The following is a 72089-nucleotide window of genomic DNA, read 5'->3' on the forward strand; positions in this document are numbered from 1 at the left end:
CAAATTCCTTTTAAGACACAAATATGGTTTCGATACCTAAGCCACAGAAAGCAAAAACAGAGAAAGAAAAGTATAGACCAATTTCTAATGAACATTGATTTAATGAATATTCACTTTTAAAATTTCAAATAATATGCTAGCAAGGAGATTATAAAAATATATCACAAAGATCATAAACTATGACCAGGTAGGATTTATACTAGGAATGTGGGCCCAGTACAATATTGGCCATCAGCATAATTGACCAAATCAATAATAAAAACAACAAAAATCATATTATCTCAATAAATGCAGAAAAAGCTTTTGACAAAATACAACATTAATTCCTATTAAAAACAATAGAGAGTGTAGAAATAAATGGAGCTTTCCTTAAAACGATAAGTGTTATCTATCTAAAACCATCAGCAAATATTATCTGTAATGGGGATAAGCTAGAAGCCTTCCCAATAAGATCAGGGGTGAAGCAAGGGTGCCTATTATCATTACTGTTATTCAATATTGTACTAGAAATGCTAGCTTTATAGCAATAAGAGAAGAAAAAGAAGTTAAAGGAATTGAATAGGCAATGAGGAGACAAAACTATCACTCTTTGAAGGTGTTTTGATGGTATAGTTAGAGAATCAACTAAAAAACTACTTGAAATAATTAATAATTTCAGCAAAGTTGTAGGATATAAAATATACCCACATTAATTCCAATAAAACCCAGCAGGAAGAGATAGAAATATAAATATTATTTAAAATAATTTCAGACAATATAAAATACTTGGGAGTCTACCTGCCAAGATAAACCCAGGAACTACATGAACACAATTACAAAACTATGCCCAAAAGGCCATAAAACTATTCACACAAATAAAGTCAGATCTAAACAATTGGGGAAATATCAGTTGCATGTGGGTAGGCCAAGCCAATACAATAAAAGTGACAATTCCATTTAATTGATTTATTTAGCACTATACCAATCAAACTACCAAATAATTATTTCATAGAGCTAGAAAAAATAATAACAAAATGCTTCAGGAAGAACAAAAGGTCAAGAATATCAAGGAAATCGATGGGGGGAAATGTGAAGGAAGGTGGCCTAGCAGTTTCAGATTGCAAACTATATCACAGATTAGTAATCATCAAAACAATCTGTTGCTGGCTACGAAATAGAGTGGTAGATCAATGGTATACAATACATAGTAGCAAAGCCAAAGATCCAAGATTTGGGGAGAAGAAATCACTATCTGGCAAAAAAAAAAAATGCTAAGAAAGCTGGAAAGCAGTTTGGCAAAAACTAGGTATAGACTAATATCCTACCATATATCAAGATAAGGTCAAATGGGTACATGATTTAGACATAAAGGGTGATACCATAAGCAAATTAGGGAAGGATGAAATCATTTACCTGTCAGATCTATGGATAAGAGAATTTATGACCAAACAAGAGATAGAGACCATCATGGTATGTAAAATGGAAAACTTTGATTAAACGGAAATTAAAAACTTTTGCATGTGTTATACCGACAGCGAGCAAGACACACCACAGGAGTTTAAGTTTAAAATGGAGAAGTTTATTAGCCGGCGACCATTTGGGGAAATAGAGTCTCCCAAATCAAAACAGCCCCGTTTGAAGAGAAAGGGTAGTTTATATAGAGAATACAGGTTCAGTGGTTAATTATCTCTTGAAGTTTACATATGTTATTTTGCAGACTCAGCAAGCCTGTGTTATTTCACTTTTTATGACCATGATACAGTAAGAGGAACCTCCTGAATAGATTGTAAATACAACATATCAGATAGCTGACAAAGTGTCAATTGGAATTACAACCCAGGATCTCTGTGTCCAACTTGCCATAACTCTTGAAGCAAGGAAGGCTCAAGATAAGGCAAAAGTCATATAATTCAAGATAATGTCTAGGGCCGAGGCTTCCGTCCTTAATGGCCATGGACAGACCGAGAGACGTTCCAGTTCAGTCTGTTGACATAAGATAGAGACATCTCTGAGCCCACTCAGCCAAAGGAAGACCGTTAGGCATTAGACTTTTCCTGGTAATTAGCTTACATTCCTTAGAAGAGTCTTAGGGGCCCAGGCCCCTTGCCAAATGGCAGGAACTCAGTCTGTTTTTATGCAGACTGGGGTTTGCAGTTAGGGGCTGGGGGCAGGGTTTTTTCAGCAATAGCTGGCCACTCAGGTACCACACATGAACAAACTAATACAGCCAAAATTAAAAGAAAAACAGGAAACTGGGGGCAAATTTTTTGCAACAAGTTTCTCTGATAAAAGCTTCATTTCTCAAATATATTGGGGGGCAGTGGAAGCATAAGGAAAGAAGAGGAGAGAAGAAAATTTTGAAAAAAACATTCATACATGTTTCATCTGTTGTATAACAGAATTAAAGTCATTGTGATTACATTATTTTCCAAATAAACACATAAAATGCAATCACCAATCAGTGCTCAAGTCCACCAACAGGTCTTAACAAGCAAGTGTTCAACGGGCATGCATTGTTAGGAAGTCAGGCATGCATCACCAGGAATATGTGAATGCAATGACTTGTTTAGAATATATACCATTATATGATGCAGTATTGCATCACCAAAATTCCAATGCACGAAAACCCAATAAATTTATAATAAATTATTCAATTTAAGATGCATCATTTTTAAAAAAAATTTAATATTTTTTGAAATGATGCAAATTTTTTTAAAAACTGTTAAAGGACTAAAGAAAGTAGATTTCCAGGGGGGGTGCTGAGTAATTTTTTTTGAAAGGGGACAGTAGGCCAAATAAGTTTGGGAACCTCTGTTCTAGAGCTAGAAGACAGCTCAGAGTCCAACTAGTCCAACCCCCTCATTTTACATATGAAATAACTGAGGCCCATGGAGATTAAGTGATTTGCCCAAGATCACACAAGTAGGAAGTATCAGAGGTGGGATTTGAAGCCCCTCCTACTCCAAAACCAATGTTCTTTCTGATGTGCCGTGTTTGTTTCCAATATATTCTATTTAATTCCACTTGCTATCCCAAAAAGAACTAAGGAAAATGAATAGGTCTCTCTTTTTAGATGATACCGATGAGAATAATAAAAAGTTATTTCTTGATTTATACCAAAAACAAAAGTATCAATGATGTTATGTAATAGATGGATGGATGATTGATAGATAAACAAATGCATCATGATAGGAATAAATTAATTGCTGAATGGTCTACCACTCTAAAGATTGCAAAGTGCTTTGTGTATATCAACTCATTTGATTTTCCCAACCACCTTATGAGTTAGATACTACAAGAAACATTAGCTTAGTTTTATAAGTGAAGAAACTGAAGCACAGCGGTAGAAGGGATTCACCCATGCTCACATAGCTAGTACGTCTCAAAAGTCAGATTCAGTCAGATCTTCCTGACTTTGGGTCTAGCAGCATTCTACTTACTGTGTCACATAAATAGAAACATCAATTAAAAAAAAAACAAGAATGCCATGAAGAAATTTATAGACCACCAGTAGTTTTCAGACCATACTTCAAGAAGTAGTACTCTTGTTAAAGTAGGAATTTTTATTGATGTCTTTGGTACTTTTAACACAGTAATTTCTTGACATACCTCATCCACCTCCTTACCCATTAGACTAGCTATTCCTTGTAATACATAAAAATAGTTAAGCAAAACCACATCTACTATATATGCAACATTCTTTAATTGAAGTCCTTCACCTTTATACCAAAAGGAGAGAAGCGCATTTCCTTTTCTGTTATCCAAGGGGAAGAATGGTCATTAGCCTAGCCTTCATATATACATATATATATATATATATATATATATATATATATATATATATATATATACACACACACACACATACATACATATATATGTATGTATATATATAATATGCATATAAAGAAAACTGTCAAAAGAACCTTGTGCTACTAAATAATAAAAAGTTTCACAAACCACAAACCAAAATCAGTTTCCTTATGTTAGTCATAATGCATATTGTAACTGTTCCAAAAAGACAGATTTAATTTACCACTTACCAGTGATGTTCATAGAATTACCAAATTTTAACAATAGATGGGACCTCAGTCTTATCCACACACACAGGGCATGGTCTTAATTGATTTATTGATTACTCACCTAAGGAAAACCGCCATTACCCAATAAAGAGTCAATTGCTTGAAGGCTTTCCATTAATTTAATGACAAACATATTTAGAAAAATCATTTCTGCATGACCTTGAAGAAAGACAGAACAAGCTATTAGATTATGCTCCTTGTGGAATTTCATAATGTCAGAGCTCAAAAGTCACTGGGTACCTGACAGCTTAAAAATAAATGGTTTCACAGACTACAGTCGCTAAGGCAGACAGGCTGTTAAAGTGTGGAGGCAGAGCTCACCACAAGAGAAGTCAGATGAATCTCCAGGAGGGTATCAGATGACATTTTGGAGCAGCTAGTGCCTAGCCTTCATTTGCTAATATATGTAAATGATCACAACCAGGGGACCAGCTGTTGTGTGTTGAAATGTGCTGATGAAACTAAATTGAGATTCTAGTGAACACAAATCAAATTGTAAGCAAAATTACTGAAATACACCAGTCCTCCTTTTAAGCCTTGTAGGCCGAACCATGAAAAATGACTAATGTGTAATAATGCACAGACCTGACAGGAATCATAAGCTAGGAAGGAGGTTGCATGTAAAATAACAATAAAGAATATTAAATTGACACCAGACTCTGCTGCAGCAGGCATAGGCAAATGGAACTGCTTCCCATAAGCGGCCTGTACCCACTCCCATTTTAAATGTACCAGAAACAGGAGGAAAAGAACATTTTCCATGTTCAATGTTCCCTTACTACTGGAGTGGAAAGATTGAAACTTGCCTCTGCTACTTATGACCTTCACCAAGTCACTTAACATCTCTGGGTTTCAATTTCCTCACCTATAAAATGAGGGGATTGGTCTAGGTGACCTCTAAGGCCCTTGCTAGCTCTAAATCTTATAATAACCCATAATCTAAGACAGCACTAGCGAAAACAATGTATTTCACTCATTTGTGCCCTCATTGCAATGGAAGCAAGTCACATAATCTCCCTCAGTCTCTTTTGAGGAACTGATGTGATCATCTCCATTTTTGTGATACATGCAACATTCTGCCTTTGCTATTCCCTTACAAATAGCATTCATTTTCCCCACTAGGTCTTATAGCATTGTATCCACTGTACAGTGTGAATAGAAGCAACAGTCCTAAAAAAGGCCAACACAAGAAGTCCATGAAGAAATCTGAATGCATCTATCTTTTCTATTCCCTAAATCTGACTTGTTTTTTTTTATTTTACATTGAACTTATTTTGCAGTTTTTAAAGCTAAAAAACATTTTTAACATTAACCTGGTTAGTAATGCTTCAATTCTGGAATTCCCAGAAATGTACACTCACATTTGACTTCACACTGTCTATTTAGCATCCACCGAACCATATAACTTGCCATTCAATCTCTTTCTGACATTTTGCTACCTGTGTGGCCTTGGGCAAATAAATCACTTAAACTCTCTGGGCCTTGATTTCCTCATCTGTGAAATGAAAGGGTTAACGTAGACTATGAGATCCCTTCCAGTTCTATATCTGTAATACTATGATCCTTTCTACAAAATGCTACCTACATATGTCCTTTCTTCATTGTACCAAAGTCCTTACCTGGTTGCTTCATTCCTATTCAGAGGCTTAGTCCCCTTCCTCTGAAATAAACGTAATCTACAGTCATCTTTGGGTGCATGTCTCTCATTAGATATAAACATACACCTGTGAACTCTTAAGCATTCGCACACAACAGAAAGGTAAACAGAGGCAGAAGGTAAACAATCTCTACCCCCAAGATCACAAATAACAAGCTCCTTCACTATTCATATTGATCTACTTGTCCCTCTTTACCTTTGTTGACCTTTCTAGACTTTGGACTCAGTTCATCCACCTGGATCTACGAAACCTTCCTGATCCTCCCTACCTTCACACAAAGGAACATAGCATTGGCAGGAGAAAAAGTCATAGGTTGCCTTAGATATACACAAAATGGGTAATCAACTATTAACTGTATAACTATCAGTTCTGTGTATATAAAATCAAGACATTGTTTTAATAAGTGTATCTTATTTTATTTAGACATGAAATTTTCTGGATAAATGGAAGAACCCAAAGATAAAAACCAGTTCTCCTGAAGTATAAAAATAAGTCTAATCAAAAACAAAACAGATCTCCTCTATTTTATTTAATAATTTTTTTTTCTAAATAGAGCCAAAGCCCTATCTTATAAGAGGGAAAAACCAGTGTCAAGGTTCTTATAAATTAAATTTCCACAATCCACCACTCTTGAAAATGAGTAGACAATGCATTATGGCCTATGTAAACAGTGCCAACAAATGCCTGGGCTCAGATAAATGGACCTGTCAAAGCTTGCACTATATTGACATAGTCTTTAAGAGGTTAAGGTCATTTTTATATCATGACAAATCTTCAGAGTAAAGGGATTTGGGGGGCGGGGGGCGGGGGGAGTACTATGTAAAAGTCCAAGAGAAAGGCCTCCACCATTTTGAATTTTTTTTCTAACTGAGGCTTTATTAGGTTTCTCAGAGTACAGCATTTTCTTTCAATTCTGATTCCAGGTCATTGAATTTGAAAAGCATTAATTAAGTACCCATTATCTGCCAAATATTATGCTAGTTACTGGAGATACGAAAACAATGATCAAAACAGTTGCTGCCCTAATGGAGTTTACATTCTAATAGAGGAAAGCAGAACTACAAAAGACAAAATATATTCAAAGTAATGGGAGAGTGAGAGGGTTTGAGGTTCAGGAAAGACCTCATGTCAAAGGTAGTACTAGAGCTGTGCTACAGGACTCCAGGGTTGCCTAACTACTTTATCATAGTGTGGAGGTGACCCTGGGTTCTCAAAGTAATGTAGGATAAAAGCTACGGCAGGTTTTGTTCTGATGGAAGGCCTTCAAGTTGGGTTCTGGCAACAGACTGTCTACTTTACAAACTCCAGTACACCTATGTACAGAGGGGCTCCTTATCATTGGCCGTTAATGTGATGAAAGCATTGAAGCAGCAACAAAGTACATAAAAACGTTTAATCTGCATCAAATGAAATTGCTCAAGTATCATAGATAATAAAACTCTTATGCAGAAATGTAATTTCTTTCAAATACTCATTTTTTGAAAAATAAAACCAGCCATGCCATTTTTTCAAACAAAAACCTGTACTATCCTCCTAAAGTTTAGCTGCAACTCCTTTATATCTTAATGTAGGCTCAGTTTTGGAAAAAAAAATGTCAATATTGATGAGATTCCTTTCACCTAGGTTCCCAAAGGGGGTCATACCACCCCCTGGGTTGGCAGGATCCAGGAGGGCAGGAGTAGTCTCTGGTGCAATTGGGGGACATTGAATAAAAATAAGACAGCAGTGGAAGCATAAGAAAAGAAGAAAATTTTGAAAAACCATTCATACATGTTTCATCTGTTGCGTTAACAGGGTTAAGGTAACAGTGACTACATTATTTTCCAAATAAACAACACTTGACCAATCAGTGGTCAAGTCTGCTGACAGGTCTTAACAAGCAAGTATTGGCAGGAAAGGGTGTCATGCATTGTTGGGAAGTCCAGCATGCATAGGCAGGAATAGGTACATGTAATGACTTGTTTACAATATACTATATGGTTACATGGCACAATATTGTATTATCAAAATTTCAATGTAGAAAAAACCCCACAAGTTTATAATAAATTATTAAATTTAAGAGGCATCATTTTTAAAAAATTTATATTTTTTGAATGACACAAATTTAAAGGAAAAAGTTAAAGGGTTAAAGAAAGTAGATTTCCAGGGAGTGCTAAATAATCTTTTTTTTTAAGAAGGGGGGAGGTAGGCCAAATAAGTTTTGGAACCTCTGGCCTAGAGATAATCAGAACTTGTTTATCATCAGGCCAGGACCTTACTTTAAGAGTAACAGCAATTAATCTTTTTAAAATGTAATTATGGGTTCCCTCTGTCTGTACCCTTTCCACTATTCTGCTACTAGTGTTCCAGAAATTGAAGGGCCATTTTGTATTTTGCCAGTTTGTTTCATGGGCTTCCATGGCCAAAGAATTCATTGTTCAACGGATACCTGCTAGGGATGAAGCCTTTCTATGATTAGTGAGGCTGATCCTTGGATAGCAAGTATTGTCTGCTTCCAGGCCTCTATCCCTAGACTATCTGGCTTGGCAGAACCTACCAGAGTATGAACTCTGCCGCCATAGCCTGCGAGGACTTATCATCATCTCTATATCATAATGAGGCATTACAATAGAGATTTTGTGAAGAAAAAACAAATTGTTAACAAAACCAATGGAAATCATATGATTTTCCCAATAAATGCAGAAAAAGCTTTTGACAAAATACAACACTCATTCCTATTACAAAACGATAGAGAGTGTAGAAATAAATGGAGCTTTCCTTAAAATGTTAAGTTATTATCTATCTAAAAACATCAGCAAATACTATCTGTAATGAGGATAGGCTAGAAGCCTTCCCAATAAGATCAGGGGTGAAGCAAGGATGCCCATTATCACCACCATCATTCAACATTGTTCTAGAAATGGTACCTTTGGCAATAAGAGAAGAAAAAGACATTGAAAGAATTAGACTAGGCAATGAGGAAACAAAACTATCACTCTTTGCAGATATGATGGTAGACTTAGAGAATCCTAGAGAATCAATTAAAAGGCCACATAAAATAATTAACAACTTTAGAGAAGTTGCAGGATATAAAATAAACCCACATAAATCATCAGCATTTCTATATTACCAACAAAGCTCAGCAAGAAGAGATAGAAAGAGAAATTTCAATTAAAATGACCATAGACAATATAAAATATTTGGGAGTCTACCTGCCAAGGCAAACCCAGGAACTATATGAACACAATTACAAACCACGTTTCACACAAATAAAGTCAGAGCTAAACAATTGAAAAAATATCAGTTGCTTGTGGGTAGGCCGAGCTGATATAACAAAAATGGCAATTCTACTTAAATTAATTTAATTATTCAGCATCATGCCAATTAACCTACCAAAAATTATTTTATAGAGCTAGAAAAATAATAACAAAATTCATCTGGAAGAACTAAAAATCAAGACTATCAAGGGAATTAATGAAAAAAAGTGCAAAGGAAGGTGGCCTAGCTGTGACAGATCTAAAACTATATTATAAAGCATCAATCATCAAAACTATTTGGTACTGACTAAGGAATAGAGTGGTAGATCAATGAAATAGATTAGGTACACAACACACTATAGTAAATGATTAGAGTAATTTACTATTTGATAAACCCAAAGACTCCAGATTCTGAGGTAAGAACTCACTATCTGACAAAAACTGCTGGAGAAATTGGAAAATAGTATGGCAGAAACTAGGCATAGACCAACATCTCATATATGCTCTACCATTAGTCATACAAATAAATACCTTTCAAGTTAAAAACTGGTTAAGTACCACTAAACTAATATGTTTTGCAGGTGAAAGATGAAATGACTGAGAAAATCAAGGTTCAAGCTTCCCAGCATATCAATTTATTAAGCAATGAATGCCAGTTGCCCAACAAATCAGGACTAGGCCCCTCAGTTTTGGCACTGGACCCCAAATACAGGGGGTGATACATTTTTATGTATTAAAACAATCAAATAAGGCCTATTAATTAAAAGAAAACAATTAACCAGGACATAAAATTAGGCAATCTGATTCCTAATTGTAGGTAAGATTAGGGACTTTCCAAGTTGGGAGGAGGAAAGTAAATAGGTGCAATTCCCTGAAATCAGAAAAAAAAAGTGTCCCACTCTACTCGGGTCAATATTCATTGAAAGGAACATATAAACAATAACTATTGGCCTGCAGGGCCAGTTTTCAATGGGTTGCTTGAGATCTATAATTGTGAGGAAATTCTTTGCATTAATCTTTGGATCTGACTGAGTTTCTGGTCAGCATAACCTAGATCTTTGGGTCAGGGTCTCTAAGCATCAGGTAGAGAGATCCAGTTTCCCAGCCACACAGGGCTAGTTTCAAACAATGCAATAAAGTTTTCTCCCAATTCCCACAATTGAAATAGTCTTCTCACAAAACAGAAATTGGACTAGACTCATAATTGAATAGAAAGGAAACTGAGCAAGGTCCAGAATTTAGTGGTTCACTCAATTCCCACTACCACTTGCTGTTCTAATTCCCTCATATGGAATGCCCTAAAATCAGTGTTGTTCAACTTTATGAAATGATGAAAACAGTTTGTGGTGACTTAGTATTTAATCCTGTCTGCAGTATTAGAGACAAGATCTGAGGGTTCTGAGAGTGACACTAACAAATGTGCTTACTTAGCCAAAGTTCTGATGACTTAGTTAGATGTTCTTTGGGGAAAAAATACTTCATGGTATACTAGAGTTTATGAAAAATGATTCATTGGCAAGGGCCAGTCAATAGGTTCCATTGCCCATAAACTGTTTCATATTATCCAATTAAAAGTAGTTTTTTTTCTCAAGGTGTATTCACACACAATTCTCAATAAGGCATTGGGGTTATTATTGAGATTATTTGGGCAAACTGAGGCCTTTGGCTCAGTGATCTGGAAGTAGCAAGTGAAATGGCTTTCATTTTTTATGGTTAGATCTTAGATCTTGGTGACTAGCACATAGTAGGCAGTTTAATAAATGTTTATTGAATGAATGGATTCCTATTTCCTTGATCTTTTTTTCAGATATACTCCTAGTGGGAGGGGGGAAAGAGTGAATAAATCCCACAGTATTCTGGGTGTCAATCTTTTGGAACAGAAATTCTGTGTTTCCCTTTCTCTAGCCCTCGTTTCTATCTGCTACTTCTGGAGGAAATAATATTTTCAGGCTAACGAGGGATATTTAAATGAGCTTTCCTGTTGTTCATCCTTCATTTTTCAAAGAGGACCAAAGACATCATGGGGTGATGTCTTGACTTGTGCATGAATCGGATTTAAGCGAGGCGGAGTCGCACAAAGTCCTCAGCTTCACTATCTCTTCCAGAGTCATCAAGTCCAGGGGCAAGACAAAAGTCAAGCTGACTGCAATGGCCAGGGATACAGTGAATGATCTTTGATGTTTGACCAGACTCTAAGCACTCCACAGCACTCTCTTCAGCTTCTTCATGGCCATTGGAACAAAATGTTTTCATTTGCCTATTCTGTTGGGGAAAGTCTTTACATGCTTGGGGTAGACAGCCCTCTAACTCATCGACCAGTTGGAAGCCTGTCAGTTACCCTCAACCTGGTTTAGACAGTCTGCTGAGACAGTTTTACTGAGGTATGACTGCTGTGTGTGCTACAGCTTCTTGGAGCCACAGATCAGAGTTGGGTGACAGGAGTTCACCAAAAGTAGGTGAGCAACCCTTGCACAAGAAATGCTAGCTCTCCCTGAATAACCCAAACACCCCTACTGTCCTTTAAGCAGTGAAAGTTTCTTCTCGGTAGATCTATATTAAACTTTGTTTATGCATACAGAGTGAGGCAGACAATTGAAACAAAAGTTTAAATAATTCAAACTAACCATAAAAAAAGAAAGCCCTTTCACCTGCTACTTCCAGATTATTGAGTCAAAGGCCTCGGTTTGCCCAAATAATCCCAATAACAACCTCAATGCCTTATTGAGAATTGTGTGTGAACACACCTTGAGAAAAAAACTACTTTTAATTCGATAGTATGTTGACAATAATATCTAACTTTCCCATGGCATTTTCTAAGAGAATTGAAGATTTTTAAGCATTCTATGATGGAAACTAATGAGGATAAAGTTTCATTGTATTTTTGCTATTCGTGCTTTAAAAGGAACACTCTCAAAGCTGGTGGGCCTAAACTTTGACCTAACAGCTGTGTTTCAGATACTGGCTCATGTATAGAACTTACACTTTGAACAGACTGACCCAAATGGGAAAAATATCACGTGGTTAAGTGTGAGCCTCTGAATAGAGAGATAAACAGTACATTAGCTATTATAAGGTCAAAACCCCTTCAAACAGATCTTTTTTTTAATAAAAAAAAACAGCCTTTGGAGCCTTCATCTAACAAGCCCACAGGTCTCAGCTGCTGGATATGGGAATCATGTACCGTAACTTTTTAGGTAGGTCAAATTCCTTTCCTATGTCTTTTGACAACATTTCTTGAAAAATTTTAGTTAAGATCATCAAAACCACATATCAAGTGATTGTCCCAGTGGAAAGCCTATAACATGGTCATCAGTGAACTTGAATTTTATTGTAAAATGAAAACATTTTTGGACAAAAATTTACATGAGGACTTGAAGCAGCTGCCAACTAACTAATCATAATTCAGAAAAAAAAATCAAACTCATTTTGTCTGATCAAGGCAAGTGATTTTCAAGTCAGATGGAAGAGTAATAATTTTATGAATCCATACTTATAATTTCACAAAATATGGATTTAGAGAAAGCAATCATGAATGATTTTTTTACTTATTAAGTCTATGTAGCACAAAGCAAAGTTGGTAATATTCAATATTTAATTCTCTAAAATTATATATAGTTCATACAATAAACCAAATTCTCCCCTCTGCACAAGAAAAGTAGGTTGACACACACAAAACAAATATGCCTCTAAATACTGCATGAAGTAGGAATTGTTATCCAAATCTGACATACAAAGAAATATATGTGAGAGCTAAACTAAAATTAAGTTCATGAAATGAATTAGGAGGCAAGTACCAAAGTCATGGGTAGTCTAATTCCGGGTTTCTTGACCATAGCATTCTTCTCAAATTGCAGTGGCCCATTCGCTGTGTCCTTTGAATTTTAAAAAGCTGAAGTGGAGCACCTTTTTACCCCTTTTCCCCCATATAAAACTAAAATAGGAGTTAGCTTTGACTTAGTTTCCAGAAAATTAAGAGATGAAAGGTAGAGGATTTGTGACCGATTTTTTAAAATGTGGAATAAAAATTAAAAGAACCATTAATAGTTATTTTTATAATAGAAAGTGGGAGGTGAGATAGGGAATTCTCAAATGAGGAAATTCTCTCCACCAATGCAGATTGGTACTCTATCTGCAACTTAGAGTCTTAAAAAGTTGCATAGAACATGAGAAATTGAGTGATTTGCCCAGGGTTGACACAGCCAACACATGTTAGACTTTCACGCACATCTTCCTGGCTAGCTTTCCACACTATAATTGTAAGAAATGCTTATTCTGTTCCTTCCTCCCACTATTCCAACATTCCTCTCTACAGATTTGGGATAACTACATTTAATCATCACCAATTCTTGCCTCAACTCCCTCATCTAGGAAAATAGGAAGTATCATTTTAATACTTAGAAAATTTACCTAATATAGCAACTGTTGTTGTCCATAGGTTCCATTTTCTGCAATGTACTGATATTGTTATTTTGTTGGGATATATATTTTTTGATGTCCTCCATAGTGCTTCGTGGTGATGTGGAAATGACCCTGTGTCCTCAAAGACTGTGGAGCATGTGGAGCATGAGCCTTGGGAGGTTCCTATGAAGCTAGAAAGGTTTCAGGAAGAAGCCTAGTGATCAATCTATGAATCATTCACAAGTATTTCATTTATTAAAGGCCTACTATGTACAGGACCTAACCATAGCAGAGGGAGGATATTCAACAAGTAGATGCACATAATGCCCTTTTACCTGACATACATATGGAATCTCACCTACATAACCCCTCATCTATGTACATCTGTATCTCATCTAGATATACATGAAGACTGTGATCCCATCACAACAGGCTAAAAAGTGATCATGATTAGCCTAAACCAGGAAATGGAACAGTATTACTGCTGTAATTCTGCTGTCCATCAGCTATAATAGTGGAATGGAAGAAAACAATGAACAAAAAATGTTCCTCCCCCCTGCCTTTCAGCAGCCTTGCTCCATGCACATGTGTCTTTTGTAATCTCTCTTTTATCTATGTATAAGTATAGGCTTGAACAGAAAGAGAATACAAGAGGAAAAAAAGGTGAGGGAAATGAGAATGGGCCATTTTTGCCCTGAAGAGGACATTTTGGGGACTTTTAGATAGGAGGCTTCATGTGCATAAAGGAGAGATAAAAGCCCATTAAATTCCCTGAGAATTTTTCTTACACTATCAATCAAACTAGAATGAAAAGTCCTACAGGTACAGAAGAATTGCAGTTATCAATTTGCATATAATACATATATAATGTGTGCGTGTATGTGTATATATATATATATATATGTACATATCTGTACATGTGTATGAAGGCAACACGACAGTGGATAGCTTTGGAGTCACAAAGACCTGAGTTAAAGTCCTGACTCAATGGTCATGTGACCAGGGGTAAGTTACTTAACCTCACAGTGCCCTGAGCAACTCTCTTTACAGAAGCAGGAGCCATTTGCCTCAGTGGAGGGAGTATCCTCCCTTGGAGTGGACTAATGAAATAGCTATCCATTTATCTGTCTATAGATATAGATACATTTGCATACATACATGTATATATATACATATACACACATACATACATATGTCTGTATCTGTGTATGTATATATACGTACATACATACATACACACCTCACATGTTGCTGGTCCTGGCATGGCCTTGGATAACCCAGGCTCAATTGAACACCACAATAAGGCATCAAAGTGGGACTCCAATGGAGCATTTTCTTTAAAAATTGATTTTTATGTAAGGAAAAAAGTAAAAGGGCTTACAGAAATAAAAAGTATTCACCACTTCAAAATACGAAAATCTAAAACATTATCTACACAAAACTCTATAAACTTGCCTCTCCTCAGTAGTGGTTCAAGAGTTGTTTTTTTTTTCCCATCCCAGTCCCACCATCTTACATGGCTTCCACAAGTCACTCGTCCGTTTAAATGCCAGAAAGCACCCAAAAGTCTTTTTTCCCCTTGGGAGGCATTAAATACTAGAATACTAGATGAAGGGGAAAGTTGGCTCATTCTCTTCAAAGACCAAGGTTTGCTGCTATAATTCTGTAACACAATTAGCTACTTGGCTATACTCCCTAGCAATAGCTTCTTCAATTTCCCCCAATCTGAAAAACACTGATCTAGAATTCCTTCTGAGAGCAATGATCTCAGTAAATAAAGTTCATGCAGTAAAATCCCCCAATATTAAAAAAGGAGCTAACCACCTTCCCTGCCTCCCGTCTTCACCTATGTAAATATCAGTTTTAACTAAGGCATATCTCACTCTTTAGATTTCTCTTTTTCTCTACCAATTTTAATCCACAGTTCTGCTGTCATCACCACCTACATTCCCCATGTTCCTAAAAAGGTACATATGCTACAAAGTACTGAGGTAAAGAAAAACATTCACCAATCAGCATTTTTCCTTCCATTCTGTGCCATGTTGCCTGTGCCTTCTTGGGCACAGACTCATCAAGGGAAGAAATTTAGTCACTTCCTGGCACAGCTGGTCAATTACATAGTGAGAAGTTCATTTGATAGTACCAAACACATCATTATTCCCACAACAACTTGGGAAGTTTTCCCACTATTTAGGAAACCTTTTAACTGAAATCAGACTAGGTTCCAAGTGAATTCATACCCAATAAACAGAAGGAATAATTAAAGTAGTGAATGATTATTTTGCTTTTAGTATTTAATAGAATACATAACAAGTCACATAATCAAGGATTTATTACTCCACAATACGAGGAGAAAAACACTATTGAGGATGTTAGTTATACAACTAGTTGTGAATATGGAAAATAAAAATCTGTATAACATTTAGGAGACATCTGAAGAATTTTTCCCCATAAGTGTATACAAATGAGAATGGTTCATAATCAATTTATTATAAAATGAAGTGGAGATTTTTCCCCCTTGGTTTCCTGATCACTTAGCTCACAAGGATGATTAAAATTTTTACATTAGATGACATATACCAATGAGCCATTTCCACAAAAGTTAGGAGAGGAGGGGAAAAGATCTCAAAACCTGAAATAGCCCACTAAAAGCTATAAAAATTGCTATGTGGGAATTTTACATTCTTCAGCTGACAGTAGAATAGCAACTTTTATTCATAGAATCATAATGTTTGGGGGTTGGAAGCTACCTCAGAAACCATCTAGCCAACTTTTCATTAAAAATGAGGAAACTGAGGCCCAGAGGTAAAATCATTTGCTGAAATTCGCAGAGCTAGTTAGCGGCAGAGCATTCCTTAATTTATCAAATTACTAGTTGACCTCAAAAATTTGGAATAACATATGATCATTGACTTCTTTCAAATTAGCATCTATGATAGAGCTTTTCATTTTTTTGTAAGGAAATAATTCATCTCTATCTGTACTGAAAAAGAAATAGAGGAACTTTCATCTACCTTCAAAGTCAGAAAGGCAATCGTAGTATGTTTTACATTAAGACTGTTCTTATACCCCCATACATATTTGAAAAAAAGCCCTAGCTGAAGATTCAAGTCCACTGGTCCATATTCCACCTACTGAAGATTTCTCTCTTCTGTAGAGCTTCCAATGAGGCAGTGAAGTTTTCAGGATATCCCAGTATAGAACTTAAATCCTCAACTTTTAGTCTGTAATTACTGGCAGTTGTTTTGCTAGCAGTATTACTTTTGGAAACCAAAGAGAACTTTATAACAGACTTATTTCTCAAAAATAAAGATTTAAACAAGTCATCTAAGAAATTTCATTCAATATCTGAATGTCCTCACAGTGAAGAAAAATAGCCATTTTAATAACCATTAATGACTAGTTATTCAAAACGCAGTACAAAGAATCTTCTCCAATAGGTTCACAACATAGATTCATACTCTCTGTAGCCTATAATTAAAGCAAACCCTCAATCAATTGAATAAAACTTGGTATTTTCCCTGTGAAAGAAACACTTCATGAGTTTCTAGTTCTCCCTCAAGACTTTTCTATGTAACAATATTCTACTAAAATTATCACTACTTTCATTAATAATGTGCTAATTTTTCTATAAGATTAGAAAAATCTATTTTCAGAGGTGAGTTTAGTGTGATTTGGGTGGTATATGTGTATAGCATTACACAAATAAAGTACTTTATCCAAGTTCCATGAAAATTTCCTGCATCGGGGCAGCTAAGTGGCGCAGTGAGTAGAGTACCAGCCCTGGAGTCAGGAGGACCTGAGTTCAAATCCTGCCTCAGACACTTGGCACACTTACTAGCTGTGTGACCTTGGGCAAGTCACTTAACCCCAATTGCCCTGCCTTCCCACCTCAAAAAAAAATTTCTGCATTAAAGAAAACTGAATCATAAGCCATTTGCATTGTGAATTTGCCTGAAAATAAACCAAGTATGAGTATTCCTCAATTGACAATGAACTTCTTCAGAGAAGTTGCCATGTACTTAATATGTTGTGCAACAATGTGGGATTGGGAAGCTTTTTCTTGCTAGAGATATAAACACAATAATGTCAAATACAATGCATTCTAGATTTTTAACACTTTAATCAAAATACAACCCAATATAAAACACAAGAGTAAAATATTGGAAAAAAATTTAATTTGGTCTCTAACATCCTCAAGGGATTTCTGTTTTCTACACCATTCAGTCTAAAAACTAGGATGAATATGGCTCATAATCTACATGTATAAAAATAGATATCCTGTCAAAAATATGGTTTCAAAAGAGATAAAATGGTATTGATAGTAATGGTACCTGTTTTTTTAACCACTAGTAGACTCAAGATGCCCCACCATCACCTTTTTATTTTAAAATGAAACTAATTAGCAAGAAATTGACAATTTCCTGTTGAGGTTCTAAATATCAAAGAATACATGGAACCTCATGGATAGTTTGCATGTAATCTGAACCAGTCTTAGAATAGCCAAAATTACATGGATAATTAGTGTCCCTGCCTCTCTCCCCCTCCCCAATTTTTCCCCAATTGTTCAGGCATAAGTGTTTTTGCAAGGCCTGAGTAACCTAAATTAATTGTCCACCCTGCCAATATTTAACAAGTAATTGTCAACCCTCAATTTATTTTGATCTGTGGAGATCCAGCTGAAGGTCCCAATTCAAAGTGAATAGAGGGCTTGGGAAGCAAATAATGCAGGTCTCAAAGCAGACATCTTTACCAAAATTAATTATCAACAGTCTAAATTTACTAGAAAATTACCAGTCTTTCACTAAAGGCTATGTTCTGGTGCAGGGCATCTCACTTCCAACTTGAGGGTCAAGGGAGTCATCTCTTTAAGAAAAGCACTGTCAACTCTTCTTAATTGTTGAATCCCTAGTCCTTGAACTAAAGGCTATACATATATCAGATTCAACCCAAAGACTTAATAGATTAAAAATTCACAAGGCTTATAAAGACAGCCATATGAGTTTGAGAGATGAGAACCTGGTACTTATGGAAAGTGCTTGCTAGATGGTTTGGATGGAATGTTATGGGTATGTAGACATAAAGAAGAATTACTGAATCAAATCATTAAGAACCACTAATTCTTTCAATTGCTAAGTATGTTTCTTGAGGTCTCCCTTAAGAAGAAGACTAAGTAAAATGGAAAACACATTAAATTTGGAGTCAAAGGACCTCTACAAATCACTTCACTTTTCTAGGCCTGTTTCTTCATCTATAAAGTGAAGGAGTTGGACCCAATGACCTCTGTATTCCCTTTCCGATTTAAACCTCTAAGACTTAAGTTCTGAGTATGCTTGTCTAATGAACTAATAACTAAATGCCACATGGCCTAATTTTTTGTGGTGTTCACCTTTGGCCACTAGACACTGAACAACACTAACTCACTTCAGACTGCAGTGAGATTAACATTTTAATAATTACCAAGCCTGAGATGGTATTTAAAATACTAAGAGAAATGAAATTATTCACCTTAGACTATCACTCACTCCTATCATATTTCATTCAATGATTCTATCATAAAAATCATTCTTACTTTGGAAAAAAACACCTGTTGCTAGGCAGGCACTGTAATAGAAAATTCTAACCCTCACCATCCCCATTTCAAAAAGAAGAAAAAGGTAGCAGATTAAAAATACAGGTACCTTAACTTTAAGATGGCATTCAGTCAACAGAAATTTGGGGATAACTAAGATTCAAGCAAATAATAGTAGACCAAACTCAGCTGTATAATTGTATTTCTTTTGTACTCAATTTTTTCATAGAAATGGGAATAAGGAAACTGATCAGAACACATTGCCTTAGTATGTACACCACATGAAACAAGGGAATGGGCTAATTTATGACATTTCATAGCATTAGTAAATGAATTTTAAAACTAAAAGATGAGTGTTAAATGTTCACATATTCTATATATACATTGGGTCATAACTCATCTAAGAATTAAATTGTTTCCATTCTTAATTCTGTTAATGGGCATAATAAGATACAGTACAAGGTTCATTTAAAAAAAAAGAAATAAAGAAAAAGCACTTATATACTTTTTCTGAAAATTGCTTCTTACAAAATCTTTTCAAAAGATACTTCTGAGAAAAGTAGTGAAACAAAAAGATAGAAAGACTTGTAGGCCAGGAAATCTCCAGAGTATGACGTCTCACACACTCAGGAGCTAGGATCAGTTTCCTTTCACTTATGATACAGATAGGATATGCAAAAGGGGATTTATTTCATTTTAGAGTAAAGGCATAAGGCAACCGGGTCTCATTCTGTATTCTGTTGCACTAGCCTCAAATTACCATTTTATTGCTCCATTACCTTTTAAGCATTTATTTGCCTTCTTTTAAAAATACTCCATTTTACAACTTTTAACAACTGGACAGCATCTGGTGCTTAGATTTCTCTGCAAATGAATCACCTGGATAGATTCCACCTTAACAAACTCCATGAGAGAAGAATGCAAAAATACTGTTTTCAGGTTTACTCAGCAGTCAAACAAGCATTCGGCTTTTAGAAAATAACAATAAGTGGTCTTAAATCTATGTGTAATCAAAATTAAACATATTTTACTCAAGTAAAAGAGGATTTTTTAAATTGTCATTTAGAATTCCTCTCCAGAATGAGGAAATAAAGTTTAAAGACTAAAACCCTACTGGGAATTCTTTGGTTAGATCATATAAGTACTAGTAAATTCTAAGTTAGAAATCAGAATGGTGAACTTAATAAGCTGCTTTTTCAGTAACTGTTGTTTTACTGTGTGTTATTTAACATCTTTATAAATTGCTGAGCATGTGCTTTCCTGCACTGTTTGGCATCAAAATCATGCATGTACTTAAACAGATGGTGAAAATGTTCAGATTTCAAACCAAGTGCTCTTCTCCCTAATTCCAAAGTACTTGCTAGTCAGCGCTAAGCAAGGACCAAATCTCCTTTACTGGAAGAAAAAGAAACCCCATCCATCCACACCTGGTGTTTTGTTGTTTTTTTTTTTCATATCCATGGCTCCTCCACTGAAAATACTGGCTATCCTACTGATTTTTTTTTAAACTCACTGTCAAATCGTTTCATGCAATGCTGCAGACTTGGGCTTACTTATTGTCTTCCGTGGCAGCAATATTTCTCCCTGTTGCCAATAATGGCTGCCATGTCAACTAAAGCAGAGCAAAGTGCTCTTGGTGATGGGCCAGGGAGGTCAGCCTCAGGAAGCACAGCAGTTAACTAGCTCCCTTTCTGCAAGTAGAAGTTGCTTGCAAAGTCTAGTTTACCTGAAAATGGAAAAAACTAAAAATGTAGCCAGTTGTTCTTTTCTTACTTTAACCTTTAACATTTTTAAAGACTTTATTCCTTTAGAGTAATTCAACTGTATCCAAAGTGTCCCAAATTCCAGAACACCCTCTCTTGCTCCCAGTCTAGAATACCCTTTGCATCCAGTTAAAATCTATTATTAAAAGGAAGTCAAAAAAGGTTGTTCTATAACCTTTTAAAATCATCAACTTTCCTCAGACTTTATATTACCAATTTTGAACCCTTTCGACCACCTATGAGTCACAAGCACTTGAGAAGATTTCAAGGAATGTTACTTTCTCCAACACCCTGGATACTTTTCCATCCGAGTTTGAACAGTTCCAGGCGTTGTTATCTAGTCCAAAGTATTTGGTGCGGTAGGTTTTTGTTGTTGTTTTCTGTTTCGTTTTGTGACAACTTTGTCTCCCTTGATCCAGATTTAAGAAAGGCTGGAAAGAAGATGGGGGAAGGAATGGGGGTCGGAGTGGGACTGAGACAGAGGAGTCTGAACGCCAAGCGGAAGTTGAGAAATGTACCTTTCAACCCTTCTCTACAGGAACCGTGAACCGGAGTTAAAAGATCAGCAAAGAAAGGGATCGAACTTCGAGTTCAAGGACTGGGACTAAATTCAAGGGTACGATGGGCTATTACAGACAAGAAGTCAGAACAGAAGGTGTCTCTGGGGAGTAAAGAAGGGTTGTGGAGGTGGGAGGCGCAGATAAAACCTAGTGGGATAAAATAATATTCCTCATGATGCATGGAAAGGGGGGAGGGGATAGCTAAAGAAAGGAGGGTGTCCAAATGGTTCACTCCCGGCAGAAGACGTACTCGGTGTAGCTGGTCCAGATCTTGTCCTCGCTCTGGTCCGTGCTGCCGGCAAAGGCGCAGGTGCCCGTTGAGCTGCAAGCCACCATGTGGAAGCCCGACTCAGAAAGCTTGTCGAAGGCCTGCTCCAGAAAGTTGAACTTGAGGTAGTAGCGAGAGGTGTAGCGCTCCGGGGGCCGGTCAGGGTCTCGGCTCTCGTTCAGGGTCTCCCCGAACACCTCCTTAGCCAGAGACGTCTTGCCACACACTGTGATCCTCGCCACTCGCCGGAACTTGGCATCTGCCTGCGCGTCCCGTCCGATGGTGTAGGAGCCGCGGTACCCGATGGTGATGTAGCCCGAGCGCCGGCTGCCGTCCAGGGACTGGGATGGGGTGAGCAACGGGCCCGCCGCCCCCCCAGAAGGGCTGCGGCTGGCTAGGTCCAGGGTGGGTGAGGGCGCCCCTGCCGAGGAGCCCTCTTGCTGCTCGGGGTCCAGATAACCCAGGGGCAGCAGCTCATCGCCTCCGCCCCCCACGGAGCTCTCTTTGTACACCCCACGCCGAGAGTGGGGCGGCGGCGGGCCCGGCCCGGGCTGCTGGGGAGCCCCAAGGCGGCGCACCAGCTCGGGCAGCTGGAAGTACTCAGCTTCCCGCTGCAACCGGCTGCGCTCGGGGAAGTAATCGGGAAGCACAAGCTGCAAGTCCCGCAAGTAATCCAAGATGTAGCGGAAGAGAAAGCCGTCCCGGTCCAGAAAGAAGCGACCTTTGCTGTCCCGGGCCAGCTCCTGCGGCTGCTGCTGCGAGAACATACGCCAGAGCAGCGAGTCCGGCACTGACACCACAGTGCAGCGCCGGGTCACATATACCTGGCCCCCCACGTTCAGTTCCACGATCTCGGGAAACAGAGGCGGCTCCGACGAAGACGACGAGGAGCCGCTGCCGCCGCCCCCGCCGCCGCCGCCCCCATTGGGTAATCCACGTGTGCTGTCCGCCAGAGCCATCGGGAACACGCGGGTGGGATGGGGATGGAGGAGGTGGAAGAGAAAGAAGAAGAAACAGGAGAGAGGAGAAGAGGAGGAGGTGCCCGGGAGAGCCTCCGGCAGTCACCTTACAGACACAGGACTTGCTGCTGATGCCCCAGCCCTGCAAAGAAGAGAGAGCCCCGGAGGTAAAGGAGAGCGCCCCGCTAGTGCGCCCAGGCGTGGGCTGCGCGGTGCGAGTCCAGCGCACCACCTCTCTCGGTGGCTACGGGAGAGTCCCGGGCAGCGGCCGCTCGCTCTGTGTTTATGTAGGGCTGCCCGCTGCCGCCACGACTCCCAGGAGGCGTGGGTGGATGCAGAGCTGCGGAGCCAGCTGAAGGCTGCTGAGACTCCGGCTCCCTCCTCACTCCCAGGGCAGGGGAGGGGGAACTAGAAGAGGAGGAGGCTGTCGCGGAGGAGGAGGGGGAGGGTGGGGAATACATTTGCATGTTAAACGCTGACGTTGTGCCTTTCTCCAACCCCACCGGGCTCGCAGCTTCCAGAGCTGCTGCGGTGACCCTTCGGTTTGCCCTTCTCTATCCTACTCTCCTTCCCTGTCCGCACTCAAAATCCTGGTAGAGCAGCGCTCTCACTCAACTTTCTTTCTCTTCTGTAGTGAAGGGAGAGATGGAAGAAGGTGGGAGAGGGAAACTGGATGGCCACAGCAGTAAAGGGGCGTGGTCCTATGACTGGATGGAGATCTCTGCATCTCTTAAGAGCGCATGAAAACCCACAGGGAAAGATAAAACTTGCTGGGCTCTGCCCAGGAAAGTTTAAGTATCAGCTCTGATCAGGCGGCATCTTTAAGTTGCTGGAAGTTCTCAGGGGGGAATCAAAATTGACTAAAATACTCTCCACCCAGAGGTAGGGTGGTTTCATGGGCATTAATGTGTGGACTCAAGAATCTTTCATAAGCATCTAATCTCCATTCAATATACTGCCGGAGGGGATTTCCTCGACATGTTTTGTTTTCAGGTTAAGGAGATTCCTTAAGCCTCCAAAACAGAAAAAAACAAAGTTTTGGATTTACAACACGAAGAATTTAGGTTAGTTGTAGGAAGGAATTCCAAGTTGTACAACACTGAGACATCACTTAGGGAGACTGAGATATCTTCTTGAAATATCATTAAGAGCCATCTCTGATTATTTTAGTGAAGTCTTCGCTGAGCGACCACAAGATCTGTCGAATTCCTTTCGAGCCCAAAGAGGCTTTTTATTTCTAATAAATTAAATGCCGGGCAGTAAAACTGAGTTCATTTAGAGATACTATTGTTTAACCCTTATTTATCTTTTAAGAGCTTGTCCAGCCAGCTTATTTCATGTCCTCGAAAATTTTTTTAAAGAGCAGGCTGTGAGAGGGTAGTGTAGTGGAAAGCGCCCTGACGCTACTGGGATCCCAGAGAACTGAGTTCTTTCTACCTGGGTTCTATCTAGTCCCTGCTCCATTACTCATTAACTTGATCGATTAACTGCCTTGGGCCTCCTCCGCTGCCGCTGCTTTGGGAATAAGAAAGGACCCAAATCTCCGGCAGCTGGCTTCAAAGCTCTGCTGCTCTTCTGACCCCCAGTGGTGACAGCAGGCAGCTCTGTACGTACGCCATGCTAGGGCCTCTCCCACGTTTCAATGAGAATGTTTCCTTTTACAGATGATTTTTTATAAGATGAGGTCAATAACCCTCTGTCTCTAGGGTCCTTGATTAGAAAGTCACTGCTATAGGTGCCGCAAGGAATGTATAAGGAAAGGATCAGGGCAGAATAGAAGCTTACATGTGTCAAAGCAGCAAAGTGACAGAGAAAGAAGAATAATTAAACCAAGTATAGTGGAGTGAACGCTGGTTTTGGAGTCAAAGAGCAATCGTGTTTAAAAATCTTGATTTTGAGAGACCTTAGTCGTCACCTACTCCAACGAACCACCTCATTTTATAGATAAAGAAACTGAGGCCCCAAAAGATTCAATGATTTGCCCAAGGTCACACAGGTCACTAAGAGGCAGAGCCAAGAGTCAAATCCTGCCCCTCTAACTACAAAACAGCTGTATTTTTCTCTTTGCCACCCTGCTTGTGACCTAAGTTCCAGTACCGACTCCATTACTTCTTAGCCATATGACCACAGGCTGCTTTTCTCAGGTCCTCATTTTCCGTATTTGGACTTGTAGCCAGCTCTAACACTCTCTGATGCAGCAAACTTGATCAATATAAATGAATAATCAAGATAACACAGGAAAAAATCCTTCAATGATAGTTCATAACTATCTCATGTCACTGCCTAAGATGATCTTACCAACTAATTTTCCCAACAAATGTCATCCTTGGTTTCAAATGTTGACATCTGTGAAAATACTCATACCAGCCCTAGAGAAGACCTCTGCATTTTGGATGGGATATTCTGTGGAGAATCTTTGGAAGGGCACACAGGGACACAATAGAAAGGGATGAGAAGGCATGCATAGATTACAGTCTGCAATGGTAGAGGAAATCCTCTATGATGAAATCCAATATCTTTTCCCATGCTTTTTATTTGTTTTTGATGACTAATAGATAACACAAAGTTCCAAGTGAAGCAGCACCAAATTCAGGGTTTGGAGAAGATGTAATTTTATTGTTTAGTGGCTATTTTTGTGAAGACAGGCTACAAAAGGAGCAGAATCTTCAGCTCTATAAAACCAATAAAATTGCTCTTTACTGTTCATGCCATCCTGATTTGGGGAGTCTCTTCTAGGTGTAAACTGTAGGATTTTCCTATCTGATATTCCCTCCTATGAACAGTGCCCATTTACTAAACAACATTCAGTTATGTTCTGTTAGAGGTAGCCAGGTGATGAAGTGGATAGAATGCAAGATGGAGTCAGGAAGACCTGAATTCAAATGTAGCCTCAGGCATTTGCTAGTTTTTGTGATCCTGGGCAATTTACTTAATATTTGCCTTCATTTCTCAACCTTAAAATGGAATAATAATAATATTTATTTCCAGGGTTGTTGCAAGGATCAAACAAGATAATATTTATAAAGCACTTAGAACAGTACCTGGCACTTAGTAAACACCTAATGAATACTGGTTTCCTTCCTTTCTTCCTTCTGATTTCAATCTTTGAATAAACTTTCCCATAGAAATAATACTGGAAAAATGATAATTAGATCTCCAGGACAGGTTACAAAAGTCTATTCAATCCATAATGGGCTTAATGGATGGTACTGTATATACATAGTACTATGAAACCAGAAAACCATGTACAACAATGTTTCTATGGGAAAATGCATTCAGAGTTATGTAGAAACACCAGGAACACAACTCTGATACTGCAGCAAGGAGGGCTGGATTCTCTTCCTCCAGTCTGCCAATCCAGTAAGCATTGATCTCCCTGCTTTACATATATGCTTTGTGTTCAGCCAAGCAGCAGGAGCAGAATTTCCCCCAACTCCAAGCCAGTGGGTGGTAGTTCTACCAGTCACATGACTGAAATACCCACTTGGACAGGCCTCATGGTGAGAAATGGAGCTGAGAGGAAAGGATTGAGTTGAGGTAAGGGATGGAGTTAGTTTCAAGCAACAGCAGGCTGAAGGAAGAGAGACACAAAGTGGAGACAATAGGAAGGAAAGAGACTATGTCACCCAACTGGGACAGTAGTTTCTGAGTAGCAATTCCTCTATTAAAGATTATGCTCAAACACTCAAATGCAAAAATAGATTTGTGACATCATTGTGATATTGCGTTGTGATATCATGTGATATTACTAATATAGATGGTCCTTCCAAGGATGCAGATTACAACCCATCTATCCTAGGCAATTCTTCAACATATCCTTCCATAAATTCATCACATGTGGTCCACTTAATATAGTAGAGACCTTCCTTGCTTATTCTTAATGTCATTAAAATTCCAGTAGATGTAAGGGCAAGCAAAGTGGGACTTTTTGTTGTCTTTTGTTTGGGAGTGCTTCTCAGCACTAAGGTAATCAAGGGCCTTTGATTGAGTCTTTCCTTTGTTTGTAGGAAGGTCCACACCCTTTTGCTAGTTAGGTCAGGAGAGGTGTGAAACCTGCAAAAGGTATGAAACCCTGACTGAAGAAGTGTATATATACTCTGAGGTTGGCATTTTGTTCTGGGGGCACACTAATTGGAAGTGTTGGTGATTTGGCCAGACAAGACTCTGGGTAGCTGTTGGAGCCCTCCCCTCCCCCAGCTTTGAAAAAACCCAGATGTTGGTTCTCCCCTCTCTGATAACTGTATGTATTGCTATGGACAGAAAAAAGCCTGTCTACTGATTTGTGTTTGTTCTGTTTATATAATGTATACTTGTAATTTCTGTTTGTATTCTCTCTGAAGTTCAGGATGCTAGCTTTTTCCCCTTGAACTAAGTGAATGATATATGTATGTTTAATTAAAGTGAGATTATTAACCCCTTAAAGTTGCTTTCCTTAGAAAAGCAGATCAAAAAACCTGTGCTGGCAGCCTTCCTGCATGCTTTTGTTGTTGGCCTTTCACTCCTACAACAGCTGCCAGCAACATTGTTGTTACAGTAGAATACAAGGCTTTCTATAGATTAAGGATTATGTAAATCCTTCATCATAGAATGCTATAGATGAAAGAAATTATGTAAATTATCTAGTCCAAACCCTTCATTTTACAGATGAGGAACCTGAAGCCCAGACAGGTAATATGACTTGCCCAGGGTCACATGGCCAACAAGTTACAGAGCTGGAATATATACATATGTGTGTATACATATATGTGCACATAGATATAGATACACACATGTTGTATTAATCTCCAAAGTCTCATAATACTTCCAGGGAAAGAGAGTTGAAATCCTTAATTTGGCAAGTACTCTATTCTTATAGAATAGACAGTACATTGTATACATATATTGACATATAGATGGCAATTTCTTGGCAGGAAAGTCCATTTTCAGGAGGATAAGAAACATCCAGTAATAAATTAAGTTGAACTTGTAGCTATATGATGTGGCTTTGGGAGACTGACTTGCTTGTGAATTTTCTGCATTTTATTTCCTATCTACTGGTTTGTGTTATGAAATTCAGAAGTAAAAATGTTCCAAGAACATTGGTGAAGTGAACCGAGGATACATTTGGCACTGTGGATTTTAGTTCTTTAGCATCCCAAGTATGTTAACTGTTTTCATCTCAGGGAGGAGAACCAGGGAAGGAATAGCTAGGTGGTGATGTATAAATCAGAACATTATGTTGTTTTCCCCCATTGGATTATTATCATAAAAGTAAGGAGCCACAAGAAAGAAATGAAGAAATTTGAAAGAAGCACAAAATTAAGTGGAGGTCAGAGAATGAGAAACTGAGGAAAAGTGAATGCAACAGTATAGTGAAGGAGAGAAAGACAGTAGAATAAATGGGAGCAGGAAGAGACAGGATCAGAAAATATCTCGTACAAATATTTAGACTATTTATCATCCTCACTACATCTGTGAATCTCTTTTGCACGCAGATACTCTTGAAAGTCGTTGACTTCAAAGGCTGCCCTAGATATGGAAGAAGATAAGAACTGGACATACAGGGATTAAATAAAATGAAGATTAAATAAATCTGAAAGAAGACAGACAGTGAAAGACTCTTAAAGATATGCCAGCGTCTAAAAGAAAAGGAGAAAGCTTTCTGTCCAGAGTGCTGCCAAAGTATTGTGACTAACAAATAAAGCCTTAATGTTTATTCTTCTACATGTCTATAGTGTTGAAACTAATCAAAGGAACAAAAGTTCCATATAAACATTTTGGGAATATGTTTGGAATGTTCTGTTTTTTCTGCCCTTATAAACAGAGCACGGAGGTTCCATTCACTAGGTAGTTTTCATAAATTCCGAACTGGTTCCAAGGAATGAACAAGGGTCCAGAAGTATTTGTTGAATCTCTGGCCCTAGTTCCTTGCTTCGGTCACTACTGACACCATTGTTGTGAGCTCCCTAACAGCGTAATTCTCTAGGACAAAATGTTGTGGCTGTCAACCAAGTCCTGGCCTTACCCAATTTCGTGCTCAATTATGTTATCACAATAAGTATGTGTCTCAGGGGCTCTCTGAAGAACTTTGGGATCTATTGTGAGACATGGGAGACGCTGGCACAGAATCACTCAGCATGGCATGCCAGCATCAAAGAAAGCATTGTGCCCTCTTGAGCAAAGCAGAATTTCAGTAGCTCAAAAGAAACGTGAAATGCACAATTTAGACACGTCTCTATTCCAAATGTTCATGTGGACTGTATGTGCCTGACCTGTGGCAGAGCCTTCTGAGCTCATTTTGGTTTGATCAGTCACAGTTGGACACACTATGCCTTGACCCTAATGTACTTTTGTCATCTTGGTCCTGTTCAAGAATGAAGGACAACATCCAACCATGTATGTCTTTTAGAAAGCTATTTTTTAAAAAATCAATGCTGTCTGTGAAGCGGCCACATTCTTAGTTTATTTCTTCATTTTTATCCTAATCTATTAGTTTTAGACAAAGACAAAGTTACCCTTTTGAAAATGCTGAGATCCAGGTTTCAGTATTCAAAAAGACCAACAATACACAATTTGTCTTCTGGGATTCATTAACTAGAACAACTCACTCCACTTGTGCCATTAGTTATCATCCAAAGCACATAAACAATTAGGTCACCTATATCTGAGAGTCTTGATGGAGCCAGATTGGGATGGCAAAATACATCTGTGAGAATTCGAAGGTGTGGGCTGAAAACTATCTGATGAGAATCTTGTAGTGTTTGTGAATATTAATAACTTCCACTTACATGGGGTTTTATGTTCAAAAAGCAGTGTACATACACCATCTCGTTTGATCATCATATAAACCCCTTGAGGTAGGTATTATTTTCATTATTTTATAAATGAAGAAACATTACGAATAGTCTGATTCCCATCTTACAGATGAAAAATGTCAGAAAGATGAATGGAGTTGCCCAGTGTTTCCCACCTACTAACTGGTGGAGCTGGAATTTAAACCTGAATCTTCTGACTCTGGATGGTGCAGTGGATATTGTGCTGGGCCTGGAGTCAGGAAGATTCATCTTCATGAGTTCAGATCCAGCCTCAGACACCTGTACTAGCTTGTGGGATCCTGGGCAAGTCATTTAACCCTATTTGTCTTTGTTTCCTCATCGATAAAATGAGCTGGAGAAGGAAATGGCAAACCACTCCAGTATCTTTGCCAAGAAAACCCCAAATGGGGTTGTAAAGAGGCAGGCACGACTGACTCTAATTCTAGGTTTCTTTCCTGTGTGCTACACCCCCTTCCCAGGGAAAACCGAGCAGCAGGATTGATTTTTAAACTAAAATATCAAAACTAAGAAATCCAGATGAGTGTTGTCTTTCAAAATAGTAACCTCCAAGATAAGCTGGTCACCTGAAATCTCATTGCCATGCACATTGACTTAGTTTTTGATACTCAGTACCTTCTCAACTCCTTCAGTTGCCTCTCCCCTCTTACTAGGGGACTGTGAGGGGTGGAACAATAAACACTTACCAAAACCTCCCTTTTATAGAGGACTTAAAAGTTCCCAGGTAGCATCTCTGCTTGGTTTTGACTCCACAGAGCACCTTCCCAACCACCACCCCTACCCCCATCTCATGCAGGATACCCCTTGGTGATGCCTGCCCTGATTTTCAGCTTCCTTTTTGTCTGTTTTCTTCCCCCATTGCACTGTAAGTGCCTAGAGGGCAAAGAATACCTTTTTTTCTTATTTGTATCCCCAATGCTTAGCCCGGTGCCTGGCACAATAGTAGGCATTTAATAAACGTTTGTTGAAGTGGTTTTTTTTCAGTGATGCTGCCACTCAGAACATTCCTGGAACCCCTCTTTGGAAACTGCCTTTAGGTTCAAGTTACAGACCACATTAGGAAATTAGTCGTTACTTCATCGTCACAAGTTATAATAACTTCTGTGAGATTGTAAAAGAAAAATCCAGTAGCGTAGCATCTCCCAATTCAAGGACATGAGTCTATAGTAGATCTAAAAATAATAAATAATGGTTTAGGGCAGGCCACTGGTTGTAGTCTTGGATAACTCTAGAAAGGGTCAGAAATGCCATATTACAACTAAAAGCTCCCTGATTTTCTTGGGGTCATCTTAACTAAGACTGACCTTGAGACTGATTCCAAAGTCCCCTCAAGCTCCTGAGTCCAAACCCTCAAGGATGAAATTAGTTCAGAATGAGGCCAGCCTCTATGAGGAAGTAGCTTCTAATTGGAGTACTTTTTGACATTTTATTCAGGGCTAGACAATGGGTTTCTAAGGCCTCCCACGACAGAGTTCCCTAATGGGCTGAATGATCTGAGTTTAGGTTAGTCAGAAGGAAGACTGAATCAACTGATGAGATTTTAACATGTGGTTCCAGTATGTCTGCATATTTCACTATGAGGTTTAGGACATTAAGCCAAGCCGCTGGCTAGACTGCCCTCCTCGGCTTCCCATATAATTACAAGATTGTTTAGTGCAGTGGGGGTGGGAGGAAAAAGAAAATCTGCTCTGTTTCCTAACTAGTTACAGAGAAATGAGCTGTTTTGAAGCAAAGGCTCAAAATATGCTGAAACTCAAAATTATTAACTGTTCAGTGAGCTTCCTTGCTTTCCAATATAGAAGAAGCCTCCTTTGAAGGGTTGTTCCCAAGGATTCCTCTCCTTCAGTAAATGAATGGTGACTGAATCCATAAAGCAAAGTGAGGGAGTATAAATGAACAGGAAATAATATAGGGTGTCCTAAAATATGGAACACCCTATATTTTAAGCTTTAATAGCTTAAAACTGCACTAAGACTTTTTGGTATACTCCAAATCAACTCCCATTTGTAGTTTATGATGTATAGTGCACATAAAATTTGCAAACCATTTTCCTTACAATGATTTTCTGAGCTAAGTAATACAAATATTATTATCCTCATTGTATAGACAAAGAAATTGAGATTCCAAAAGGTTAAATGATGTGCCTATGATCACACTGCCGGGTCTCCTGACTCCAAGTCCTAAAATCTAATCATTATAGCATGTTGCCTCTGGAAGGGCTGATCCTCAGCCCGATGGAAACTTTAACTAGTGTTTGAATTTGCTTAAGGAAAGTTGGAAAGCTTAGCCCAAATATGGAAACTTCAATTATTTTTCAATGTAGAATTTATAACTAAAGGAGTAAACCGTTAAAGCAAATCAGTTATACTTCCTTTATCAAATGTCTAGTCCTTTTTTGCCATCACAAAAAAGCTTCAGTAAATATTTTTGTACATATGGATCTTTTCCTCTTTTTTGTCTTTTTGGGATATAGGTTTAGCAGTGGTATTGCTGAGTCTAAGGTTTAAGGCCCTGTTTAATAACATTTTGTGTCGAATTCCAAATTGCTTTCCTGACCCATTCACAGGTCCACCGACAATATATCAATGTGCCTGTTTTCCCACAGCCTCTCCAATATTTATCATTTTCCTTTTTACCGTCTTAGCCACTATGATGGGCATGAGGTAGATGCTCAGAACTGTTTTAATTTGCAGTTTAATTTGAAGTTACTTGGAGCATTTATTCAGATAGCTGTACATAGCCTGGGTTTCTTTTCTTGAAAAATCCTTGTTATTGTTTATCATTTGTGCTTGAATAGGACCAAAATGACATGGTCATGTACAGTGTCGGGGTCATGTACCGTGTGTGTGGCAGTGGTTGATCATACCAATAGGAGCTCAGAACACTCTACCACAGGTTGGGCACATCCTTAGACAATTTGTCAGTTGGTGAATGTATCTTACTCTTATAAATTTGATTAAGTTCTTGCAAAATAGACCTTTATCAGAGAAACTTGCTTCAAAGATTTTTTTCCCAGTTGTTTCCCTTTACTTTATTGGATTTGTTTGTGCAAAACCTTGATTATTTTCTGCCCACTCCCATTCAACCTCTATGGAGGATGGAACAGATAGAACTGTATGAGGTTTCATAAGGACATCTTGGGTATTGTTACTTCATCAATTCAAGCTCCCCTTAGTCCCAGCAGCAATGGAAGATGACAAAGGGGAATTCTAGGTTTACTAAGTCCCAGAGTAAAGATGCACACTTTGTGCCCTTGTTTTGGTTCTTTGACATACCATCTCTAGAAGCCAACATGTGGCAGATGTGTATACCTTGCTAAACACAAGAGGAAGTACAATCAGAGTTCTAAAGCTAAGAGATGCAAACACTACTAGTACTGGTCAAAGATTCTCTACTGGCAGTTCAGGAATGAATTCCATGAAGGAATGACAGCTAAACCCAGAAGAGCATCTATAGTACCTGCCTCACAGAATAGTTGTGAGGCTCAGATGACATAATGTTTGTAAAATGTGTTACAAACTTTGAATTGCTATGTGAATGTCTGACTTTAAACAAAAATTAGGTAAGCATTGTATGAGACATTGGCCTGGGTAATGGAGATACAAAAGGCAAAAACCAAATGGTCCTTGACCTCAAAGAGCTTACCTCCTACTGGATAGGCCCCAGAAGCTGATCACCTCTCACTGTTCCATGCATAAGAATATTTCAGGCTGTTCCCAGCTGAGGACCATGGTCAGTGATTCTTAGTTTAGGTAGGAGACTGGCATATAGCCAGGGACTGACCGGTATGGAAGAAATCACTGTAGTAATTGTTTCTTTGAAACTTGCTTTCCTCAGAGGTTTCACAAGGGAAAGAAAACTCATGTTTGCCTCAGGGTTTAAACAAAGACTTTCCTAGGCTGTGGCAGATGATGCCAGAGAGGGAAAAACAAAAGAATGCAGGAGGACATTTATCTCTTATTCATATACTGGAGGTACAAAGCTTATGCCAAACAAGAGCTGATGCTTAATATAAAAGGTCTTATTGCCCCCCTTCAGATCCATAAGGGAAATAGTAATGCCCCTTCCCAGCCCAACTACCACAGCATAGTAGCTGCCCATCAGGTAGGAAAAACCAATGTGGTATACATACATATACACACACATATGTATATATATGTGTGTGTGTGTATGTATGCATATTTAAAGATATACATATTTTCCATATACACAAAAATACTAGAATCATGGGATTTGGGTTTTAGATTTGGAAGAGACCTCAGAGGTCATCTAGTTCAGCTTCCAATGAGAGAATTGCATCTGGCACATAATAGATGTTTAATAAATATTTATCAATAGACTGACCTTAGAGTGAAGGAATTAGAGAAACCAGGAATCATTTTGACAGGTTGGTTAGCAATTTGCACCCTATATATTCACACCCATTCCATAAACCCTTCTTACCCTGAGCTTTGGGCTAGCATTTTTAGTTCATTGGAAGCAAATAGGCAAAGTAGTCACACAGAGAACTGTCTTACACCTGCTCAACCAAATTCATGTTTTTCAAAAAAAAAAAGAAGAAAAATGTAGATCTTGGGAAGTATAGATTAGTAAATTTCCCGTTAATCTCAGGTAGAACTCTAGAATGGACTATACGCTGGTGGTTTGTGAGCATTTAAGGAAGAGAATAATAATGATTAGGAAATAGCAGAGGGTTCACTAAGAGCGAGTCATGCCAAACTAACCTCATTTTCTTTTTTGATAAGGTTGTTAAATGGATAGATTAGGAGACGGTCATAGACATAGTGAATCCAGATATGAACAGACATTTCGAAAAAGGTATTTCATAATATTCTTGTATACTAAAATAGTTCACTGGATCTGTGATCTCATCAATGCAGGCATACCCCTCAAAGATGTGGGTCACATCTCATCCATGCTTATACCTCCTTTGCAGCTCTCAACCATTTCCTCCCATAAGTTCATCAAAAGGAATTCATTCAGTGCACTCAGAGTCTTCCTTGCATTTTTTTAACATTTCTTGGATTTTGGTGGAATATAAAAGCAATCCATCTGTTATCCCTCATTTTCACTATGGGATTGGCCCATCTTTTTTATAGCTTACATTTCTCAGATACACCATTTCATCTGTGTAAATCTTCATTCATAGCTGATCCTCAGTGTCAGCTGGATCTCTGTGGACAAGATAGAGTAATGTGGGAGAAATGGAAGTAGTTAGGCTTTGAAGCTAGTTGAATGACTTTAACCAAAGAATATTGATTAATGGAATGATATCAAACTGAGAGAAGTCCTATGCCTTGTCCTAGTCAATATTTTTTATCAATAACTTAGATGAAAGCATAAAAGAGGTGATTACCAAGTTTACAGATGGCAAAACCTATAAGGGAGAGTTAATGTGATAAATGAAATAATGTTCAAAAAGATTTCAACAAGCTGGAACAATAGGCAGAAACCAGTGACAAAAGATTTAAGAAAGATAAAAAATCCTGCATTTAGGTTCAAAGAATGCATTGCGCAAGTATAAGACAGGCAAGTTGGCTTTACTACATTTTGTTGTTGGGTTGTTTTATTTGTGTCCAACTCTTCAGGACCCATTTAAGATTTTCTTGGCGAAGATACTGCAGTGAAACACCATTTCCTTTTCTAGCTCATTTTACAGATGAGGAAACTAAGGCAAACAGGGTTAAGTGACTTGCCCAGGGTCCCACAGTTAGTGGGTGTCTGAAACTGGATTTGAACTCAGATTTTCCTGACTGCAGGCCCAGTGTTCTATCCACTGTACCACCTAGCTGCCCTTTACCACTAGGTCATGTGATAAAGACTTAGTGCTGGAATTAACAATAAGTTCAATACCAGGAAATCCTGTGATATGGTCATAAATAAAGGTAAAGCAACTTTAGACTGTTGGTAGAAGTATAATATCTAGATCAAAAGGGAGTAATAATCCCAAAGGACTTATCATCAATCAATTTCTAGAGCATTGTGTTTGGTCCTGGGTACTGCCTTCTAAAATAAGGACATTGATGAACTAGGGAGAACAACCAGGATAGTAAAGGATCTGGAAGCCGTATTGTTCAATATTTCTTAAGCACGTCTTACAGTCTATGTCAGTTACTTTTCCTAGGTATTGGAAATAAAAAGAGAAAAGTGAAACAGTTGCTGCCTCCCCGCAGTCTATAATCCACTGGAATGATATATGAAGAATTGTCAAAGGAACTGAAAATGTTTAGCCAAGAGAAGAAATTAAATGGAAAAATGCAAAACTGTCTTCCAATACTAGAAAGACTTGGAAGAGGGTTAGTCTATTTCCTTCGATGGTCAGAAGAAACCAACGGTTGAAACTTTAAAAGGGGCAAATTTTAACTTAAAATATTGAAGAACTTTATAATCATTAGAGCTTTCTATAAATGCAGTAGTCTCCCTCAAAAATTAGTGAACTCAAAAAAATAGATAAATTAAATTAGTGAGCTCACTGTCACTGAAAGATTCAAGTAGTGCCTAGATGTTGTTGTTTGTTGTTCCTGTTGATATGCTGTTAAAGGAATTCCCTCTTTGGGAGGGAGGTTGAACCAAATTATGTATAAATTCCCTTGTAACTCCAAGATGTTTTTATAGAGAATAAATAACTTGTCATGAGAATTTATATTGCCTTTTTTTAGCCTTTTCTGTTTCATAAAGGAAAGAAAATTTGACTGTCTTCTGATGGCAAGAACCATACCTATTAAACAGTGCTTGCTATACCTAAAAGAGGTGTTTGGTTCTTGCTCATTTTTTAAAGCCTTAGCTTTAAAAAATTTGGCATCAATGTCATATTATCATTATGATTACTACACATTCGAAAATGCTTTCCAATCACTTTAATTTTTTTTTCATTTAAACAAAGATAGCAATGCTAATTTGGAAATGGAACATCTGCTAACTTGGGGGCTAAACATTTACTACTTTTATAGGTTTTTACCATGAATATAAAAACGTATTAATGTAATAGAGTTATGGTGCTCCAAATGTTGGGGCCTATTTATTATAGAAAATGATTTGAAAATTATATTTGCATCACATCCACTCACCCTACAAAAATCTTATTACTTTCCAGGTTCATTTGTTAGTGTCTGCTAGATGATAATTGGAACTGATCAGCCATTTCATGAGCTATCGAATTAATTGTCCCTGCCACTGAAATTAATGGAAAGAGATTCCATGAGGGCATCTAGTCTGTCACCCTGAATCTGAGCTCTATTTCATCTTCCCAATCTATACAGGTAAGTACCTACCCTGTTATTAAAGATTCCTGGAAAGAAAATTATATGGTTCTCCTGCAAAGCCTGCCTGCCCCAGTGTCTCATACCCTCATAGTCAGGATGTTACTTCTTGTGTCAAAACAAAATCCATCCTTCATTAAGGCCATTCTTTTTTGGTCTGCCCTCAAAAAAAGATTGGTCATAATTCCTATCTAATGGCTTTTCATGATTTTTTTAGCTTTTATTGAATATTTTGTTTTTCCCCAGTTACATGTAAAAACAATTTTTAACATTCATTTTTAAAACTTTGAGTTCCAAATTCTCTCCCTTCCTCCCTCTCCACACCCCCCATGAGAAGTCAAGCAATTCAATAAAGGTTATACATGTGTAGCCATGCATCTTTTCATTAATTTAGAGTCTATCGATTAAGAATTTGTGATCATGCCATATGAGCAGGACTGAAGTTCATACCCGTGTTCTCGTTAAATTAAAAGAACACCATCAGTAAATTTATTGGAGCATGTTTATTCTGTTTATGTCAATATATTGCTTTTATGAATTTAGGAACATTAGGTATATGTAGTTAAATGATTGTATTTATTACAGATGAGTCTTACAGTATTTACTTTAATATTCCTCTTTCACATGTTCAATTTGAAGAAGACAAGTGCAGTTTTTTCCCAGACAAGTGGTCACTTTGGTTGGCATCAGGGGCTATTCTGCAGTTTGGTCAGAATAATAGAAGAAGGGACCTTTCTGGTTGGAAATAAGCGTATTCAAAAAGCTGTCAAAAGCATTTAATTCACTCTCTCAGCCTTCAGAGTGATTCCATTAGGGGAAGTAAGCATTCCTTGCTGCAGTAGGAACATTGGCAATTTACCCCTATAATGAGGAAATTCTGCATAAAAGGAGGATATAATTTATATAAATTTATAATATGTATACATAGATATATTTTATTATTAAAGCAAGGTAGATACTTAGAAATGCTTAACAGTTACAGTGTCTGGCACATAGTAAGGGTTTAATAAGTGCTTGTTGATTGACATCACATATATATGTATATATATATGCTTATATACATTTAGAAATTCCTAAAACTATTTTTAACTTTTATATGATTCCAATTTTTAATTAATTCAATCTGGCTTTCCCTTAGGAGCTGTTAAATGTTTAACAGTGGTTCTTTAAAAAAATGTACACAGGACACACTTTAAAATTCAATCTGCATTATTAACGTACTTTCGCCATCGACAAAACAATAATCAATCTCTGCTTTGTAGCATTTGCCTATTTTTGAAGTGTAAATGCTCCCACTTAAAATTTAGCAGTTGGCTCCTGAGTCTATACACTAGCTGACTCTAGCTAGCATATCCCTGCATTCCCCCAAAATTGTGCTTGCAGATATTATCCAATTGTATTTCTGCATCTTCTTTTCTAACCATTTAATAATTTGGGGAGGGATTACCGCTGAACTACCTTCAAGTTCTCTACACTTTTACTACAACACAAAAATAAACTTTGAACGCTAATGACAATAATGGGAGGATTACTGTCCAGATTTTATTTTCCTCCTGTGTATATGATAATAATGGCAATTGCTGTTTGTCCTTCATTTTCAAAAAGGACTGACAACCTCACTGCTAATGTCTTAACATGCACACAAATTGGATTTAAGCGAGGCAGAATTGCACAAAGTCACCAGCTTCACTCTCTCTTCCTGAGTCATCAAAGTCCAGTAGCAGGACGAGAGTCAAGACGTCTGGTGAGGGCCCAGGATGCAGTGGATGACCTTGGTATCTTCGATGTCTGATCAAGCTCTCAGGGCTCCACAGCACCTGCTTCAGCCATCTTCATGGCCATAGGAACAAGTTGTTCTCATCTGCCCATTCCACCAGGGAGGCTTCATATGCCTGGGGTAGACATCCCCCTAACTCACCAACAAGTTGGAGGCCTGTCATTCACCCTCAACCTGAAGTTGCCTATCTGACAAGAAGATTTACCAGGGTATAGCTACTGTGCATGCTACATCTTCTTGGAGCCAGAGGTGAGAGCTGGGTGACAGGTGGCCACCAAATGTGGATGAGCAGCCCTGCAAAGGGCTCAGCAAGGCCTCACACTGAAGATCAAATCCTCTGAAAACCCCAATAATAGTAATGATAATGATGACTTAACATTTATATAGCACTTACTATTTGCCAGGCACTGTACTAAATGCCATACCTAATGTCATTGATTTTTAAATATACAGCATTATACATCTGATTCTTGCAACTACTGTTGTACTCCAGGACTTCTGCTTACAGAATTCATCAATCATTCTATCCATTTGACTCCTACTTTGACTTTGCAAAGTGTTCATTTGGAAATGATTTTACCTTTGCTTAGGTGAAATGCATTTTTCCCCTCTCTATATTTAGTTCATGTGCTCTTCCTTGGGAAATAACCCAAGGTTGTAGAACGATACACCAGTTTCTTCCTTACCATTCAAAATTATTGGATGGATAGGTACATGTTGAGGAGAAACAAAAATTACAAGTCATTTTAACGCTGCTCCAATAAAAGCACATAGTTATAAAGTGGAAAGCCTTATTGTTAGATTATCTGTCCTGATTGTGAAAAAATAATTCAATTCGACAAACATCACAAATGGCTGTAATGTAAGTAGGCACTGTGCTAGGCCTTGGGGATATAGAGACAAGAAAAATTAAAGAGTCCTGCCTTCAGGAGCTTATATTATACCAGGGTTATCAGCACGTGCAAAGTTAAATAAATACAAAATAATTTCACACAGGAGAGAATGCCAACAAACGGGAAGACGGGGAAATATCAAGAAAGGCCTTGTATGGAAGTTGGCACTTGAGTTTTGAAGATTGAGGGAGAGCGTGTTCTATGAAAGATAAATGAGGAAAGAGTGTTCTAGGTATGGGTGTTGCACAAGTGGAGTACTATGTAAGGGGAAGAAATAGAAGGCCGGTTTGATTAGAAATAATGATTTTGCTTTTTGTCCTCTAGACTACTACTTATATATTTGCAGGGCATGGAGTATAGACATGTCAAATTGTGTCCTACTTCCCACCTTCTCCATTGGGGACCATCTCCAGTCATCCTGATCTGTATTTTGCCACTGGATCCATACGGCCCCAGAGGAGAAAGTGAGGCTGGTGACTTTGCACAGCCCTCCCTCACTTAACTCCAATTCATTTGCAAGCCATGGCATCACCTCCATGATGTCACGGTCCTCTTTGAGAATGAAGGACAAACAACAGCAACAACCACCTTCTCCATTATTCCAGTAGCCCACAGTTCTGGGATAAGGATAGATTTAGCTTCACCAATGTAAAAAAAATAGTAGAATCATAGAACTTCAGAATTGAAAAGTCCTAAGAAATCATTTCGTCCAATGCCAGCATAAAGCATAAACTCTGTCTATAACATCTCTGATAAGTGCTCATGTAGTGTCTTCTTGACAACTCCCAGTGACCATAAACACCTTGTATTCATACAAAACCCTTTCTACTTACAAACAACATTAATAATATGTGTAGTTTTCCCTTATACTACCTTCCTATAGTTTCTACCCATTAATTCTATTCCACCCTCCTTTGCCAAGATAAAGTTTGACCCCTCTTAGACATGACAAACTTTCAAATAATAAAAGTCTGCTAATCACTTCTTCCTCCAAGTCTTATTACCTTCAGGCTAAACTGGCCTGGTTTCTTTCAACCTGTCCTCATAACATTGTTTTGAGATCTCTCCCTGACCTGGTCACTATCCTCTGGTAATGTTCTTATTTGCCACCGGCCACCCCAAAGTGCATTACTCAGAACTGAAAACAATATGCCAGGGAAGGGCTGCCGAGGACAGAGGGAACATCACCTTCTTCATTTAGGATATTCTGTTTCTGTTAATGCTACCTCCAATACCGTTTGCTTTTGCCGACGGCTGTGCCACACCGTTGGTTCATATGGAGTCTACATTCAGCTAAAACTCCCAGATCTTTGTCCCATGAATTGCCTTCTAGTCCCTTCTCCCCCATTTCCTTATCCTGTACTTAGGTACTTGTGTAATTGATTTGTTTCCCATTGATTTTAAATATATTTGGTTTCCCTTTCAATCCTGTTAAGATCATATTGGATCCCAATTATTTTCTATCCAGTATCCCTTCTGGTGTCTTGCAATCCACATATGTATGTGGTTGCTTACATGTTGTCTTCCCCATTAGAATATGAGCTCCTTGAAGTCAGGGAGTATTTTGGCTTTTCTTCGTGTCCCTGGCATTTGGCACAATGCCTGGCACATAGTGTGTCATAATAAATGCTTGTTGACTTGATTGAGTGTTGCTTAGAGTCTGTGCTCGACTAAGCATTGCTAAGCATTCCATCTGTTTCTTTATCTAAGTCACTGATTAGCAAAACAAAAAAAAGTATAAAAGAACAAGTCTCTGCAGAACACCACTAGAGGCATCCCTCCAGATTTATCCCAGTCTCTTAATCTATATTCTTGGAATCTAGATTTTCAAACAGTTTTGAACCCACCTAACTATATTGGTGCAGTGAATAGAGCTCCAGACCTGGAGTCAGGAAGAACCAAGTACAAATGTGGCCTCAGACACTTCCTAGCTGTGTGACCCTGGGCAAGTCACTTAACTCTTTTTGCCTCAGGTTTCTCATCTGTAAAATGAGCTGTAGAAGGAAATGGCAAACCACTCCAGTATCTTGACCCCAAGTGGGGTCACAAAGAACTGGACACAATTAAAAATGACTGAACAACAACTATGTTATCATTTACCTCAGTGATGTCAAACTGGCTCCACATAGTGACTTAGAAAACAACAAATTAACAAGCATTTATTAACATTTATTTATTTTGTTAAATGTTACCTATTTTGGTTCCAACTCCAGAGTGCAGTGCTGTCACAGAAAGTGTGCTTGACACCTCTGATCCACAGGGTGTTCCTAAAGTCTGGACACATAGGAAAAATGCATATTTTCAAGAAATGAATGAAATTTTCAACAACATTTTATTTAATTGGAATATTAACAAATAACATCTTCAATATGATTTCCATCATTTGTGATGCAAAGGTTGATGCACTTTGCAAGATTCACCTGAACTCAATGCAATAACTCCACATTGCTGTCAATTTTAGCACATTCGCTCTTTATGTGTTCACTCAAGTGTGTTGCATCTGTGATTTTCATTGAGTACACCTTCTCCTACCCCAGAAAAAGAAGTCAAGGGGGCTAAGGTCTGTTAATATTCCAAATATTTCAAAATATGCATTTTGCCTATGTGTTCAGACTTTAGGGACACCCTGTACATACCTCTATTTTATCCACAATGTTATAGTTAGAGAATTTGTCAGACACCTCACTAAAATCCAGATTCCCTAATCTACCTGTCAAGTAATCTTGCCCACAAAAAAAAGGAGAAAATGAAGTTAGTCTGTCAAGACTTATTTGCATGGATCCCATGCTGGTTCATAGCCATCAACTCTGCCTTTTTAAGTCACCACACACCAACCCTGTAAGAATTTATTCCAGAATTTTGCCAGCAACTGATGTCAGGCTCATTGACCTATAGTTTGAAAAATCTGCCTTGTGCTTCTTTTTGAAAATCAAAAGAATGCTAGTCCATGCCCAAACCTGTGGGGTCCCCTGTCTATTTTCCACAGTTCTTGAAGATCACCAACAGTAACTCAGAAACTGCATTAGCAATTTCTTTTAATTCCTTAAATTGTGGTTCTTCAAAACAGATGACTTGATTGGTTATAAGATATATCTGTGGTTAAAAAAAAAATCACAGTAGTAGTCACCACCAGCTTCCATTCCAGACTAACAATATTTTATAGAGCTTTGTAGCCTTAAAAATGTAGAGCCATGCATTGAAACATGCCCTCTATAGGAAGAAGAGGGGTTATGTTTTGGCAGTGTTGTGGGTTGTTTTTTACTACTTTAGTAATAAGTTTAGGGTGACCTCTCATTCTTTTATCTCAGCTCCCATACCCAGAGATAGAGTTGAGGCTAAGAAAAATGTTTAAGTATCTAATTTAGCTGGACCTCTTTTAAACTACCCTACCCCTTGGATTTCATTGGCACAGAAAACTTTCTCTCTCTCTCCATTCAGATAGGCAGCTTTTGGAGTTTTAAGGAGTTGTCCAAAACTCTGGGAGGCTGTGATTTGCCCAGAGTCACTCAGCCAGCTGGTATTTTTCAAACGCAGTACTTGAATCCAAGACCTCCTGACTGGGAGGCTTTCTCTTTATTTGCTACAATATGCAGCCACTTTGTTTAGATGTATTTGTTTATTGTTTTTATTTTACAGCCCCTTTAACTTTTTAATTCTTTCTTTGTCAAAAAGCATTATTTAAATAGCAACATGCAGCCGGTGCAGTGACAAGCAAATTAAACAAGGTCCTGATTTCTTAGGACCATATACTCTAACTCCAAAAGAAAATTGACATGTAGATGATAATTTTTTTCTTCCATCAGAATAAATATATATTATATATATGAAATATATTATCATTATATATAATAGATATTAATTATGAGTGAAGAAAAGGGAAAGTATGCAAGAGATATTGTGGATGGAAATGATGATATTTTGCAATGATAACATATGTAATGATAATGATCACTATATATAAATAAGTAACATTGGGTAGGTATTAAACTTGTACTGTATTAGAGAAAAAATGAAAACACGTTTGTCATCACCTTGGCAATTTTTTAAAAAGTAAGATTACCCCCCTCGGGTAATTAGTAATTGTAGCTTTGTTAGATAAGAAATGTCAGCTAATGGCTATCTCAATAGCCTTGGACTGTTTGAAATTTGATACCCTGTGGTGTTGTGCAAAAGACAAAACAAAAAAAAATGACCAACTGTGGATTGCTTGTAGGTCTTGTCACTGCCTGAGGCTAACAAAATATTTCATAAATATTGTCCCATTCTAATAATGACTGTAATCAAATACACAGAATAGGGTCATGTTTTGCATCTAAATAGTATTCAGGGTGTGAAGAATTAAGTTTCGTTTACATCAACAGCATTGTTTATCTTGCAGATTCCTATGTGGTAGAGAAAGAGTAGCATCTAGTGGTGTGAGGTATAAGCTACAGGCCATCAGGAAGATGCCCAAGAGATCTTTACAGTAAGACACTCTGAGAGCACTGGGCCTTTACAAATGATGAGCATTCCTTAAGGTCTCTTCCAGCTTCTCTGTTTTAGCTTGTAAAGACCTTCACCTGGCCTCAAGCTACCTTCCCAATCTTCTTATTTATTATTCCCTTCATCATTCTATAGTCCAGTTAAACTGGCTTTCTTGCTCTTCCCCCCAGACAACACTCCATCTCCCCCCTCACCACGCTTTCATCCCCATGTTGAGAATGTACTCCCACTCACCACCAACAAACTAGAAGTGTCAATTGATGAAAAAAAAAAAGGTTTTTATTTTGAAATAAAAATTGTCATCTTGCTATGAGAGCCAATTGATACAAATTTTTATTTTGAAATAAAATTTTTCATCTTGTCACTAGTTTCTTTAATGATTAAAAAAAATGCACTCCAACAGTTGAAGCAGCTTGGTCCTTTGAGTTATTCTTAGAGTCCTTGTAGTGTTAAAATCCTTGGTTTTGTTTGAAACTGCTCAAAGCTTTCTATACAAAGCATTTCCTCATGTCCCCTCCCCCAATTGCTGATGTCTTCTCCTTCCCTCTTCAAACAAAATCACTCGTGTATTTTTTGCATATATTTATGAACATAGCGTTTCCCTTGTTAAAGTGTGAACTCCTCATGGCGGTGACCATTTCATAGTCCTTGTATCACCAACACCTAGCACAGTACCTGGCACAAAGCAAGAACTTAGTAAATGTTTGTTCATTGATTGATTGGTTAAAACTAGGATCCTGTGATCTTGGGTTTCAGGAGTTTGTGCACACCATGTTAGTTTCAGGTTTTGAAGCTAAGTAAGGAATAAGCCAGGAACAGCTTCCAAAGCAAGGGCATTGATTTGTAATTGATTCTCCAGGACTGCCCAAGAGAATTCCATAGCCTCAATTTCTTAGTAATCTGATTTATGTTCTAGCATTTTCATGTTGCATTAATTGTATGGGGCACCATGTCCTATCATTCTATTCCACAATTTATTTAATTACTTGAAAAGATCTTTGATTTCATCACTGTAGATACCCTCTCTATTGACCTATATCACAACTCCTACCTACCTTACTAGACGGTTTTATGAGTTGCCATGGTCAAATAACTCTCACCTGTCAATTCATCATTTGGTGATGAGCCTGACAGTGCCTACCTTCTGCTGGTATAGCCTTCAATAACCCAGAGTTATAGACATCTCAGGAGGTATCAATATAAGACTTTGATATTCAATAACTCAAGTCATATTTATTTATCTCGCTGGATCCAACATTAGTTGTTGAATATTACTATCAGTCCATCAGCAAGCATTTATTAAGCACCTATTATGAGCCAGGTGCTGTGCTAAATTCTACAGGTACAAAAACAAAAGTCCCTGCCCTAATAAGAGGCAAGGCACTAGTAGATTGGAGGTTCAGAAATGAATTCATGTAAGGAGATGCTGCTAGACCATAAGGTAAGAAAGGGCCATGTTGTAAAGAGCTTTATAGAGGGCCAGGATCTGAACTTTCCAGTAATTTTCCACTTTCTATCAAAAGTTTTATTTGGTTTGGACTCTTTGGAATTTCATGCCCCAGAATAAGCTGATTACCTGAAATTATGGTGATTAACATGGTTTGGGATATTCAACACCTCAACTCCTTTAACCTCTTCTGCCCTATGATTGAAGGTTTGGAAAGCAGAGCACTAAACTCCTAAAGTTTTCTTTTATAGTGGGCCACTTCTGAATTTTCCAAGTAATTCTCCTCTTTCCGTCAGCTGCTCTACTTGTTTGGAATCCACCAGTCATGCCTATCATCCTTCTCCTAGATCCTCTCCCCTAGCTTTTCAGCTTCCTTTTGTGTATTGGCTTCTCCATTAGATTGCAGTTTCCTGGAAGGCAGGGATTTTCTCTTTCTTATTTGTATTCCCAGAGTTTAGCACAGTGCCTGGAATGTAATAGGCACTTGATAAATGTTTACTGAATTGCATTGAATTTATTGATCCTAGAGGCAATAGGGAGCCATCGGAGCTTAGGAGTCCGAAGCATCATGACATGGCCAGACCTGTGCTTTAGTGAAATTACCGTGGCAACCATATGAAGGATGGCTTGGAGTGAAGAGTGACCTGAGGTCAGGAGACCAAACGAGAAGCTATTGGAGTAGTGTAGGCAAGAAATGATGAGGTCTTGAATTGGGGTTTGGTTGTATGAGTAAAGAAAAGGTAAAGTATGCAAGAGATATTGTGGATGGTAAAGACAATATTTTGTAATGATTTGATTTGTTGATTGAGTGAAGGTGAGTAGTTGAAGATAATACCAAGGCTGTTTACCTGGGTAATTACAAGGATAGTGGTGCCCCAGCAATAAGAAGGAAGTTTGGAAAAGGGGTGGTTTGGGAAGAAAAATAATGAGCTGATTTTTGGACACAGTGAAATTAAGATGACTACAGGACACACAATTCAAATGTCCAATGGGCAGTTAATGGTATCAGGTTGGCACTCAGGAGAAAGAATAGGGCTTTAATTTGGATAACTGATTCCATTCATTTTAGTGTTTGTCTCAAATGTTACTTTTATTGCATGCAAAATAGTAAGTCCCCTGTAGGTCATTTGTCAAAGTCAGAAATACCTATGGCATTTTTCTCTATCTGTAAAATTATCTTTTTATCCACTTTTATGCATAATTAATATATATACTATGTAGCACAGGGGTTCTTAATCTGAGGCCCATGAACTTGTATGTATGTACATGTGTATATATATATATATATATATACACACACACACGTATGTATATATATATACACACATGTATGTATATATATACCTGTATTTCAATATAATTGGTTTCCTTTATAATCCTATATATATATGTATATATATATATATTATTTTATATATTTAAAAACATTATACTTACAAGAGGTTGATAGGTTCCACCAGGCTTCCAAAGAGATTTATGTCCTGACTTAGGGTGAGCCAAAAGAACACCAAAATATAGTCTCTATAGTAGAAGCTAGTTTGGTCTTTATAGGTTATGGCTTCTCTGACTATGTGACAAGGAAGAACAGTAATAAAATAATGAATGAAACTTGTTCATTCCAAAGTTTCATATTATTTGAAGCAACCCATTATTGATAATGTCAGCAAATGGCAGTGTTAATTTAACTAAGCATAGCTTACTAAAGAAAATGCTCCACTTATGAGCTGGTTCCATTGCAGTAGCCAGTTATAGTGCAAATAACACTGGGGTGTCAGAAGACCCACATTTAAGTCCTGGCTCTGTCTCTTACCAGCTTCAGGACCTTATGCAAGTCATATATTCTCTCTGAGCCTCAGTTTTCTCATCTGTAAAATGTTATTAGCCCGGGTCATTTTGCACAAGGTTGCTAATATGTAGAAGGAGACAGGACTTTGGATGCTAAGGAAACACTATACACGTCTATGGGGACAGGAATGCTGCCGGAGCTTCTGGAGTGCGATTGAATTGTTCAGATTCTTCAGGAGAAACACGTGAAGAGATATTCTTGGGAGCTACAGATGTGTGAGGAAGCCAGCTCCTCAGTGCATCCCCTATTTCCAGCTTTCCTCTTTGGACACTTCAGAAATTTCCCTTCTTCAATTCCTTCCCCTTTAAGTTGGTAGATTTGGTCTAGCAAAAATACTGAAGTTTTGGCCTTCCAGAATCTGCTTTCATTAGCTTCAGATTTAGAACTGGGATGGTCCTTTAGAACTCATCTGGTCCAACTCCCTCCTTTTACAGTTGAGGAAGCTGAGACCAAAGAACAAAAGTAGCTTGTCCAAGATTACATAGTAAGTGATAGGGCTTGGGGTTCAAATCCAGGTCCTTTGAATCTAATAAGTACAAGGCTTCTTGCTTCCCCCAACTCTCGGGTCCAGGTGTGAGAAGCTAGAGCAGGAATCTCTCTCCGGCTCAGTCTCTCATCATGGGCTTTATGCCTGCATTGTCTTCATTCTAGCCTCACCAGCCATAGACACTTGAAGTCCCCTATGGGGAGTGGAGCCAAAGGGTAATGGAAAATGATGCTTTCAGAAGCACTGTTTGTACTCAGTTGATTGCTGTTCTCAGAGCAAGAAGTAACAGGAGATGTGGGATGGGGAGAGAGGAGATATGGCAGGAAGATGATCCCAGCGAGGTGGCAGGAGTTGGCTGAATGTAAAACAAGATAGAGAATGGAGATCTAGTTATGATCTCAGGAGAAGGAGGAGAGGAGTGAGCTAGGTGTCTTCAGACTGTCTCTAGGCTTTTTGTAATAGGTTACATCTATTCTGGGTAGGCTCCCTTCTCTCTGGCCTGGTCCCCTATACCATGCCTCTTTATAAGAACCTCCAAATATGAAGTCTTCCTCACTGAAAATTGCCAGCTTCCTAGCTAGTTGGTGTTTAACTCGATGCTTCATTTTTCTCATCTGTAAAATTATTATACCAGCTGATCTCTAAAGCCTCTCTTCCCAGCTCTGACATTTTATGAATCTATAGCTCATTAACACTAATCTCTTCATCAATGTTTCCATAGGACTTCTATTACTGTCTTCTATTTGAACAACTAATCCTCAGCTTGAGAGGCATCAAGGCATAATGATTAAAGAACTGGCCTTGGGTTCAGGAAGATAGGGGTTCAAGTCCTGTTTCTTACACATGTTTCACACATATATCCTGAAAACAAACAAACAAAAAACCACTTACCCTTTCAGTACTCCAGGCTGGGGTCTACGAGTTTGTCTGTTTTTTGATAATCCTGTTTCAAAATAATTTTCTTATTTTAAAATAATTTCAATATATTTTATTTTTTGCATTTAAGAACACTATCCTGAAAAGGGATCCATAGACTTCAGCCAAAATGGTGTAGGTCACATAAAAGAAAAAAGCAAGGAGTCCTTGCTCTAAGACTACACGGTTGTATAGAAAGTGCCATTTGCATTGGAAAATGAAGTTCCTCACTGGGAACTCCTTACACAGATAAAATCATAGGCCCCTTAAAAATAAATCTCCACCTTGCCTTTAGCTTGATGTTAGCCCAAAGCATTCACATAGATCCTTGAAATAGAGGAATTGTATTAAAGTAATGAACAAGTGCATTAAAGTGCTGAACAATATAATAAACAATCTTTCTGGTTCATCAAAGTTGCAAAGAATTTATCATCACCCACCCCAAAGTTCCATTCCAATCTCTCATCCCTCAGTCAGGGGTAGAAGGACTCTGCATGGAGCTGCTCTTCCTCCACATCCTGGTCCATATAACTCCAGTTTTGGAATGTAAACCTACAAAGAAATAGGATAAGCTAGAACAAAATAGTAATTCTGGCTCAGGGCTTCTCTGTTCCTCCAATACAATATTGAGCCTACTTTTCACAAAGAGAGTTACTCCCCAAAAGGTGGAATGATGTGTGTCCCATATAAATAGAAAGAGGAGAATTAAAATTTAGGTATTGAGTAAAAAACAGAAGGTGAAAAGAGTTAAAGGTGACTCAGAGGTGGTGATAGTGGGGGTGGCATGACAATGATTAAGTACAGTCAATATATAGGAGTGCTGGGGGATTACTCATTATACATACTAATTAGAGGCTGCAGTCAAGAGGAGGGAAAAGAAAGAAGATAAATGAAGCTGTAAAGATGGTGCACTAAGTTATACAGAGAAATTAAGGTAAAAAATAAGCTTTAAGAAGTTGAGGAAATAGGAATATAAAAACAAATGGGGGGAGGAAAAAATCATCTTTAATCAATAAGCCTTTATTGAGCACCTATTACATGCAGGACACTTTGCTAGTATCTGGGGATACAAAAACAAAGGTTAAACAATGAAGATCTCAAGGAATTTAGTCTAGTTGGAGAAGATAAACTAGTGGAAGGAAGGAGAGATAAGGAGGAGAGGAAAGAAGGAAGGAAGGAATGATAAGGAGGAGAGGAGAGAGGAAAGAAGGAAGGAAGAAAGGAAGGAAGGGAGGGAGGAAGGGAGGAAGGAAAGAGAGATGAGAGGAGAAGGAAGGGAAGGGAGGAAATGCAAAGGAATTTGGGAATAAGATACTAGCAGTTGGAGGAATCAGGAAAGACTTCATGGAGAAAGAAGTAATTGAAAGTAGAATGATTAAGAGGAAGAGGTAGGGAGGTAATACATTCTAGAAATGGGGCATAGCCAATGAAAAGGTATAGGTATGGGAGATGGAATACTGTGTAAGAGGAACCAAAAGAACAATCAAGTGCATGAAGGTGATTAATATATAATAAGGCTATTAAGTTAGGTTGGGCCTGGTTGTGAAGGGTTTTAAATGCCAAACAAATGTTTATATTTTATTTTAGAGCAAGAAGGAGTCACTGGCATTTATTGGGTTGCAGAGTAAATGGTTAGATGTGCATTTCAGAAAGATCACATCAGTAGCTGTGTGAAGAATGGATTGGTGTGGAGAGGGAAGTGAGGTCAGGAGACCAGAGAGAAGGCTACTGCAGTAGTCAAAGCAAAAGGTGATGAGGACCTTAATGAGGGTAATGGCTGTGGGAATGGAGAAAAGGGGGTATATAACATAAGACATTAGACAGGTAGCAGCAGCAAAATTTGAGGATTAATTTCATATGCAAGGTAAGTGAGAGTGAAGAGCTGAGGTTAACACTAAAGTTGTGGACCTGGATAAGTGGCAGAATGGTGATGTCCTCAATAAAAATAAAAGTTCAGAAGAGTGATGTCTTCAGTGAGGGGAAAGAAGAGTTTCTGTTTTGGACACATTGAATTAAAGTGTCTGCAGAACATCCCACTTAAAAAGGTCTAAGAGGCATTTTGTAATTTGGGACTGGAACCCAAGACAGAATCTAGGTCAGGATACAGAGAACTGGGACTCGTTAACATAGAAATGATAATTTAACCAATGAGAGCTAATGAAATTGTCAAGTAAAAGAATGTAGAGATTGAACAGAAGAGAGCCTGGAAGAAAAGACAGAATCTCTAAAAAAGGAAAGCAGGCAACAGGGTCAAATGCTGAAAGGAGGTCAAGAAGGATGAGGATTGAGAAAGAACCATACAATTTCTCAATTATGAGATCACTGCTAACTCTGGAGAGAGCTGTTTTATGAGATCGATGAAATCGTAAGCCAGCGTTGAAAAATGAGTGCAAAGGGTTGAGAAATGAATAAGAGAAGAAATGGAGAAAACTAATACAGACGGCTTTTTCTAGGAGTTTGACCGAGGAAGAGGAGAAAGCTAAGGCAAGAGTTTAAGGGGGTAGGGGGAGGATCTAGTAGGGGTTCCTTTTTAAGGATGGGGGAAACTTGGTCATGTGCATGCAATAGGGAAGGAGATAAAAAAGAGGGATAAGGAAAAATTGAAGATTAGAGAAGGGAGGAATGTTGGGGGGGGAGAGAAAATATGCTAGAGAAGACAGAAGGGGATGGAATCAAGGATAGATATATAAAGAGGTTAGCTTCCACAAGAAGAGCTACCTCTTCATCAGAGACTAGAGAAAAGACAGAATGGCAAATTATGTCAATGGGTTAAAATATAAAGGAGGGGATTTGAGGAAATGAACCCAAAATGGCCTCTCTTTTTTTAAATAAAGTATAAGGCAAAGTCTTCAACTGCGAGGGTGAAAGAGGAGTGGTTTTGGAAGCTTGAGGAAAAAAAAGTTTTGAAATACTGCTTTGGGGAGTGGAATAAAGAATCAATTAGGGAACTTCTTGATCATGTAACGAACAAAATGGAGAATTAGACATTTCCTGCAGTCCCCACTAGCTGGTAAACACACACACACACACACACACACACACACACACACAATTATGCAATTATACCAGAGGAAGAGCAATTACAGCTGAATCAACAGGGTAAGAAAGCAAGAAATCCAACAATGTAACGGCCTTTTGGATAATAGTGGAGAATACTAATACTTAATAAGCTCGCTCAGCACCCCTGCGTCCTCCAGCTATGTCTTACCTATTACATTGCCAAAAGCAGCAGAAACTGATTTTCAGTGACATGAGGGGAGAACATAATAGGGTGGGAAATCTGACTTCCTTCTACCTGGGTTAGCCCATCCACAAGGCTACAGAGACTTTACACAGAACACTCACTTCACCCTCCCCCAACTCTGCAGGAAAAAAAAAAAGACAGAAACTAACAACTCGAAGAAGAAAAGAACAAGAACCAAGGATAAAACTTAAATTGGGGACAGTGTGGATGGGAGGAGACTGAGGCAGCTTTGTACTCCAGCTATGGGAGTATATCCACCACTAAAGAAGTCATGAAGTGAGGGACAGGGAAACACACACACATATAACATGTGTTTATTATATGCGTATGTGTCTACATATGTGTATATATATATATATAATTTTTTAAACTAACAAACCGAGGAAGTTAGAGAAGAGGGGATATTGAACAAACAACAGAGAAAAAGGAACAAAAGGGAGAAAGGGGGAGGGAATAGGTATTTAAATAAAAGAAAGAAAAATCAATGAATTAAGGAAAAGGGTTGACAAAAAGATAGGAAGAAAAGAGGCAAGAGAGACGGGGGAATATGTTTGCACCAAAGCAGATTAACTAAAGTTAATCATAAGAACAAAGTACCGACTTAAAGTAGGAAGAGGAACAAAAAAAAAATCCTAAGTAAAAAAGAATACCAGAGACAAATAGAGGAAAACATAATCCTATATCTCATAACTTTAAACACAAATGAAACAAAGTCCAATTAAATCAGTCTGTCAATAGACATTTATTAAGCACCTGTTTTGTGTGCAGTGCTACACTAAGTACTGGTGATACAAAGGAAAGTAAGAGGCAGTCTCTGCTCAAAAGGAGTGCACAGTGTAATGAGAGAGACAACATGTAAATTAGGTACAAATAAGCACTAGAATCAGTGGGGAATAAGAAAAGCTTCCTGTAGAAGGTAGGATAAGAGATACCACATTGGATAAGAAAGCAGAACCCAACAATCTGTCACATGAAACATCTAAAAAGTAAAGAGATATATAGAATAAAAATGGTGATCTAGAAAAAAATTACTCCAAGAGGATCCAAAAAAGCAGGAGTTGCAATCAGTGCTATCAGATAAAAAAAATAAAAATTCATAATATAAATAGAGATAAACAAAAAAGGAAATTTTGCTATGCTTAAAGGAACCATAGCCAATTAACCGAGGTCAACAGTTAATGTTCCAAATAGCTTAATACCTAAATTCATAAAGGAAAATGTTAATGCATTTCAAAGACACAGATAAGAACTCATGTACAAAAATATTTGTAGAAGCTTGTGTGCTCTCTCTCTCTCTCTCTCTCTCTCTCTCTCTCTCTCTCTCTCTCTCTCTCCCCTCCCCCCCAATTGGGGAATGGTTAAACAAATTGTGGTACATGAATTTAATGAAATATTGCTTTGTAAGAAATGTCAAAAAGAATGATTTCAGAGAAACCTGAGAAAACTTGAATTAACTGATGCAGAGTGAAATGTATAAAAAAAACAGAACAGTGTATATAACATCAACATCATTATAAAGAAAAACAACTTTGAAAGATTTAGGAATTCTGATCAATTCAGTGAATAAAGATAATTGCAGAGGGCTGATGAAGAAGTATGCTATCCATCTCTGAATAAATAAGATGTAGAATAAGATATAAATTTGCAGATATGGCCCATGTATGGATTTGGTTTTGTCAGATGTCAGGAAGAGGAAGGATAGGGATAGATGAGAGAGAAAAGTAGAGAGAGACAACCAGACAGAGACAGAGGTAAAAAGAAGGGGATGAAGATAAGCAGAGACAGAAAAAGAGAAAGAGAGCGAGAACAAGCTTTAAAAAAATAAATTATCAAATAAATTCAAAACAAATAAAAAGAAAATCTTCAATGTTAAGAGAGATATAAACTGGAAACTAAAAAAATACTATAGAACTGATAAACAAAACTGAAAGCTGGTTCTTTGATAAGACTCACAAAGTTTATAAACTTTTAGCTAACCTGATTAAAAATAGGGCGAAAAATCAAATCAAATTAACAAGGTGGAATCACAACAAAAATAAATAAAAAGGATGATCATAACCTAGTACACAAAGTTACATGTCAACAAAACTGAGAAAATAAAAGAACACAAAAATATAAATAATTGAATCCCATAAAAAGAATTAGAATTATCTATAAAGAAACCACCAAAGAAAAAGACTCCTATTCCTGGCAAATTTAGAGGAGAATTCTACCAAATACTGAAAGAGCGATTAATACCTATACTATGTAAAACTATTCTCAAAAATTGATCAAGAAATTATTTTATCAAATTCCTTTTTAATATAGCCCTAATATCTGAACCAAGAAAGGATAAAGCAAATAAATAGAATTAAATAATCAACATCATTAATGAATATTTTTTTAAATTTTTAATAAAATCCTGGCAAAAAAGACTATAACAATTTATCCCAAAAAATCATTTATTAACCAAGTTGGAGATGGTAAAGATAGTTCAAACATTATGAAAACAATCTAATTAATCATATTAAAAAGAAAAAAAATCCAAAACAACATGATTATCTCAATAGATTCAGAAAAGGCTTTTGAAAAAATATTAATGCTTGTGCTAAAAAAATGCTTTTACGCTACAGCATATAGGCATGGGGGATCTTTTTATATGAATACGAACACACGTACATATATATAACCAAAAGCAGATATCATCTGCAGTGGGATTACATTAGAAGTTTTCCCAATAAATACAGTAATAAAGCAAGGATGTCTTCTTTCTGTGCTATTATCTGATATTTTCTAAAAATCTTAGCAATAGCAATAAGGCAAATGAGCAAAATTAAAAGCATAAATATATACAAAAAAGAGACAAAACTATTCCTATTTGCTGAGAACTTGGTGAATGTTTACTTAGAAAATACCAGGGAATCATCTTAGAAACTAATTGAGATAATAACTTCAGCAAAGTTTCAGGCTACCAAATAAACCTGCAAAAAGCAATAGCATTTCTACATAATAACAATAACAAAATTCAGGAAGCAATTCTAGCAAAGGAAATCTCATTCAAAATAACTACAAAATGCATAAAATATCTATCAAATCACATTCAATACTTGTATTCTACTGCAAAAAATAAAGAATAACAAATAGCTAGAGAAATATTCAGTGCTCATAGCTGGGATGTATCTATGATAACAATATTACAAAAATTAAAATGCAAATTTAATGTGGTACTAATAAAACTACCAATGGGATACATTGCAGAGCTAGATAAAATAATAACAAATTCCATTTAGAGGAACAAAAGATCTAAAATGTCAAGGGAAATAAAAAAAAAGGGAGGGGGTAGGAATGAAGAGAGAATAGTACTTCTAGACCTCAAACTATATAATAAAGCAGTAGTCTTCAAAACAATTTGGTACTGGTTAAAATTTTTTTTAAAGTAGATCAGTGTAAGAGCAGACAAAGAAAAATGAGAAATAGTCTAACTCAGCAACACAGTGTTCAGTAAACCTGACAACATAAATTACGTAAGAAAGAACTGCCTATTTGATAAGAACCACTGGGAAAATTGGAAAAACAGTCTGACAGAAATTCAGCTAAGATCAATATTCTTTGCCATATTGCACCATAAATTAAAATTGCATAATGAACCTGAATGCTAAAAATCATATGCCTAAAATATTAGAAGAGAAATATATAATATATATTTCATAGCTATAGGTAGAATATGGATTCTTAATGAACAAAAGCAATATAGACAATTGCAATATGTAAAATAGATTATTTTAATTAAATAACATCAATAGATTTTGCAGAAACAAAATGTATCTAGGACAAGAAGAAGAGCTGTCAACTGAGAAAAAAAATTTATATCAACTATCTCTGATAAGGATTTGATATCCAAAATATATAGAAAACTAGCAAAAAAAAAGACTGAAACCCATTTCTGAATTGAAAAGTGGTCAAAAGATGACCAAAAGTTTGCAGAAGAGTTGCAAACAATTAACGACAATGCTTCAAATCACTAAGAAGTGGAGTTAAAATCAAAACAAATCTGAGTTTTCATCCTCACTCAGCAAATTTGCATAGATGGAAAAGACAGGAATAATCAGTGTTGGAGAGGTTGTGCAAAGAAAAAGGTACTGTTGGTGTAGCTATGAATTGGTTTAATCCATAGGTGGGGAACATGCAGCCTCAAGGCCACATGTGGCCCTCTAGGTTCTCATTTACAGCCCTTTGACTGAATCCAAACTTCACAGAATGAAATTTTTGGATTCAGTCAAAGGGTGTCACTTGAGGACCTAGATGGCCACGTGTGGCCTCAAGGCCACAGGTTCCCCACCCTGGATCATTCTAGAAAAAAACTTAATTATGAAATTAAAGTTATATATGATAATAAATATGTATGTGTATACACATACACATATGCAATCACATACATATATATACATATACCTATACATATACCTATACCTATACCTATACCTATACCTATACCTATACCTATACCTATACCTATACCTATACCTATACATATACATATACATAGATATCAGCTAGATGGCACAGTGGATAGAATTTCTAACCTGGAGTCAGAAAGACTCATCTTCCTGAGTTCAAATGTGGCCTTAGACACTTACTAGCTGTGTGACCCTGGGCAAGCCATTTCTCCCTATTTTCCCTCAGTTTCCTCAGCTATAAAATGAGCTGGAGAAGAAAATAGCAGACCACTCCAGCATCTTTGCCAAGAAAACCCCAAATTGGGTCACAAAGAGTTGGACTCTACTGAAAATAACTGAATATGATAAAAAAAAAAAGTGTGTCTCCCAAGGAAGTCATTGACAAAGTCGGGGCAGCAGATTTGAGCTAAACTTGGAATCAGGAAGACCTTCGGTCTTAATATCCCCTTGTAAAATGGGGATACTAATTGTATCTAACTCACAGGGTTATTGTAAAGATCAAATGAAATAACATATGTAAAGCTCTTTGTAAGCCTCGGAGTACTGTATGAATGTGAACTGTTATTATGACAGCACTCTTTGTGGCAGCAAAGAACTAGAACCAGATAGACACCAATTGGGAAATGGCTAAATAAATTGTAGCACATCAATGTACTGGAATATGGCTGTGCTACAAGGGAAAAAATGAGCATGATAAATATAGAGAATTATGAAATCTTACATGAACTAATGCGAAGTGAAGCTGAGCGAAGACAACAATAGACACCATGACTATAGCCATGTAAATGAAAAGAACATCCACCACAAAATAATCAAAACTGATAAATAAAAAGCCTGGCCCAAATAAGAGATATTTGAAGAGACTTCATCAGCTCCTTTGTTAAGGACAGGGCCCACAGGTGTGGAACATTGCAAATCACATTAAATTTTCTCAATGTCTTGATCAATTCTGCCTTTGTTTTTTCTATTCCTTTTTTTTTTTTAATTCTTTGTTGTTCCAGAAGGCTCTCTTGAAGGGGGAAGAAGGAGAAAGATGAAGGGGGAAATCTAGGCAAACTAAAAGTTAAAGATACCAATAAAAACCCGTTTTTAAAAAGCAACCAATTAAAGAGGAGTAAAAAAATATTACCTTTCTACACTGAGGGATCAATTGAGATTAGGTAACCTAAATTTATTGTGGACTCAGTGAGCCTGGTTACATATCTTTTCACATTCTGTAGCATGTGACTAGAAGGGAAGGAAGTGAATGATAGGAGTAATCCAAGACTGGGGCTTGGCCAATCAAGGGATTCAGGAGTTTATTAATATTCTGTTGAACTGGTTAACTAACGGTTGCAATTTGGAATGAAGGAAAGCAAAGTATTTTAGGAGTATTGTGGGGGTAGAAAAATTGAAGGTCATGATAAAGACAAAGAAAAGGCTTAGGAAGAATAAGGCTCAGCGAGAAGTAGAATGAAAAGAGGTTGTAATTAGATTTTGAAATGTTAGAGTTCTTGGTCATGAAGATGGAACAATTACAAATGATGGCAAGGCCAAAAGTGTGACCATCCCTCTAATCCCAGATTAGAGAAATAGGCCGTGGAGATTAAGGAATTTAACAATGGCTGTTGAAGTTCTCTGGTATAAGAATCATAGGACTGGAAGCGTTGGTGCCATCTACTTCAACTACACATTTTATAGTTGAAGAAATTAGGCCCGGAGACACATGAAATGACTTCCCAAGGTACCAAAGTTAACAAGGTAGGATCTGGGTTAGGACAATTCCCAGAAAAATTTCTACAATGCTGATTCTCAGGAGGGAAGAACAAGAATGGGAGTGGAGAGGAAGAGCATAAGCCAGATATGGAACAGTAGGGAGGGATCAGAGCTTTAAATAACAAACAAAGGAGTTTGTGTTTGATCCTGAGGGTGATAGGGAGCTATTGGAGCTCCTTGAGCAGGAGAGTGATGGGCCTACACTTTAAAAAAAATCATTTTGGCAGTGGAGCGGAGGATGGATTGGAGTAGGGACAGAACTTCAGGCAGGAAGACCAGTTCGAAGACTTACAATAGTAAGAACAAGAGGTGATAAGGGCCTGCACTAGAGTTAGCATTGTGTGAGTGGAGAGAAAGGTATGTATACAAGAGAAGTTGGGGAGGCAGAGACAACGAGATTTGCAATGGATTTGTGGGGCGAGTGAGAGTGAGAAGTTCAGAATGACCCACAGAGTACAAGCCTGGGTGAGGAGGAAAATGCTACCATAACATGGGACAGTAATAACAGTAATAGGGAAATTGGGAAGCGGGTAGGGTTTGGAGAGAAAGATAATGAATTTTGCTTTGGACATGACGAGTCAACCCACAAGCACCGTCTCTACAGATTTTATTCTGCTTGGTCTCAGAAGTCAGAACTCAAAGCAATGTATAGAATTTGCAAAGAGACAAGTTTAGGCTTTACATAAAACAAAACTGTGTGACATTTAGAACTATCCAAAAGTAGAGAGCATTACTTCGGTTACCTTCTTCTTGGAGGTCTTCAAGCAGTTGCTGGATGAACATTTGGGAATACAGTAAAAGGGATCCTTAAGGGTTCAGGAATTAATTGGACTAGATGACCTCTGGAGTCTTTTCTGACTCTGAAATTCAATGAATCTCATTCTAGTCCCCAATATTTTTAAAGTTTAGGTTTATTAAAAAAAATCCTAACCTTTCATAACATTTCATTGAGTTCTATTTCTTGGTTCTCCATTCTCTTCCATTGACCTATATCTCTGTTCTATTTCCATTGCCAGGCTATTTTAGTAGCGCTTCAAAGTATATTTTAAGATCTGGTAGTAATAGTTGCCCTTTGTTATTTTTTTCTTCCTAGTTCTTGATATTCTTAGGCTTCTATTTTTATATATGAATTTATGTTCATTTAATCTAATTTTATGAACTAAGCAATTGATACTATATTAAATCTGTAATTTTGTGAAATGTTGATATATTAAGTGTATTTGTTTGGCCTAACCATGAGCAAGGGGTTGCATTCTGTCAAAATTACTTGGAAATTATCTTAATATAGATGTCTTACTTTTTCTTGTACATCAATGTCCAAACTGATATACTTTGCTATTATTATCATTATAATAAAAAGTATTTCTTTTTGTCCGTTTCTTTTGCTTCTTGCCTATAGGATATTAAAAATAAAAGGTTTGGGGAGGGGGCATATATCGTCTTACTTCATCAAAGTTATTTATTATCTTCATTATACTTTTGTTGTTCACAGTCTTGAACTTTCTGGATAGAATTTTTTGGATTTTCTGTCTCCTGCAAATAGGGACATTTTAGCTTTTTTTGTCGATGCTTGTTCATGTTCAGTCGTTTCAGTCATGCCTGACTCTTCGTGACCCTACTTGGGGCTTTCTTAGCAAAGATATTGGAGTAGTTTGCCATTTCTTTCTCCAGCTCATTTTATAGGAACTGAGGCAAATAGGGTTAAGTGACTTGCCCAGGGTCACACAGCTAGTAAGTGTCTGAGGCTGAATTTGAACTCAGGTCTTCCTGACTCCCGGGCCCAGCATTCTATCCACTGTGCCACCTAGCTGCCTTCAATGTTTATTCCTTTCATTTCTTTTTTATTCCTTTTTCCTATTGCTGAGTTTTCTAAAACTATGTAAAATAGAAATAGTGGGAGTGGCCATTCCTGTTTAACATCTGTTTTTAATGGGAATGTTTCCACATATTCATTTTAATTAGAAACTCAAGAAAAATTATTTTTTCATAAAGCCCAGGCATAGTACCAACTCCCACTCTTACTCTATGGACAGGCTTGCTCATCCAAACTGCACTCCCACTGGTAGTTCTTGTGTTCCCAGAGGGGAATATGACATGCTGCTACAACTCATACTCTTTCTAAAGGTCCTAGGAGTAAACCTGATATTGGGGGAAGGGCATACTCCTATTACTTACCACAGTGCTTCCTGAGACCCCTACCTGTACACTTCCCATTTATATGAAATCAGTCACCCTAACACCATTAACTCAAACATAAACCATTTACTTAACAATAAGGCGAAAGCAAGAACATCATAACATTTATTTAATAGAAGGGAAGGGCAAGAATAATCATAATATTTACCCAATAGAAAGCAAGGGCAGAAATAATCTTAACATTTACTCAATAGAAGCCAAAAGAAGAAATAATATTAACATTCACTCACTAGGAAACCAAAGCAGGAAGAATAATATTATCACAATCCATCTTTAAACCTAGATCATACTATTCCACCAATGTATCAAGTGTCTGTTGGGGTGAAACCTAGCAGGGAGATATGAGAGTGTGGAAAACGATGTGCCTTGGGCAAGTCACAACTGGTGAATATTGTTCTTCATTGTTTGTCCTTCCTTCAACCCAGATGGCTCCGGAGGAGAGAATAGGGCTGGTGATATTGTTCCTAAAGAGGTCAAGGACAAAGCTGCTCTTCTTCAAACTGCTCCCCTGCTGGTCCTCACTGAACTTCCTCTGGGCAAAACTCAGCCATTCTTAACAGGGCACTGAGGAAGCAGTGCTGTCATACTCACATAGAAATGGATCTCTGTAGAGTGCATATTGACTTAGAAAACCACAATTAACATTATATATGTCGTGTTGTATTTTTCTTTATTTTGTCAAACATTTCTATTTACATTTTAATCTGGGTCTGGTGGCACTTGCCACAGCAGGACTTTGACCCTTTGGCACTTCTATCAGTAGAATGACAAACAGTTTCTTTATGCCAGAGGACCACCAAATTCCTCAGCTCTGGAAATAGCATCAGATTCAGCTTTCTCTAAGACAGGTCTGCACAACATATGGCCCGCAGGCTGCTTGCAGCCCACCAAAGGATTTTGGGCGGCCCTCAAAAAATGTAGAGATCACAAAAGAAAGTAAAGATGTAATGAGTACTTATATCATTAAGGCAGAATTCAAGACTTCAAAGATAACCATGAATATGCCTGAATGGTCCAGAATCGCAGGATATAAGGAATTCTCTAAGTAGAAGGCAGAGGAGTTAAAACATTTATTGGTACTCAAAAGTAGCAGACCCACGGACCAGCGTCCCCAATTCGACATCCTGGCAAGAACCTTCCAAAACCAGTACGCCCATATCACAATAGTGACTAGGAGGCCACAGAAAATCATTATAGCAGCAAGCCAAGCCATACTAGTGCTCCCCCTGCTCCCGCAATGCCAGGACCCTCCAGCAAGAAGACCACCCACTGGCCTCAAGCCCCTGCTCAGCACTCTCCAGTCTCCACAAGGGTCAGTCCCGCCTTTTTGTAGCACATGCTGCCATCACCGCCGCTTCCGCCACAATCTCCAAGCTGTGTTCCAGCTACCTGACTGCTTCCTCTCTCCTTCAGCTGTTAACTGCTCTCACCAACTGCCTCTCCAACTGCCTCTTAGATGTGCTCTAACCAGTCAGCAAGCTCCTCCCACCACAGGATTCATGTCATCAGGTGGACCAGAACTCTGGCGCCTACCATTGGCTCCAGTTCTAACCACTCCCCCAAGTACCCTGAGAGCCCTGCCCCTGAAGCCCACTCAGATAGGTGGGGAAGATCTTTCCATTCACTGGTTGCCTTTACAATGCCTTGTCCATGCCCTGCTTAACCCACCTTCCACTAGTCACTATCATACCCGTCATGTAACTTGGCAGGTTGGTTGCCACTCAGCACTCTCTCCTGTTTGTCATGTGACCTACAGCAACCAACCAACATCAGTCTGTCTCTAGTCTGAGAGGAGCAAGAGGTGTATCTTTTTACTGTGTTTTTGATCATTACTGGCATTGAACAGGAACAAAGTGAGTGTAGCCACCCACCAATGCAGCTGACACCTGCTACAACTTGAGGGCTTCTTCTTCTCCCTCACTGTGCAGCCTCCCTCCAAGTTACATAAGTGTCTGGTGCTCTCTCAAAGATCAGACACTCAATTCAGTATTTCTTCATATGTGAGCAGCTGCTGTGGAGATTTTTTGGCTCTAACATTAAAGTTTTGGGGGTAACTTTGTAAAATAGGTAAAAAAAGAAACAGAAGATCATATCAGAACATAGAGTGTTTAATCCAGAGTAGACAAATAGATACTTGTTTACTTACACAAGAGACAAAATATTATGCCTTGTTTGCCAAGAAGAAATAGCCATTCCAAAGGAATACAATCTTCATCGCCATTTCAAATCAAAACATCCTGACTTAAGCAAATTGTACACCAATAAAAACAAATTAAAGCATCCAAACTGTTGAAAAATCTCAGTGGGGAACAATGGTTTTTCAAGAAAACTCAGAAACTGGTGGCTACTAAGGTTAGTTTTCAGATTTCTAAAGAAATCAATTTCAAACATGATTCTGGAGAATGATAAACTGATAGCTGACAAGAATTGTACCACATTAACTAAATGTAAACAGGAAGAAAACTTGAAAAAATATATTAAATCTTGTACACTAATGTGATTCCATGATAAATAAAAATCTTAAGTAATAAGTAATTTTATTAAGTGAAATTTCCCTTTTTTAAAATATGGCTTATTTGCAAAATAGTTTAATCATTAATTATACCTTTACTTGGAAAGTGAGCTAAAAACCTATCTGCATCCCAAAGAAGCTTAGCCTATTTTAATTTTGGCCCCTACCTACAGCCAAGTTGTGCAGGTCTGGTCTAAGAGGTTCTAAGTCTTTCCTCATAGCAAATCACAATCTGCAGCAAAGCATATACAAAGCTTGTCTTTCACTCTTGTTTCTCTCCCTCACACCAGAGGTAGAAGTAGAGGGCAACTGAGATACTCCAGAGGATTCCTCCCTTCAGCCTGTAAATGGCGCTAGAGAGCAATAAATGCTAACAACTGTACATAACAAGATTCAGCTCTCTTCCAAAGAGCCTCCAGCAGCTGCTCCATCTTATCTCCAAAAAAAAAAAAAATCACCAAAGCAATGCTTCTCTTTCACTCAGGAAATTCCCAGCAAGAAAGCTGCAGAGCTCACTATCCCAGCTGGAAACCTTCCTTGTCTTCTGGCTTCACTGTGATAGACACCTTCCTTGCTCATCTCATTTTCCTACTATTTTTTCTTCTCTCTCTTCCTACATAGCTTCTTTTCCTGATGACTGCATAACAGCTTCTAATACCTCAAACTAGTCTCCCAAGAGTCAGTCACTTAGTTTTTCCCTTATGAAATAAAACTCAAGAAAACCCATCTTTCTTTTATGTGTGAACCCAGTTGTCCTTATATAATCTCATAGTCCCCAAACTGTTATTTGATTAATAATTTTGTTGCTTATATACTTCAAAATTCTATAACAAACAACCACATTCAAATAAGTTAATAGACCACAATGCCTTGCAGCTGTCATAACACCTCAGGCACTGTTCTGCCTTTCAAATAGATTTTCTTAGTACATTCATCTGAGGAGTAGTTATCCATCAGGTCCTCAGAAGTCTATGTCTCTCTTTAAACATTTTATCTGAGATGCAGTGCCCCCAACACACACATACACACACACACACACAGAGATTGATTTTATAAGTTTTCCTTATGCAAAGGTTTTTTTTAGTCTTCTTTTCAGCACCAAATTTTCCCTCTACAAAAGGGGTAGTACCTTCCAATGGCATAATCTCCTTCCTCCTCCCTTTTATTTTTCCCGATTTGAGAATAGCAACTACTGAGATTTCTCTGACCAAAGTCAGAGTATTTTAGAGTTTGAAGGACCTAAGCTGTCATCTAGCTCAGTCCTGTCCTTCGTCCTTATCAGGGTAGACAGTTATATTAAGAAAGCATCAAGAAAAGTAAGCTGAATCAAAAAACTACAAAAATGTAAATACAACAACAATGAAATTAAATGCTGCAATCACAGTTCATGAGTCCCCACTGATCTCTCTTTTACCAAGCTAACCAGAAGGAACACAAGGTAAATAACAAAGAGCTATATAAAGGAGGACCATTCCCAGCAATGATTACCCAAAATGGTATCCTTCTTCCTGAACAGTAGAGTTTGTGGGGAGAAGGATGAATGCATTCCAACACCTTTGGAAGATGTGTTCTTGTATTCTTGTTAAACTTTGAAGTTGTATATGTGTGTGTGTGTGTGTGTGTGTGTATCTGTGTGTGCATGTGCATGTGCACACTCAGGGGTGTGTGTGTCTCACAGAGGGCATTTCTGTATATTACACAAGTATAGCGATAAGAACCAGGGATGGAGGGCAAGTCTCAGCTGTCACCTCCACATCACAACAGGAGCCAAGGAACAGAATACATTGTCACTCCAGCAGGGTATCATGATTTACTAAAGAAGAGGGGAAGAGTGAAGAATATTAAGAGATCAAAATTCAATTAGCTTCGCCATAATAGCTATGGAATTCTAGGTGAAATCATTTGGTCAATGGAAGTAAGAATCTCAGAAAATCCAACCATATAGGCTTGTGCTTATTTATATTGGAGAGCATTCAGTAAAACAACGACAAACAACAAGTTTATTAAGATGTGGTGACAATGGTCTAGGATCAAGGCCGGGGGAAACTTTCCTCCTAATTTGCTGATAGGTTTGTCAAACACTGGCTTTCTGGGGAGACTGAAACACCTCGCTCTTGCACAGCAGGTGGCAGCACTTCCATGGGGTTCAGTCTCAGTGTTGCAATAGCAGTAGACACAAATAGTAGACACAGTAGCAATTTCACCGAGACCTTGCTGGCCTGAGGACACGGTCTAGAACTTTCTGTTCTCAGTTTGCATACTTTTTCTGACTTCTTTTGTCATTGGAATGCACTTGATCTTACTTTGAAGACCAACAAGCAAATACAGGGCTTTCATAATCGAATTTTTCTTTCCCTCAGAAACAAGCAAAAAAACTTTTTAGTTATGCAGAATAAGTCAAAGAATATGCAGTGGAAAGAGTGCTCGGTTTACTCTCTGTTATGAGACAACACCCTAGGACTTAACTGCTAAGTCATGAATTAGTTGCCCACTTGGTGGAGAGAGTTCCTGCACCTGGAGTTTTTACACTCTGACATAATCACGGATCTTTCACTTACCAAGTAAGTAAAATACATTTCTAGACATGGAATCTTGTTATTAGAAGGAAACTTAGAAATTGAAAGAATCTCAGTGATCATTTAATCCACCACCCTCATTTTACAGCTAAAGAAAATGAGGCTCATAGAGGTTATGTGATTTGCACAAGACCATGCATTATCCATCAAAAACAGGATTTGACCACAGGTCCTCTGGAGCTCCTGGGCTTTCCACCCTGTCACTAATCCAACCTTCCCCTGGATGCAGGAACAATTTCTAACATATTCCTAATAGATATCATTTTGAACATTGCCAGTGAGAACGAATTCACTACTTTCAAAGCAGTTCATTCTGTTGCTAATCAACCATAAGTTTCAGAAAGATCTTCCTCGTGTCAAGCTTAGATTTACATAGCACTTTGCGGTATATTATCTATTGTGATTCTTACAACAACTCTGTGAAGGAGACAGAAAATATATTGTTATAGCATTTTGAAAGATAAGGAAACTGAGTCTCACAAAGGTTAAGTGGCTTGCCAAGGTCACATGCCCTGTCAACAGAGGAGTCAAAATGAGAACCCTGATCAAATAAATTCCAATTCAGTTCTTTTTCTACTATACCATGCTGCTTCCCAGGAATACCACATATCAGTCTTAATTCAGCCTTAAGGATCAATGAAAAATAGGTGTAGCCCACCCTCTGGGTTACTCCCCCAACTTGTCCTTGAATACTTGGTTTTGGTTTCCAGAAAGTTACTAATACTCCTAGATTTGAGGGTACCCTTTGGATCTACATTCTTAAAACTGTAGCTTAGACTTGATGGCCATTGAGGTCCTCCAAACTCTAAAATTCTGTGATTTTGATCAGAGAAATTTCAATAGTTGCATTTCCCAAACTGGGGGGAAAAAGAGGAAGATTATGCCATTGAAAAGGACTACTCCTTTCATAGGTGGACAGTTTGGTTGCTAAAAGGGCAAGTAAAAGAATATTTATATAAGGAAAACTGATTTAAAAAATCAAACTTTGGGGGAAAAACAGCATCTTGAATAAAATGTTGGGGAGCTATAAATTGGTTGAACCGTTCTGGAAAAACAATTTGCAGTTATGCAAAAAAAATTACTAAGCTGTGCATGTTCTTTGACCTAGCAGTACCACTCCTAAACCTATATCCCAAAGAGATCGAAGAAAGAGGAAAATGAATCATATGCTCAAAAATATTTGTAACCATTCCTTTTGTGGTGGCAAAAAAAAAGAACTAGAAACTAAGAAGTACCCATCAATGGGGAAATGACTGAACAAATTATGACATATGAATGTAATGAAATATTATTGTGCTCTAAGAAGCAATGTAAGGAAGGGAAGACCTGTAATAAATTAATATAGAGCAAGGTGAACAGAACCAGGAAGACAATTTATACAGTAACTACACCTTATTAAAAGGAACAATTTTGAAGGGTCTCTGATCAAGCACAAGGACAGTTTCAGAATACTGGTGGTGGTGAATATTAGCCATCTCTTGACAGAGAAGTGATGGACTCAATATGCAGAATGAGACATAGATTTTAGGACATGGCTAATGTATAAATTTGATTTGCTTCATTCTTCATATTGTTACAACTTTTTTTCTTTTTTCTCATGGGGTGGAATGAGGGGAGAAAATAAATGGTTGTTCATTTTAAAAGTAAAATTTAATTTAAAAATATTTTGTGTGGAAATCTTTCAGCTGCTCCTCAATTCTCCCTTTCCTTCATCACGCTGGTGATTAGGCATTAGGGCATCATACAATTGCATCATAGATTTTCACTACTTCAGTATCTTCTGATATATAATCAGATATCTACAAAATCCTATCAAAAATTTATGTATCCAACTTATTTCTTTGTTTTAATGCATTTCTCAATTATCTTTAGATTCATATGTATGTTTGTATTGTGTACATGTACATTTGTGTGTGTTCAACTTTCCTCTCCCTGGTGAAGATAAGCATGAAGTTCATGAGATGCCCACTCTACCCACCCCCACGCTCATATTTATATACTCTTCATTTAATAGATTGCAATTATGAGAAATAGTAAGTTCCTCTCTTTTCTTCCTCATTTCTTCCCTAGGGTATTCCCATTTCCCCACCTCCCTTTTCTTTACTTTCCTAAATCAAATGCAACACAATAAAACCACTCAGGCTCTGCATTTATTATAGGATCATAAATAAAGAGCTGGAAAGAACCTTAGAGGCCAACTAGTCCTACACACTCATTTTATAGATGAAGAAATTGACAACCAGAAAGGTTAAGTGACTAGCCAAAGGTTACACAGGGTTCAGAAAGGACAATGCTCTCTTCTTCCCCCGTTGAGTTATAAACACAATCATGTAACCCTTTCAATTTGCTCAGCTATATTTACCTTTGTAGGTTTTATCTGTTTCTTATGATAATGTTTCATTATCCCACTGCTGGTTTATTTCAACAGGAATGCTTGAAAGTCCACTGTTTTATTGAAGCTTCACTCTTTTCCTTGTAGGATTACATTTAATTTTTCTGGATTAATTACTCTTGGTCATAAGCCTTTTTTATTTTTAGTATGGTATATTCCTAACTTTCCTGTCCTTTCAAATATTTGTGATCTAATGGAGGGGGCGGAGCCAAGAGGGCGGCTGGTAAGCAGGAACTAGTGTGAGCTCTGTACCGAGTCCCTCCAAAAACCTATAAAAAATGGCTCTGAACCAATTCTAGAACGGCAGAAACCACAGAACAGCAGAGGGAAGCAGGGCTCCAGCCCAGGACAGCCTGGATGGTCTCTGGGTGAGGTCTATCCCACACGGAGCTGGGAACGGAGTGGAGCAGAACCCAGCCTGAACGGCGTGGACCATCCAGACCAGAAGCCAGGCGGAGGGGGCCCTAGCGCCCTGAATCAGTGAGCTGCGGCAGTTACTAGACTCCTTAACCCACAAGCACCAAAGACTGCGGAGAAGGTTAGTGGGAAAAGCTGGGGGAGTAGAAGGAGTTTGCGGTTCAGCTTCCAGCCCCGGGGGCAGCGGAGGTGGGGCAGCTACAGCTGTTGTTACTTCCGGCTCCAGGCCCACCTGGTGGGAGCAATTAAGTGGCAGATCAGAGCAGGAGTGCACAGCCTGCTGAAGATCTAAGCCCAGTCCAGGTTGGGGGTTGGGGAAGGAGCAGTGCTGGTGTGGCAGTGCTGGCACATCCCCCCCAAACGTGGAACATAGAACTCGTTAGTCTACAAGCAGTCATACCCCACTGAAAAACTCAAGGGTCAAGTTAGGTGGCTGGAAATATGGCCAGGCAGCGAAAACGCACCGAGATTCAGTCTCAGACTTTGGATTCTTTCTTTGGTGACAAAGAAGACCAAAACATACAGCCTAAAGAAGTCAACAAAGTGCAAGAGCCTACACCAAAAGCCTCCAAGAAAAACATGAACTGGTCCCAGGCCATAGAAGAGCTCAAAAAGGATTTGGAAAAGCAAATTAGAGAAGTAGAGGAAAAATTGGGAAGAGAAATGAGAAGGATGCGAGAAAACCATGAAAAACAAGTCAATGACTTGCTAAAGGAGACCCAAAAAAATACCGAAAAATACACTGAAGAAAACAACACCTTAAAAAACAGACTAACTCAAATGGCAAAAGAGCTCCAAAAAGCCAATGAGGAGAAGAATGCCTTGAAAGGCAGAATTAGCCAAATGGAAAAGGAGGTCCAAAAGACCACTGAAGAAAATACTACTTTAAAAATTAGATTGGAGCAAGTGGAAGCTAGTGATTTTATGAGAAATCAAGATATTATAAAACAGAACCAAAGGAATGAAAAAATGGAAGATAATGTGAAATATCTCATTGGAAAAACCACTGACCTGGAAAATAGATCCAGGAGAGATCATTTAAAAATTATTGGACTACATGAAAGCCATGATCAAAAAAAGAGCCTAGATATCATCTTTCAAGAAATTATCAAGGAGAACTGCCCTGATATTCTAGAGCCACAGGGCAAAATAGAAATTGAAAGAATCCATCGATCGCCTCCTCAAATAGATCCCAAAAAGAAATCTCCCAGGAATATTGGCGCCAAATTCCAGAGCTCCCAGATCAAGGAGAAAATACTGTAAGCAGCCAGAAAGAAACAATTTGAGTATTGTGGAAACCCAATCAGAATAACCCAAGATCGGGCAGCCTCTACATTAAGAGATCGAAGGGCTTGGAATACAATATTCCGGAGGTCAATGGAGCTAGGATTAAAACCTAGAATCACCTACCCAGCAAAACTGAGTATCATGCTCCAAGGCAAAATATGGACTTTCAATAAAATAGAGGACTTTCAAGCTTTCTCAGTGAAAAGACCAGAACTGAATAGAAAATTTGACTTTCAAACACAAGAATCAAGCATGAAAAGGTAATCAAGAAAAAGAAATTGCAAGGGACTTACTAAAGTTGAACTGTTTTGCTTACATTCCTACATGGAAAGATGATGTGTATGATTCATGAGACCTCAGTATTAGGGTAGCTGAAGGGAATATTCATACATATATGTTTATGTATATATATGGGTGAATGTGTATATATGTATATATCTATGTGTGTATATATATATGTGTGTGTGTGTATATATATATATATATATATATATATATATATATATATATGTGGAGAGAGAGAGAGAGAATGAGAGAGAGAGAGAGAGAGAGAGGGAGAGAGGGAGAGAGGGAGAGAGCAGACCCAGGGTGAGTTGAAGATGAAGGGAAGATATCTAAAAGAAATAAAATCAAATTAAGGGATGAGAGAGGAACATACTGAGAGAGGGAGATAGGGAGAGATAGAATGGGGTGGATTATCTCCCATAAAGGTGGCAAGAAGAAGCAGTTCTATGGGAGGAGGGGAGAGGGCGGATGAGGGGGGAATGAGTGAACATTGCTCTCATCAGATTTGGCCTAAGGAGGGAATACCATACATACCCAATTGGGAATCTTACCCCACAGGAAAGAAGAGGGAAGAAGATAAAAAAAATGGGGGAGATGATGGAGGAGAGGGCAGATGGGGGTGGAGGTAGTCAAAAACAAACACTTTGGAAAGGGGACAGGGTCAAGGGAGAAAATTCAATAAAGGGGGATGGGTTGGGAAGGAGCAAAATATAGTTAGTCTTTCACAACATGAGTATTGTGGAAGGGTTATACATAATGATACACATGTGGCCTATGTTGAATTGCTTGACTTCTTGGGGAGGGTGGGTGGGAAGGGAAGAGGGGAGAGAATTTGGAACTCAAAGTTTTTAAAATCAGATGTTCAAAAACAAAAAAACTTTTTGTATACAACTAAAAAATAAGATACACAGACAATGGGGCGTAGAAATTTATCTTGCCCTACAAGAAAGGAAGGGGAAAGGGGATGGGAGGGGAGTGGGGTGACAGAGGGGAGCGCTGACTGGGGAACAGGGCAACCAGAATATACGCCATGTTGGAGTGGGGGGGAGGGTAGAAATGGGGAGAAAATTTGTAATCCAAACTCTTGTGAAAATCAATGCTGAAAACTAAATATGTTAAATAAATTTAAAAAAAAATATTTGTGATCTTTGTGATTCTAATTGTGGTTCTTTGATACTAGGTTTCATTCTTCCTAGCTACCATCAGCATTATTTCTTTGACCTGAAAACTCTGGGGTTAGACTATGATATTTTTAGATATGTATAATTTGGTCTTTCTTTGGGAAAATAACTAGTAAAAATCTTTCTAATTTTTATTTTGCTATCTGGACCTAATAGACCTGAGCAGTTTTCTTTTATACCTTCTGGAAATATGGAATCTAGGTTTTTGGTTTGGTCATACTTTTCAGAGAGTACAAAGATTCTTAAATATTTTTTGTCTTGTTTTTCAGGTCACTTGTTTTTGAAAACAGATCCCATGTTTAAATTTTTCGGTCTTTTAATTTTTTGTTGTTATTGTCATTGAATAAATGAACTTTTGCTTTTGTTGTTCCATTCAATGTTCAACGCCCTAGTTGGGTAAGGCTTTCCTGCTTCTCTTCTAAACTTCTCTTCAAAGTATTCTAATTTCCTTCTTTGTCTTTTATTTCAGCTTTTTTCCCATTCACTCTTATAATCCTTATTATCAATCCAGAGTCTTTTCATTATTGTAGAATTATCAACATAAAGCAAATCATCAGAGAGATCACAGCAAGAGAGAAATCAAAGGGGTTAACAGATATGGAACTAGAAGAGATCTCAGAGGTTGTTTAAATCTTTATTTAACGGGTGAGGAAGCTAAGTCTGAAGAAGGCTAAGTGATTTGTCCAAGGCTACGCAAGTCATAAACATCAGAATAAAACTATTATATCTCTGTCCCTGTACACTCACACAGATGAACTGGAGCAAAACTTTAAACCATAAACTGGAAACTATAGTGCATCTCACAGTTTCTCAGGAAGCCCAAATTGTTGCCTCTTTCAGAAAAGCTGTTCATTCATGCCATTCCTTTTACCAGCCTTTTACAGCTTTGGGCCCAACACAAGATACTGGCCTGCTTATCACAGAGGACTTTATCCTAGCCACCAATGCATCAGAACTCTGACTACTTCCTCAAAATCATTCCCCTTCACCTATTCACAGTACCTTTCATCTAAGGCAAATTTGCTCCAAATAGAGATTTATTAACATCTTTCCCACCTTAACAGAGGTTTCTGCTTTATGTGGCTTCCAGGAATTTTCCACACTGTGAGGCTAATAGTTTTAAAAACTATTTTATTATTGTTGTTTAATATCTATGTTAACACTGGGCTGTCTTGGTTTAGAAAAAAAGGAAGCGGCATAAAGGACGTCATCGAAGAGATGTATGACAGGAAAAAAGGTGGATGGGTCATGTAGCAAGACCGAGTGCAGTTATCTCACATGCTTCCCTGGTATTCACACAATATCCAAGAGGCCCCAATCTACTGGATAGGCTCCTGGTGGGAGGAAGATTTATGGGAGGACATGGATAAGAGTCATATGAGATAAGAAAGCATAGATTGGTTACGATAAGACAC

At 38.0% G+C, this 72089-nt stretch overlaps 1 protein-coding gene across 1 annotated transcript; it reads right to left on the reverse strand.

The window, feature by feature from the left end:
- Positions 1-17456: 17456 nt before the first annotated feature.
- On the reverse strand, positions 17457-22859 carry KCTD12 (potassium channel tetramerization domain containing 12). The gene has a single exon (XM_036754554.1). The coding sequence runs from the start codon at positions 22473-22475 to the stop codon at positions 21477-21479; it is 999 nt and encodes a 332-aa protein (XP_036610449.1). The 5' UTR covers positions 22476-22859; the 3' UTR covers positions 17457-21476.
- Positions 22860-72089: the final 49230 nt, after the last annotated feature.

This window comes from Trichosurus vulpecula, chromosome 4 (genome assembly GCF_011100635.1).
Source record: "Trichosurus vulpecula isolate mTriVul1 chromosome 4, mTriVul1.pri, whole genome shotgun sequence".
NCBI classification, from domain to species: Eukaryota; Metazoa; Chordata; class Mammalia; order Diprotodontia; family Phalangeridae; genus Trichosurus; species Trichosurus vulpecula.

What these genes read in the sequence shown, in the direction of transcription:
- KCTD12 (XM_036754554.1), bottom strand. Translation starts at nt 22,475, where the DNA reads ATGGCTCTGGCGGACAGCACACGTGGATTACCCAATGGGGGCGGCGGC.